The sequence below is a fragment of the Protobothrops mucrosquamatus genome, unplaced genomic scaffold (genome assembly GCF_001527695.2).
Source record: "Protobothrops mucrosquamatus isolate PMUCROS unplaced genomic scaffold, P.Mucros_1.0 scaffold214, whole genome shotgun sequence".
In the NCBI taxonomy this organism is placed as follows: domain Eukaryota; kingdom Metazoa; phylum Chordata; class Lepidosauria; order Squamata; family Viperidae; genus Protobothrops; species Protobothrops mucrosquamatus.
In genome coordinates, this window is record NW_015386568.1 from 424,548 (window position 1) to 496,636 (window position 72,089).

The 72,089-nt window shown below is 38.2% G+C and overlaps 3 protein-coding genes across 3 annotated transcripts; 1 reads left to right on the forward strand and 2 right to left on the reverse strand.

The window, feature by feature from the left end:
- Positions 1 to 1,885: 1,885 nt before the first annotated feature.
- Positions 1,886 to 25,533, forward strand: CCND1 (cyclin D1). The gene is made up of 5 exons (XM_015814073.1): positions 1,886 to 2,102; positions 3,711 to 3,926; positions 4,780 to 4,939; positions 11,645 to 11,793; positions 22,153 to 25,533. Exons 1-5 carry the CDS (start codon positions 1,905 to 1,907, stop codon positions 22,306 to 22,308), a joined length of 879 nt encoding a protein of 292 aa, XP_015669559.1. The 5' UTR covers positions 1,886 to 1,904; the 3' UTR covers positions 22,309 to 25,533.
- An 8,589-nt stretch (positions 25,534 to 34,122) lies between these two features.
- On the reverse strand, positions 34,123 to 44,290 carry LTO1 (LTO1 maturation factor of ABCE1). Its single transcript, XM_015814075.1, has 5 exons — positions 44,192 to 44,290; positions 41,121 to 41,226; positions 40,861 to 40,931; positions 37,857 to 37,974; positions 34,123 to 37,701 (listed from the first exon to the last, which is right to left on the reverse strand). The coding sequence occupies exons 1-5, from the start codon at positions 44,248 to 44,250 to the stop codon at positions 37,633 to 37,635; spliced, it is 423 nt and encodes a 140-aa protein (XP_015669561.1). The 5' UTR covers positions 44,251 to 44,290; the 3' UTR covers positions 34,123 to 37,632.
- Positions 44,291 to 53,285: 8,995 nt separating this feature from the next.
- FGF19 (fibroblast growth factor 19) lies at positions 53,286 to 59,826 on the reverse strand. The gene is made up of 3 exons (XM_015814076.1): positions 59,589 to 59,826; positions 58,850 to 58,953; positions 53,286 to 53,609 (listed from the first exon to the last, which is right to left on the reverse strand). The coding sequence occupies exons 1-3, from the start codon at positions 59,824 to 59,826 to the stop codon at positions 53,286 to 53,288; spliced, it is 666 nt and encodes a 221-aa protein (XP_015669562.1).
- Positions 59,827 to 72,089: the final 12,263 nt, after the last annotated feature.

Below are 72,089 nucleotides of genomic sequence, written 5' to 3' on the forward strand. Positions count from 1 at the left end.
CGAATCTACCCTAAGAATTGATCTCAAAAGTCATACAAGAGCCTTGCCTGAGAACTGTATTTGTGCCCTTTTATTTCGGATTAAACCTCATTTGAGACTTGGTGTACAAGCAGACATGAGGAAAAATAAGGCACCACGTGGGCAAAGGTAATACACAAAGAAAGGGGCAGCAGGAACCCAGTCTTCGAAGTATGAATTACATTTGGGAGGTTGAAGATCTGTGATTTCAAATAAATACTGGACAATCCAGGGTCTTTAAGGCGGTTTTGCTAATAGCAATATTAAGCATGGCATGTTTGGGACTTTTAACTTGATTACTCAGAAGTCCCACTCCCAGGGATTATTGCAAGCCTTTTATTCCTCGAAGGTAGTAATAGATGAGAGAGGATACAATTTTATTAATTTGCGTGTTTGAAAACCGGGGACACGAACATTTTACATGCAAAGAGCTGAAGCTTGCTCCACCGCCGGCTTGCGAACCCACTTGCCACGTGCTTTCTAAAAAATGTTTGCGGAATGCATCCGCCTGTATAATTCGTGGTGGAAGTAAAACCAAACCGTCCTATTGAAATGAATGGAAGAAACTTTTCCTTCGGTTTTTGCCTCGGGACTTCAATCCAGAGGCAAAATGACTGCACTTCCATCTTCCTCTCTCGTGTTCAACTCCGCACCCTGGAAGAAACAGTAGCCACCATCTTGCTTTAAACACACTTGGGATTTTCACTGGGTAGTATTTGGGGTGTGTGAATGACCGCCCCCCCCATTCTTCTCTCTCTCACCAAGCCAGTGCCCTTCCTGTGTCCATAATGCTGCTTCTGGCCACCGCGGACGAGGTGCCCTCCTGCGAGTGGCATACAAGTAGTGTGACATCCCGAAGCTGGAAGCCCAGTCTCGTGCAAACTCGGTCCCCGACACCACGGAGGGTCGCCCGTAAAGAACAGGGTGGTCGCTTTCAACATTAAAAGATAGCAAGCAGAGAGAGCGAAGGACTGGATTTTAAGCGTATAGTTTGGATCACTAGGAGTCCTTAATCCCGGGGGGGGGGGGGTTTGACAACTACCGCCCTTTCCTTCCGAACCCTTTCCTGAAAATGGCGGGGTTCTAATTTTTTTTAAAAAAAGGGGGGTGGAATGAAAAATCAGCACTTAGCTATCTAGATCCTGGTGCTCTGGCTAAACCGGGGCGACGGTTGTGCCTTTTCTTGGGGGGAAAAAAAGCACCCGGAGCCCGTCTTCCAGCCCATATTCTGCCCCAACATGCCTGTGTGTGGCCTAGCCTCATTCATCATTCGCCTCGCGGAGCCCTCTCCGTTTTTAAGAAGTTCTGCCCGATCGGGGAGGGGGGGGGGAGAGAGACCATTTGGGCTTCCCCCACAACTTCGCTCCTTCCCCCTAATAAAAAAAAAAAGAGAGAGAGAGAGAGCGCGAAAAGAAAAGAAAGCGAGCCCTTGTCCTCATTTGCATTTGCATTAAAATTTAGCCCTGCGTCTGTTCAGCTAAGCAAAGGGGAAGGACTTGAAGCCTATGGGATGGCTTTACGGCTCGGCCCCCTGCTTTTGGCTTCGCTCCTTTCCCCCCTCTCTCTCGCATTCTCTCTGCGCGCTTTGATCTCTGCTTAACAACAGTAACGTCACACGGGGACTCATACAGGAGAGTTTTGTTGGAAGTTAGAAAGTTTTGCAGCCTCCAGAGGGCTGTAGCAGTAGCAGCAGCAGCAACAGCAACGGCAGCAGCCACAGCAGCGAGCAGCATCTGAGGGACTCGGGGGGGGAGCGTCAGAACAGACTGACTCAGCCAGCCCTTGGAGCCCGCAGAAGAAGAAGAGGAAGAGGAAGAAGAAGAAGAACGGCGGCGGCGGCGGCGGCGTTGGTGGAGGCGGCGGCGGCGGCAGAGGCGGCAGAAGACATGGAACATCAGCTGCTCTGCTGTGAAGTCGAGACCATCCGGAGAGCCTACCAAGATGCCAACCTCCTCAATGACAGGGTCTTGCAGACTATGCTGAAAGCGGAGGAGACTTGCTCGCCCTCCGTCTCCTACTTCAAGTGCGTGCAAAAGGAGATCTTACCATATATGAGGAAAATAGTGGCAACTTGGATGCTGGAGGTAAACGCGCGTCGCAAGAGTTTCGGGCTTTCTAGCAATAAAGCGACCCTGGTGTGCCTATGGCGTCCTCCCTTCCTCGCGTTTAAACCCCGAGCCCCGCTTCCTGCACCCTAAAACATCTTGCGGAGTGGAGTCGGTCGTCCCCTCCCAGCGGTCGGGCTTGTCCTCTTGGGCTGCGTGGTCTCGGGCGAGAGATCGCGGAATGTCGATCGCACGCCCTGTCAGCCAGATTCAGAGCTTGGGAACCCCTGTAAACGGGAATCCGGGGAAAAACCGGGGTGCCCGAGTAAGTTTTGGAAGTTTCCGAAGTCGCCCTCCCCCAACGTACACACCCCTCTTGTAGGTCTATGGATTCCCAAGGCGGTATCCTTAGAGCCCGCGAACCCAGAATATCGCCCCCGGGTTCTTCGGTGGCCCCTCAAAGTGGCCATGCATTTGATGGGGATTTTATTTTAAATTAATATCCGTGGACACGTATGCAAGTGCTCCTGGTGCCAGTATTATGCGCCATCTTTGTTCTTTTATTGCAAAGGCCAAGTGTTTATTAATAATTAGAAAGGGAAAAAGCTCGGCGGAGAAAAGTGGGGTCCCCGCGGGGCCACTGGGCCGAGGGATGAGGATCTTGGCTTGCAAATCTGGGGGAGCTGCTGGTTGAAACTTTCCTTTGTTCAGAGCAGAGGGAGGTTTTAGTCTCTTCCTTTCCCTCCCCCCCCCCTTGGAAGACATGCTTTTGCTACAGAAACTTGTCGGCAAGGTCGCCCGGCGAAAAATAGTGTGGGTTTCGTGTTTCCCCCTTGAGACACGTTTCAAAGGGGTCCCACCAGGATCAGGACGGACTGGGCTATATTTTCAGCCATTTCCCGAAGCTCTGGGTGCTTGTGATCTATTTTTAATTAATTTTTGAAACCCTGAGTGCAAGCAAATGTCGCACGTTGCTTCTCTAGGCAGGGAGAGAAGAGGAATGGGGGGTCTTGGAGTTTGACTTCGGGGAGGTCTTTTTGAGAGCCCCCCCTGTCCTATCCCAATGGGGATCGATAAAGGATCCCCTAGGGGTTGTTTTCAGCCGATTTCGGGGGCTCTGCTGATTTTTTAAATATTTTTAAATATTTTTTGAAAAGATGACGTCTGGGGAAAAAGCTTGCAGCTGCCTCGACGCCACCTTTGTGTCTCGAGGAAAAGGGGGGGGCGATCAGCCACACTCAAGCCAAATGAAACCAATAGGGGGCACCAAGGCTTATGCCCCCCCCCCAACATTTTTTAGCCCAGATTGCTTTCTTGAGGTTGCCTGTTGGTAAATCGTGGGGTCTCAGACACCTATTTTGGTCTTTTCCTGCAAATGTCCGACCGCATTTCGGAAAAGCACATTTTCTTCTCGTGCGACTTTCTCTTTCACTTCTTCTACACTTTACAGTTTTCACAGGTTTTTTTTTTAAAAAAAATAACTAAATAAAGTATGCTGAATTATTTGTGGATTATTTTCTTTTCTTTTGCTTTCTACCCCCTAAAATATATTTGTTATCAGAAAGAAAAGAAACCAATTTAATTCAGGGAGTAAAAGCTTTCTAGCATGTCTCTTTTTTCCCCCTTTTCCCCTCCCTTACTTAACAGGTTTGTGAGGAACAGAAATGTGAAGAAGAAGTTTTCCCCTTGGCGATGAATTATTTGGACCGATACCTCTCTTTTGAACCCATCAAGAAAAGCCGCTTGCAACTACTCGGAGCTACTTGTATGTTCGTGGCTTCAAAAATGAAGGAAACTATTCCTCTAACAGCAGAAAAACTGTGTATTTACACTGATAACTCCATTAGACCGAATGAATTACTGGTAATTTCCTGTTTTTATTGCATTGGGAAAGCAATAAGCAATTAGTTTTTTAAAAACTAATTTAAAAAAACAAAGTCCATTCTCCCAGACAATCCTTTTTATTTAAGATGATGTGGTTTCCCCATGAAATTATTTCAGACTTTAAATATGCTAGCTCTTAGACTTCCTGATAAAATAGAACATATAACATATATAACATATTTTTGAATGGAAGATGAATTGCAGTGTTTTAACCACACTATAGAAAGACAAGTCCCATTGAACTCAACCACATTTATTCTCAAGGAAATGTGCATCAGAATCAAACCACTAAATTTGGTGGGGGGGGGAGGGGGAAGCCAGTAGATGCATTTAGTCTTGGGATATTTGTCAACCCCTGGGCAGCTGCAGCCCACATGGTGCAGTAGATTAATTGAATGAAAATGTCCTAATATGTTAAATCCTTATTATTCACTGTAGGAAAAATACAGTAACAAGATAGGGGAATAAAATGAGTGGCTGGCGCCCTCTTGTGTTAATTTGAACAATTTGCCTAGTTAATGCACATTAGTTCAAAACAGCTGGGTGATGATAGTGCCTGGAAATGGTGGGGGAAGGGAACAGAATTATGTAATTTTCATCTGTAAAGGCACCCACTTTGTCTATTTATGCTCTTCTCTAGTAGCACAATGGTTGCTGCTAAATTTGGCAAGAGTTCAATTTCTGTTAGAAGAAGCAGAAGACCTAAACTGAAGTGATGTAGAACAGGGTGAGAAGACCACAAAACAAGTTGTGTGCTTAACTATTTATAAACAGAACTTCATAACCACATATTTTTTTTCTTGTTCCTTCTCTTCTGTTCATCCCAACCCAGCAAATGGAACTGCTTCTGGTGAATAAGCTGAAATGGAATTTGGCTGCCACGACTCCTCACGATTTTATTGAACATTTTCTAAATAAAATGCCTGTGGCTGAGGACAGCAAGCAGATCATCCGTAAACACGCCCAGACTTTTGTGGCTCTCTGTGCAACAGGTATGAGCCTTGCACTCTCCGAAGGCGTGTTATGTTTCTGTGTGCCCCAGCAAATGCACCCGCTTCCCTTTTCCACTGTCCAGAATTCTTACAGGGGCACACTATAAAATGGGTGGCAGTAGCTCAGCATAGCTAATGCTTGCAATGAACATGAGCTTGCTCCCAGAACCTGGATTACTTTGCTAAAGGTGAGTTGGCCTCTGCAAGTGGCATTTCTGGATAGCTTCAAGGCTGAAATTGGTGCTTTGTGATCTGTAGTGTCAGAGCAGGACGTTGGCAGCTCAGCTAGCAGGAATGGGTAAATGGCTGCAAAGCACCAAAGTCATTAGGCTCTTAGGACTTGAAAGCTGTTGGGTTACTGTTTAAAAAGAATTCAGAGTTACAAACATGTGTCAGCTTTTTCCTGGAACCTCAGATTTCATTCTTATTCCTTCCTAGACAATGTCTTTCCCAACTGAATTCTTTATAACTCCGTTTCTCCTTTCCAGGAGAAACAAGAAGAGGGTGCTGTAAAAGGTTCCTGGCTAAGGGTTGAGTCTGACCACGTGCTTGGCTGCAGCCATGTGCACTTAAAGCCTCAGGAGGAGCTAGAGACACTGACTAAGCTCCAGGATTTCACAGAGAGGCCTGGGTGTTGGGTTTCAAGGGCAATCTGTGTGTCTGCGCATGCTTGCATTCTCAAGCTCCTCCAAACTTTGCCTGCTGTTGTTTCATTTCCTTGATTGCTGCTGCCACACCCATTCAAACAAGCAGGAGCATGGGGTCAGAAATGCAGCCCTGCATTCCCGTTGTCCAGGTAGACAACTTTTTTTAAAAAAATAATAAAATAAAATGGATAGGCCAGAGCAGAAAATGCCAAAGCAGATTAATTAGGAAGAACAAGACAATGTGAACACGTGTTCTTTCAAACCCTCATAAGGTTGATTAGCAAGGATATTGTACAACCTATTCCAAACTGAATTGGGGTCTTCTAGATATGCTGGTTGGGAGGTTGCAGTTACAACATACCTGGAGGGCCCAGTTGAATGTTTTTAAATCAAGCATACCAGGATTGCGCAGATTGATTTGTGTGTATATGACTGATCTGATCCCAGATGGGCACAAGAAACCAAGGATTTACCTAAGATTGAAAACCTGAAAGGCATATAAATTCCAAGGGTCAAGTTGGCACCAGATGTAACACTCGGCAATGTTTGTGATGTCACACCTGAAATGGAATTGGTGGAAAGATCCAAGAAAAATAGCAAACCATTAAAAAAAATACGCAGTTTTAAATGGTTTCTCCATTGCAGTCTGGTTTGGAAAGCTGGCCACAGAAAATATGTAAATATTAAGTATTTCTCAAGCTTACCTTTCTTCTAAGCCTAGCTACCAAAGAGAGAAGGCAGTTTAGGATTTTCTGAAAAATGTGCTCTTTGCCAAGCTCTTAAAATCTTTAGAATGTTTTAGAATAGTTCTAACAAACAAATACGATAATCTAATTTTTTTAAGTAAAAGTTGGGGTTTTTTTTTAATCAGCTTCTTTTGCCGCCACGGTGTTAGTTTAATAGACTCTCTTTCAAATGCCTGCCCAGCCTTTTCTTTAGGGTATGGGGATGTTTAACCTGGATTGTAGCGCTGGCAGAAAGAGTCCCACAATGATGAAAACAAGAATAGTTCAAAGGTTGGAGGCTTGCAAAGGGCCAAGTACTTTGATCTGCTGTCAGCGTTGTTATGTTTCTCTTTAGAAGGCAGGTCTTGAGGCCTATCTTAAACATTGTTCTAAATGGCCATATGTAGAACCGGAAAATGAATTGATGAATGCAAACCTTGTCCAGAAACATTTTACACAAGCTTACAGGAAGTGTGGAGGTCAACAAGGGAGCCCCCAACCTCAAGGAAGTCAGTGTGAATTTTGCCTAAGTCAACATTAGTTAATAGCGTTTTAGTTAGCAAATTTATCCTTAGCGGTCATTAGATTAATTGGGGATGCCTAGACTAAGATGTGGATGTTTGTCTTTCTGTTGCACACTGAAGATTTTCTATGTCCGTGTTGCCCTTTTGCCAAGTTTTTATCTGGATGAATTACAAACTCTTTTTTTCATTTGCAACTGATGGAAGTTTCATTCAAAGTTCATTGTAGGAATTACCTATTAGGCCGACTAGTGATTCTTTGCAGCATAGATATGTAAGGCAGAGGCCCCCTGGGGGAAGATCCAACACAACATCTCTCAAGTTTAATAATGGAAGAAGGTAGTTTACACAAAGTTGAAGGTAGGGGAAGAGAAAAAGAGATTGAAGATTAGGGTGAGTGTGGCTTTGTGTTAGATACAGAAAAAAGATTTTTAAAAAGCAAAAGCGATGATGAAAAGAATTTTATCTCCTCTTTCCCCTATATCCCTGGCCCAAATGGATTATTTTGTAGTGTTTTGTTTTGTACATGTTTGTACCAAAGCTAACACTTTCTGCTCATACGTGAATTAGGTTGCAAAAAGCAGGGTGGTGGGTGTCCTGAGTTGTTTCACTTAAAACGAATAAAGACTTGCAAATCAAAACAGGAATATAATAGAGTAAAAGCGATGCTGAGGCCATTGCTAAGGAGAAGCATTTGCACATAAAAGCCAAATGATTAATAGGAATAAATATCGGGCATGACCGTTTTTCATTGTGTTCAACTGGTTGCCTCGGCATAATCAAGATCATTACTATTAATTATTACTATTGCTATTATTGATTTCCCCCTGATAAAAGTCATTCTCTTTGAAACCTTGCTTGCCCTAGTTGTTCCATTCTCAAGGCTTTTAAAAACTTGAAGTCTCAAGGTATGTGACCAGTTGGAACTTGTTGAATCTTGCAGCCGGTGATTTATGTTCAGAGTTTTGATTTGGCTCAATGAAAAGATTTTCATTCATAGCCCCCGGCTCTCCAGACAGATGGAATTGCTGCTCCATTGAAAAAGGAAAAGGGGGTGACTTGCCTTGTTAGGAATTTTTTTAAAGCGCCACAGTGCCTAGATGCCTGCTTTGTCTTCCCTTCAGGGTGGCTGGCATTCTTCTGCCTCCGCCACCCCTCCTTTTTTTTTTTTTTTTAACCACACTGAAGTTGTTTATTCTTTTTGGATGAAGTCTCAGATAGGCTGCTGGGGATGTGTGCTTCAATTGAGGGGGCCTCTTCCCCATTGTAGCTATGTCAGGTCTAATTCATCTCACCGAAGCCCCCTTGTTCTGGAGCGTTCAATAGTGCAAGATGAGGCGATGAAGGCTGACAATGATGCCACGCTCTTCACTTGCGGGCATCCAATTACAGCCAAGAGGGGCCCCCTGATTAATATGCTGAAATTAGTGGTCTCTGCCACAAATAATTCCTTGTTGGGTCGCAACAAAAAAAGTCTGTCCATGCGGCTTATTATGGGAACATGGGGTGGTTATGGGGACAGACACAAACTGGTCATTTAAACTTCATTAACACTTTTCCCATCTCGGAAAGAAAGAGTGGGACCAGGAATTCATGTTCTGGTTTATTGCCATTTTGAAAGGGAGGTGTTTTTTTTTTAATGGATTCTCGAAGGTCGTTGTGGGATCTTAATATGATCTATGATAGATCACTAGCAGTTCAGCAGTTCAGACCTCTCCAAAATAAGAACCTTATTTTAAGAACATTAGGAACATTAACAACATTAAATAGTATTTAATAAATATTACATATATTGGCAATGTATATTGCCTATATGTGAATTCTGGGAGTTGTAAAGCATCAGAGTGGAAAAACTGCCTGAAGGAATCTTTGCATACCTTATGGGCTGCTGTGTTGGAAGCCACAACTGATTTAGGCGGCCACATTTAATGTTCCCAGAGGTGATGCCATGTCAACATCACTACTTTGTGAGCTGCAGTGGCCTCCAGCAGGCTTCCATATTCAATTCAAGATGTTAGATACCACAAAAATCACCCTTCAAGGCACAGGATCATGTTATTTTTGGAGCCACCCATCTGATTATCTCTGCCTGTCCTATAAAAATCTGTCAGGATGAACAGGTGTGCTTTTGGTCCCTCTATGAAACAGTGTCATTTGATGGGACCCACAGGATGGGCCACCTCTGGTGATGGGCCTGTCCTGTGGAACAGCATCAACTTCCCCCTCCGCATACAAAATTTGGATGGCCCCACCCCTGTGGAATATATGGCTCTTTTCCTAGGACCAGGATATTAAATAGATCTTTTTTTTTTTACAAAGGTTAAAAATATGATTGGCCTTTGAAGTATTATGTCTATTATTTTATTTTGTCATTTTTGTTTGCTTGAATTTAAACTGATATTAATTGCCCAAAGTAACAATTGTGAGCTAGGTAGGCATACAAATTGATTAAATAAATAAATAAATAAATTTAGTATGTAATTTGACACCTTCAGAATGGGCAATTGCATGTTACGCTTGTAAATATTATGAATTGCCTTCGCTCTTCAGGTAAAGGACCAATATTAAATGCAAATTGTCCCTCAGTCAAAACGTTAACTTGGAATTGTTGCTTTCATTGAGTGACAAAAAATTAATTCCTATCACTGATGGAATAGATCTGAAAGCCAGCTGGATGACTTTGGGCCGGTCATTCTCTCAGCCAAATCCCTCTCGTAGCGTGGTTGTTATGAGGAAAATAGGAGGAAGGAGTATTAGATAAGTTCACTGGCTTGAGTCATTTAATTGTTTTAAAAATAATAGCAGAATACACACATAATCATTCTCTCTCTCTCTCTCTCATATACACACACCCCATCTCTCTCTCACACACACACATACAAGCTTGTGTGTGTGTGTGAGAGAGAATCAAATGAAAAGTCCTTCCTACTCTATTCCAGAAGAAGGAGGATTCAATAGATCAAACATGTTTAATTAATAGATAAATTGGAGGTGGAATGTTGGAAGAAGTCTCATTTAAGATTTGCCACTTTGGATGTGTCCACTTTTAAAAGAAAAAGAATTACCAGGATGCAATGTGATAAAATGCTTACATGTATCCTTAAGTGACATATGCCAGTCGTGGCGAACCTATGGCACGGGTGCCAGAGGCGGCACTCAGAGCCCTCTCTGGGCACGCGTGCCATCACCCTAGGCCTTCAGCTGGGTTTTAGGCCTCTGCCGCGGTGTACAAAAAAAAAGGTTCAGTCAATTTCAACCTTGCGGAAAAAAAAGATCTTGCAAAGTTGGAATTGATTGAACTTTTTAGTCCCACCCAGTCTGCTGTTACTACTGCAGCCACACCCACCCAATGGGCCACACCCACCCGGCACCTGATGGTGCATAAGTGGGTTTTGGGTTGCAGTTTGGGCACTTGGTCTCTAAAAGGTTCGCCATCACTGACATATGCTATTTCAAAAGTCATTAAAGAAATTGTATATCAAAACTATTCAAAACGCAGCTCTTCAGATCATTTGGAGGGTACCCAGCAGCATAGAGCTGCATTGCAATAATTAAGGAACTGTCCAGATTTATTTACAGGTTGCTAAGATTATTTCTTAAGCTGATGCTGATAGGATAACAAATATTAATTAGATATTAAAGCTTGTTCCACTTCTTTAGCCCTGGTCAGATGTAAGCGTGAATCAAATTCTCCTTCTTAGAAGGAATTTTAGCTTAAAAGTGCAAATGATTACTTTTGTTGTTGTAAGAAGGAATAACATTTTCGATGGCAGTTACAGGCCAATCAATCACAGGAGTGGTTTTATACCAAGACCTACAGCAATGCAGTTTGGAAATTGGCCCAGGTTCTTGTCAGCAGGGTATCACATCAGAATGTAACTGATTATCTGCCAATTTGTGGGACCCCCTTCACTTAGCTACACTATCCTTATTGCCAATGCTAGCAGGCAGTTGCTGATAAGAGAAAAGGGTGAAACAAAGCCTTTTCAAAAGGAAATGTTTAAACATATTTACTTACAGGTTGGAGGGTATTGTAATCTTTCTTAGAGATGATTAAGATTATGGGATGAGGATACCTCATCACCTACCAACAGGATATGTTACTTGGAGTGCAAGAATACATTTGACCAAGTTTTTTTATTCTGAATAAATAGATAATTGATATGGAAGATGATGTGTTGCATAACACTCACAAAGAAAAGAATACTTGATTAAAAAACGGGAGAATTTCTAGAAATAGTGTGGATAAGGTTAAGATCTGCACACTGTCCTGGTTTCACCAGCAAACTCATCATCAAAAGATAAATGATACTCAATTTTCAGAGAAGGATTTTCAATAAAAAACATTGTGTTCAAGTTTCAACCTACTGCTCACATTTGATGAGATAAGGCCTGACCACTAATTCTCATTCTATTTTTTGGGAGGCTGTCAAATATAGGCTGCAGAATTCCACACAATCACTAGGTGGCAGCAACAGTTTATTTACTGCCAACCAATCTAGAAGATTTTTTGTAACCCAGATCTGTATGTCCTAACATAGCTATCAAGTGCTTTGTCATTTACAGATGCTATTAATGTAAGTTTACATTAACTTTTGGCTGATTTACTTGGGGTTATTTATAGGAGACCAGAAATAATCCAGGGAAGTGTTCTAGGAATAACATAAATGCCTGTGAATGTTAGAATAGGGTTTTCTGTGTTTTAAGTTATCTCAGGCTGCACCTTTAAATTGTCTACCATTTCAGTATTACCTTTTATTTGCATACACAATGGTTTGTATAGTAATGTCTGTTTCTTTTTTTCCCCAACAGATGTTAAGTTTATTTCAAACCCACCTTCCATGATTGCAGCCGGTAGTGTGGTAGCAGCAGTGCAAGGTCTTCACCTTGGAAACACTAATTCTTTTCTCTCTTATCAATGTCTCACACCTTTCCTATCAAAAGTTATCAAATGTGATCCGGTAAGTGATTCTTGATCCTCAAGTGAATCTATTTTGCTGTCACTGAATTCTGATTTGTATTTAAATTGATAACTGTGTACCTCTAACAAGGTGTTTGCTCTGTTTGTGAATTCCAGTTGTGGAAAGGCTGAAAGGCTGCTTTATTTATTTAATCATTCACTTATTTATTCATTCATTTAGTTTGTATGGCTGCCCATCTCGGCAATTGACTCTGGGCAGCAAACAATTTTAAAATAAATGAAAAACAAACGTCCATTATAAATATCAAAATGAAAAAACAGCAGTTGAGGAGAATGTTTCACAGTAAGTCACCTTGTCTTCTGCAGTGTTTTTCAAATACATTAATAATCAGATGCATTAATACAGGGGTAGTCAACCTTGGCTCTTTTATGACTCGTGGACTTCAACTCCCAGAATTCCTGAGCCAGCACAGCTGGCTCAGGAATTCTGGGAGTTGAAGTCCACGAGTCATAAAAGAGCCAAGGTTGACTACCCCTGCATTAATATATTGTGTGGGATAAAAAACATCACTCAGTCTAAACTTAAGCACTAAGAAAGAGGAAAGGGCACCTATATTGGTTTGGTTTAAAGGTAATTGAACTGCAGAAGAAAGCAGCACTTAAAATAGGAGGAATGTAGTTATGGCAATGAGCAAACCTAATAGTATTTTAATTTATATAATTACAGTGAAGATTCCCTCTACAACTAAATGGTTAAAAGGGAGAAGACCCCATTCCTAAGAGTATTCTAATTATATAATTGGTTTACTACTTGACAGCCTCTTCAGAAAATAGTGCTGAATTACTTCTCCCTCAGCCTCTCTCTATTAAAATGCCAATATATATATATATCCCATAATTTTGTAAAAACATGGATAGTCCTTTTCCTGCTTCCCCCACCCCAAAGTTTCCTGAAGATGCTTATCAGTAACTGGTGAGCAATAAACCTTTCATGAATGAATGGGCAGGAAAGGAGCCTATAAGGGAGACCTAAAGTCAATGATCCATGCCATAATGATGTGTGAACTTAAGACAGAATTTAGCTTTGTTTTGGAACAATGAAAACCCAGTATATATAGATGCTTGAAATAAGTTCTTGTGAGGTATCCAAATGTCAACAATGTATCAAATTGAATCAACCTTATGGTTTTGCATTCAAATCTTGAGCATACAGCTAAAACCATCATATAGCCTTAAAATATTGGTACTATCCAACTACTCTGGATAACGGTTGTCCCAAAGTGTCTTTCTTACCAGGAGTAAGAGCATTTTTAAATAAAAATACAGTATAAATAGAAGACCAAATTTTGAAGATCCTTCTCACAGGACCAGCTAGTAATGGCACAGTGTGGAGAGGAGGAGACCAACTAAGAAACCCTTACCTCTCTCTTTTTCAGGATCTTTCTACTCTGAGCAGGTTCTGAGGTGCCCATTGTGTGTGTCCCCCCCCCCTTTTCTAAGGTCTTTCCCTGAGAATTGTGGAGAGAGAACAATCACAGATCCTCATAAACATATTAAGGGCTCACAAGGAATAATATGTTGAGGCAATTTGATGGCCATCTTTGTTTCATCACTAGATTATGGATAGATTTATTACGGTATTTCTCAAATACTTCCTTCACACACACACACACACACACACACACACACTTGATTTTTTGACATGGATTGTGGGCAAAGTTTTATCAGGATTATGTGCATTTAGTGTAAAAAAACAGGAACCACAATTTGTCTCTCCAGAATTATCAATTAAGTGTGCAGGAGAAGAGTGGCTAAATAGAGTTTGCCCTAGGGCAAGCAGCGTATATAGTTCAAAATGCCATTTTTGGGACAACCTTTTGCTACCTTGTAGGCCTTCAACATGCTTCCCAATTGAGACCAAATGGGTTCCATAAAGATGTGTTTAGTTTAATAGAAATTGCATTCCACTGATAGGAAGGCAAATGTATTTTGGGGTCACAGGTTTAGGCTCCTTCAGACCAGGCTTTGTTAATAGTCATCTTGTAATGTTGTGAATTACTCATAGTTTTCTCTATTTGAAGACTGTCCTCTGTCCTCCATAGTCTTCATTACCAGAATGAAAAATAATCAAGCATGGGAAAAATATGCTTTAGTGCTACTATAGTTTGAGTTTGGATAATAGTGCTAAGAATCAGATTCATTGCTAACCTACAAGGCACTTTATGCAGAATTCCACGGTTTTTTTAATATTCAAAAAGTATTAAATGTAATTATGCAGTGGCATAGGTTCTAGCTCGCTGATCAAGTGTACGTGTACAGGGTTAGTAAGCCTGTGTTATTGGTGTTTCTCCCTCCCCCCTTTTCCAACTGGTACCCCACCCCACATGGCATTCTTATCCTTTGCAGTTTCCATACCAGATTATGGCAGCCCTGCTAAGAATGTTCTTTCTGAAAGCCTATATGGGTTCAAGATGTAGGGTTCAATTTAGCCAAAATTGATGAATGTTTATTCAGTTCCTTTTATCAAAGTTTCTGCAGGACTTGTGATTTAAACAGTTATTTTTGATGATATGCAGAGATAGTGCTTAATATATAGAGAAGTCTTTGTCTGCAACTTCATCAGCTATTCTCAAATTTCATATATTTTAATGGAATGAGGTTTTTTTTAAAAGACATCTTAAAATGTTCATTTTTCAATTGTGTGAATTTTCCATGGAAATCTTGGGCTGCCTGAAATATTCAGATAAGAGAGCAGAATTGTTCTAGCAATTCACAAGCACAGTTTAGTTTAGTTCTTTCCTTTCCTGGAGAATTAGCAGAAACGGTTTACTATATTGATAATAGCATGGTAGGCAACATAGTACCTGCATGGACCACTGTTAATCCTGGGGTCTGAAATAGTGCCTGCTAAAATCCTTTGCAAGGTGACTTTTTAAAAATGTTTTTCTAGTAAAATATAATGAGAAGCTAGCCTATTGAGAAGTGCTGTGGAGTCATGATGATGATGTTACAGAGTTTCAGTGTGATAGTAGAGACCATCTTGCAGGGGTCACTTTCTGAGCAGTGACTGTTTTGGGGATTGGCCAAGTCTACCATATGGTAGCCATTTTGTGAACAGCCATGTCTTCAGTAGAAGCCATTTTGCCCTGACGCTCATTCTCAAAATTCCATCTGGGCTCTCAGCCTCTTATCTTGAGTTCAAAAGAAAATCATATTTAAGCATTCTTGATTCCTACATTTATGTTAGACCTGTCACATGACATGTTTCTGACCAGGTGTAATAATGCCTTTCCATAATGACGTGATCAAGGGCAAAGCTTCCTTTTCAAAGAGGAGCTTTATCGCTGAGAACAAAGGGCCTCAGTCTATGGATTTCATTCGACCTGAGGAAGATGTTTTCCACTTCACCTGGAAAGGCGCACTACTCATAGAAGAGCTGTTTTAATTTTAGGCTAGAGTGCCATATTATTCTTATAAAAAGAGAAAAACTAAATCCAATGATTCTTAACTAAACTCTTGCCCAGGCACATGAGATATTTTCCAAAGCGCCTGGAGGCAGGACAAGAAGCAACGGGTGGAAACTAATCAAGGAGAGAAGCAATCTAGAACTAAGGAGAAACTTCCTGACAGTGAGAACAATTAACCAGTGGAACAACCTGCCTCCAGAAGCGGTGAATGCTCAAACACTGGAAGTTTTTAAGAAGAGACTGGACAGCCATTTGTCCAAAATGGTATAGGGTTTCCTGCCTGAGCAGGGGGTTGGACTAGATGACCTTCAAGGTCCCTTCCAACTTTATTATTATTATTATTATTATTATTATTATTATTATTATTATTATTATCTGCTTTTGAACAGCCTTCTCCAACCTGGTGCACCTAGATGTGTTAGATTTCAAACACCATAATCCCTTTAGTTCTCACAGTACTGTGCAAATCTGCTAATCTAGACCCAAGCCTTTATAAAAAGCATCAGCAGTTTTCTCAACATTCAGACATTTTTTGGACCCAGCTCATGATAATTTAGAAGTCATGTGACAGGACTTTGAAGGAGCTGTGACTCATAGCAAAATAGTTGTATTCACAGTAACTCTTTTTTTTCTTCAAAACAATGACAGGATGATCTCATTTGTTTCTTGATGATTTTGTTGTGATTATTTAGATTAATATAAGATGAATTAGAAATTGTAGAATATGAATTAATATAGTTTCTAAAACATGTATGTGTGCGTATTTATTTCTGGCATAACATTCAGGCAATCTTTATTTTGGTCTTTGACCAGTATAATACAATTACCATATAGCTTTGCCATTAAAAGTCTGAGTAAGAAATTCAAAATGTAAAACATTCAGTATTCCTCAAGTAATTCCATTTGAACAATGTGAAATATATTTCCAGCTATACCCAGGATAGATGGCTAAGGATTTGAGGGTTTTGTAATTAAACATTTCCTTTTAATTAAAAAAATGCACCTTTTAATTAAAAAAATGCATCTGATTGTAATTCCTTTATGGTTCATATTTATATTGTTAGGACTCCAGTTTCCCATTTTGCTTTTATCTGAGGTAATTAGAAGTCAGATAACCATAGTAAGGCCTCTTGAACTGTCTTCCATCAATTTGGCTTGTCCGCCTCATCATTAGACCATTTTCACACCTTCAGATAAATGTCAGGCAAAAGTCAGTTTGATCAGGTTTCTGTGTTATTTCTTAATAAATTGGAGTTCGTCAGCCCTCTTCAAACCATAGAATATTTTGTTTGTATTCCAAATAGATAATAAATGTTAAAGCTGCCTCTCTTTTTGATGTTTTCTGTTTTAACCTAAGCATGTTTATTTTTTAAATGTTTTAAGTTACCATACGATGTTGCTGCTTGAAATCTTTCCTTTCCTGCCATAGTACTGAGGAAGAAGCATGAAAGAACAGCCACCCTTTCTATGCACCATCCTCATGTACTTTATCAGAATCTAAAAATAATATATTTTATATCATGGTCATGAAGTTTGGAGAATGAAGTTGAAGTCTCTTTTTATGTAATTCTGAGACATTATATTGTTATATTATTTATATTATATTAATTATATTATATTATATTTATTATATTATATTTATTATATTATATTATATTGATAATAGTATCTCCTTCCTCCTCAAGCAGCAGTTATGTGAGAACCAAGCATAGGAGGTTTATCCACTGATCACTTTGAGCCTATATGAAATAGAATCATGATAGCTATACTATAGTGGGTTTGATATACTCTCTGCTTCAGTATATCTTTGCATATGAGCCTGTCTAATTATACAGGAGATAATTGGAAGCCATATATTTAATGTACATATCATTTTAGTGACTGTTGTTCAGGTTGCCTAGGTATGCATGTAGGCCATATACAGATGTTACTTACATCCAACATTCACAGGTCTTGGGTCAAGTAGAATGAAGTGATCTTGGTTTAAATACAGGTTTAATTCACAAAATTGCATGATACTTTATATTTTATAGTTATTTTACTGGACTTCATGAGACTTTGGGCAGCTTAGATAAATTAAAAACAAAACTATTTGATAACACAAATACATAATAAAATTATGTAAAAATAATCAGTACACAGAACTGATAATACAGTACAGCAATAGAAGAGCCCTCTAATAAATTATGATCCCAGAGCCTAAGGAAAGAGAATTATTGATGCACTACAGCATTTATACAATTTAGCAGTTAGAAATTCATAAATATGATCTTTTGAAAAATGGTTTCCCTTTTGAAAAACAGTTTTCGGTTAGAATAGTATACTCTTGTGTATTGCTTTCTTTGTTAATAGAAGCAGGGATTAACAATTTTAATTATAACAATAGCACTTAGACTTATATACCACTTCATAGTACTTTACAGCCCTCTATGCAGTTTACAGAGTTAGCATATTGCCCCCAATAATCTGGGTCCTCATTTTGCCAATCTTGGAAGGATGGAAGGCTGAGCCAGTGAGAATTGAACTGCTAGCAGCTGGCAGTCAGCAGAATTAGCCTGCAAGTACTGCATTCTAACCACTGCACCACCATGGCTCTTGTGCTGGTGGTGTAGTGGTTATTATATTGTTGTCTTAATACAGCTCTGGCTCAACCCAATATAATATATATAAAATAGTTTCTCAAGAAGAGGATTCCATAGACATGTCCTCTGAAATTGCCACTGCCAGCCATAAATTTGTATTGTCATCTCTTTTAGTTCCCCCGATACCCAATACCCTTTCCAGAATATGTGCATTACACAAACGTTTAGGATGCTGTATCCCAGATATGGCTCCCTACCACCCTTGTTGTCCATGTTTTCTGATATGTAGAAAAATTCAGAGGGCATCTTGTGTTTTACTTTATGATGGCTTGGGAGAAAATAAGTTGCAGTGTACTTGCTACTTCCAAGATTCCTCATTGAGTTAAATCCAGATTTAAGCCATAACTTAAAGGAATAGAGTTTGAACTAATCATAATCTTTCTCTCATCCCCAACTCAAACTCCAAAGGAAGATTGGAGTCCTTGCTTAATAATGGTAATTGGGAGCAGAATTTCTGTAGTAAAGCAAAATGGTTATAAACTAATGACTGCACCACTTAGCAACAGCTGTCCCCAGTTACTGTTTTAAGTGAGACACTAGTCATTAAGCGAGAACCTCATGTAATTGCAACTTTCTTTCCTAGCTCAAGCATAGGTAGGAGTGCTTCCTGAAGTACAATGGGATAGAAATGAAATCCAGTTTTACTACTAAGAGGAAAACCAAAAAGGGACAGTTTACTCCTTGATAGTGTATTGACCTGTAAAACACACTATGAAAGTGATAGGCCTATTATTTTACTTATAGTTGGCAGCTGGTCTTTAGGTTTGGGAATTTTTTCTTCATTGTCAATCACATGGATATGTATTCATCCTAGACAATCTACTGAATTCCAACAGAGAACTTAGGAAGATAACATTTCACACTTGATTAGTCAGGAATAGAACCATGAGAGAAATATGTATCCTGTTTCCCCGAATGGAATTGCTGAATATGGCGTATAGTTACGGTTGAGGCAACCTCGGGACTTTCCCAGACTGTGAAAGCAAAAAGAAGTGTGGAGAGGGGGAAGGGAGGAGAGAAGAAAAAATCAAAAGTGTTATTTCATGTAATGGACATCCCATCTTCATGTCTTTATTGGGAAAAGCCAAGAGCAGAGAAACAATATATGGGATAATGACTTTTAAGAGATGGGGTATTTCTTTTTGCTAGTTAAAATACTGAATCTCTGTCAAGAGGAAATATTACACTAGAGTTTAAATCAGTAAAGGTCAAGGGTTATTTGTTTTCAGTGAGCTGTAACTGATGGTCTGATCTGCTTAGAGGTAGGATTAACCTCCCTCTCTCTCAGAAGAGCCTTGCAGGGAATTGTAAGCTTGGATTTTTAATCTTATTTTATCCCAATGCTATGTGGTAGAGAAAGTTCTTGTGGCAGTAGAATCAGTGAAAAGCTGGTAGATCACCCAAGAAGCCTCTGAAGGCAGAACCGAAACAGAAAAGAAAGAAAACAGCAGGCAGGTCACCATCTCAGGAAAGCAACATTCATTTTCAGTCATGCACATCCTAACACTTTTGACGGCAATTTATCATGGAAGACTGGGTTCGCCACAAGGGCTAGTGCATGTCATAGGTTAAACCAGAAAAGGCAATCCCAAAAGAAAACTTCAAAGTTCTTAATGCATAGTGTTAAACATGTTGAGACAATGTTTGTTAGAGACAGGAGTAAACAGGGAGCTAGGGAAGTTGAGTAAACTACTGTGGGATTGTTTACTTTGTGCATTTAAGGTAACTATTATCACAGTGGATGAAAAAGGTGTTATACCAGCACACATGAGTATACCTGTTGGTGGCTATTTGCTATGTTTAATTGCTAATTGAGATTGCATATTTCTGTCTGAGAAATTCCAGATCCGCTATAGAATCAAGGAAGCAACTTATGCCATCAAATGTATATACTGAAATACATAGGTGATTCTTTGAGAAAAACATTTGGTCTTGTTTGTTTTGTCCTTTCTTAATATACCTTACAGAAACCCGCCTGATTCCCTCCAATTGCATTTTTCTGTAATGGATATCTCCAGTTATTTTGTTGTGGTGAATCCATTTGAAATCTTGAGGGTAGGTTGTAGGCAACCTCACCGAATGGCTGCCGAGTGGGGGTACTGCCCAGTGTGAAAGAATAACTGCCGCGAGGGAGATAACTGCTGTTACGTCATTTGCTGCTACTTTTCTATTACTCCTTTTTACATTTCCTCTATTTTCTAGACAGTCAGGCAGACTTACGAAAAAACATTGGACTATGGCCATCTTTCAAGGTTCTGGTCTCCATTTGAAGATAAAGACGGCAGTTTTCTTCTGTGTCAAGTTTCCCTTTTTAATGATTTTTTTTTACAAATATTGAGAATCAGATAGATGGAAGGACACCAACAGAGCTTTTCTATAGGTCCATTGGTGCTGCTGAATCTCAGTTTGGTTCCCCAGTTCATTTTCAGCAGTCGTGATTCTTTCCCATGCTTTGGGGGAGGGATATCAGACATTGTAATCCAACATACCTAAAATATGTTCAATCAGGAGACAGCTTTGAAGTCACTATACAGATAGTCCTCATTCAGCAACTACAGACTCAAGTCTGGCAACCTGATTGTTAAGCAAAATGTTTGCTTAGGGAAACCATGGGGGTGCTTATAATCTTAATTCAATTTTCCTTTGCTTTACAGACCTGTGAAGGTTGTAAATATGAGGATTGGTCGCAAAATTACTTTTTCATCACTGTTGTAATGGTGAATGGTCACTAAATAAAGCAGTCACTAAACAAGGACTACCTATAGTACATGTATAAAATGCAATGGGGCACCAAGACAGTATCTTCAGAATTGAGAAACTTGTTTTTAGAATAAAATTACAACTTGGCAGTTTGTTATTAAAGCCTATACTTGTATGATAGCTTGATTTGGTAGTTTTGAACTTTCAGGTTCATGGACTCTTTGTTTTCCTACAGTTGAAAATTAATTGTGGAGCAACAAGCATTAAAAAAGAAAATGTGCCATTTAATTTCTATCATATACAGTAGAAACATTCCTAGGCACAGTTGTTCAAATGAACTTTATTTTTGGTTGGAAACTAGAACTAAATGCCAGAAAATGCCCCCCCCCCCCAAAAAAAATCTCAAATCACAGTCACAAGTGCAGGATGCTGCAAATGGCTGTAAAGATAGGCTGGTTGCCAAGCACCAAAAGCCATTCATTTGAGCACAAGGAGATAACTGTCATAACTTCAAAAACAAGTTGTAGGGAGCTTTGGGGAGGTCCATTGTAACTTTGAACAGTTGGTAAGTGATTGGTTGTAAGTCAAGGACTATCTCTACCTGCTGGTATCTTGACACAATGGCTATTTTCCTGTTAATTTTGATTCCATTTTTTATTCGCTCATAGTTGAAATAATATTGAATAATAATGAATTTGATTCATTATTTGATATAGAATATGATTATGAACAGACCTCTGAAAGCTTCTGAACCTTAATTTTTTATTTTTATGAATTGTAGGAAAATCCTTTTTCTTCTTTCAAAATTATGTTATTAGTATGTCTGATTTAAAACACTTTGTATATATTTTTACTTTGAGATAGAATGGCTTAGTTCCATAAAGATAATTATCTTGGTATTTTACATTGGTTCCTCCTGTGCGCCATCCCAGCTTCCACTTTTACCTTTTTAAGGTAAATCTTCTGGAAGCATGAAACCTGTGCATGCTGGTCTCTAATATTTTTATTTACATCAGAAAAAACACTAGTCACATGGCTCTTTATTCAAAGATAGGAAGTTAGCATTTTGCAATGAAGGCAGGCATTGTTCCTCTATTTAGAATGGTGGCAAGAAACAGTCTGGAGTTGCTTGCAAGGTCTGCTGATTAAAAAGATTGCTTAGCTTTTCTGTCTTCGGCCTTTTGAGTCAGTGTCTCCAAATCATATATGTGGCCAAACCCTTCCTATGGTCAAAGATGGATGGATGGATGGACAGATACTATGTGTGTACTTTTATATACCACTTTTAACCCAAAGGTCCAAAGTTTTTGAAGAAAGATAGTATCAATAACTATTGAAGACTATCTCCAGTGAAATTGGAACTGGGCCTTTAAGTTAGGAGAATGGAGGTTGGGATCCTTTGATGCTAGGATGACATTTGCCAATGGAATGAATTCCTTTCCTCCTTAACAGAGCAAGGAAAAAAATCCCATTGTATAGATGGAAGCCATGGTATTTAACCCTTTTGTTTGGAAGAATATGATAGCTCCAAGTATTTCTAAAGAAAATTTTATTGTCCTTCCCCTGCCCTTTTCTCTTAAACATCTACAGGATTGTTTACGAGCCTGCCAAGAACAGATTGAATCTCTCCTTGAGTCTAGTCTCCGCCAGGCACAGCAACACAATGTATCTTCAGAAACAAAGACTGTTGAAGAGGAAGCTGATCTTTCCTGCACACCCACTGATGTTAGAGATGTGAATATTTAAGGAGGACTTCGGTGATTGGATTTACCTGGCTGTTCCAGCAAATGACAAAAGGGCATCTGAGAAGGAATTGGTATCAAGATCTCCCCAGAAAACCTTTTCTCCAGAACTTTTTATACCAGAAGGGAAAATGTTAATCATTCTTTTTTCCTTGCTATTCCTTCCTTCCATTTATCAGTTTAGCAGGCAACTCACCCTCCCTAATACCCCAACTGTCTTAAAAAAGAAAAATAAAGTAGTATCTGCATGATCTCTCTAGGAACTTGTGCTACATACATATGTGTATGTATGTATGCATGCATATATGTTACAGACTAGGCATTACAAGCAACACATGTCGCCAGGGGAGTATTAGATTTGTTTCTTGCATATTAAAAAGCCAACCATTTTTAAAGTAGAAGAGGGTGTTTTTAGATAGATTTTATGTGTTTGGGTTTGTGTGTGCGTTTTCCCTTTTAAAAAGCATAGCTTTAATGCAGTTCTAGGCTTTTCTCTATCTTGCTTGCTTATGCATTTAGTCACTTTATAAGTCATCTGCAAATGTTTATTTTATTCTCTTAGGTTTAGCCTCTTCACCTTATAAATGGTTAATGTAATCTTTACATTAGTATATGTTAGCATACATCATTATTATATGTTAATCTTCTCTGCCTGTGGATTGCCTGTGCATAAGCCTTCTAGAGTACCACCTTAGCATGGCCGGAGAAAGGCGTTAACATATGTTCCAACAATAAAGAGAAATTGCAATAGTGACATAATATATTTTTGTAACCTTCCTATTTTTTATAGTTACCTGTGTATACATAAAACATACTAGTTTTAACCCAAAAGATACACAGCCTACTTATGTCCAGGTTGAATCCACAGCTTATCTCTTAAAAAAAAAGTTGTAAAACCATTCCATTTCAAAGCACTTTCAGTTCATTAGGTATAGGAAATACTTCCTTTTTTGTGTGTGGGAATTTTTTCTTCAAATGGAATGGTTTGGAAATTATATATATAAATATATATATAAATATATATATATATATAAAGTGCTTGTGTGCAAACTTGGAATTGCAAAGCAAGTGCATTTAACTATGGTGTTGAGGAAAGGTGTGTTTTTTGGTCTTTTTTTTTTTCACCTGAAGGTTGTATTCCAGTCAGAGAAATTGCATTCACAAAATTGCCAGGATATCTTCCTAACCATTTTGATAGAAAAGATATTTAGATGATTTTTTTTTTGGTGCCAACTCATTTTGTTAATATAAATTTAGGGGCCTAAAAGGTTTACCTACAGAACACATATTTTGAGTGGTCTCTAGATGTTGTACAACTGAAGGCTTTTAAACACTAAAATGTATAATTTATAGTTGAGGCTAAAAAGAATATTTATTGCAGAGGATGTTCAGAAAGGCCAGTATAATTTGTAAAATAAATCGCCCCCTTGATTCTAACAAAATAAAAAAATTCTTTTTACCCTCAATATTACAGTTTAAGTTCATCTTCCTGAGAATTTAAGACATTTTAAGATAGTTACACATTTGGCCTAGATATTTTCAAAATAGCATTAAGTATGAAAAGGACCATAGTTAAAACTGTACAATTGGTGTACTTGAAAAAAAAAAGATCTTAATCCAGTGTATTTCCCCTTCCTTTTTTTTAAATTTAGCTACAAATAGAAAATTTGCACATCTTGGCTATGTATCTATTATTGTAGAAGGTAGCTGAAGGGACGTGGACATAGCTGTTGAAGTTGATGCTTGAGGAGAATGTGATGGCAAAATGTATGTGAGAAACTGCCGCTAAGGTGTTGATTGTAAAAAAAAGAAAAAAGAAAAAAAAAGAAAAGTTTTAAAAAGGAGAAAAAAAAGGAGCAGATGCTCCCACATTTTCTGTTGAGCTGCTATGGATAAATTCCCAGCATGAATTGAAAAAAAATTAACATTGCTTTTCTGTATCTTTGTCATTGTGTTTTGCTGCTATTTTGTGGTCATTTTTTGTTTATACAATGTCATTATACTGCCATGTTATAGGTTTTAAATTTTCTCATAGAAAATTATATTATTGACATCATTTTTTTGGTAGATTTTTTTTATGTGATCAATTTTACTTAATGTGATTACTGCTCTATTCCAAAAAAGGTTCCTGTTTCACAATACCTCATACTTCAGTTAACCATGTTTAGATCAGGTTTTAATGTTTGTTCACAATGCCTCATAGTTTTACTGCAAACAGAAATGCATTGGACATTATTCTGAATGGGTCTCGGCGATTTGCAACTAATTTGTGCTTATTTTAAAACAGCAAACATTTCAGAAGATTGAGTAATGTCAGGTTCTTTTGTTAATGCGTTTTTATAAAGTGGATTCTTTTTCTGATCTGGGGTTTATTATCATAGTAGTTTTAAGCTGTGTTATTAGCCACATTTGCTATATGAAAGGTGCATTATAATATAACTCTTATATGCCTTTTGATGTTTTCCACCAGAGAGGATTCATCATGCGGTATGATAGGTTATCTTCTGGAATTAAGTATTTTGTGTGTTTAATCTGTTATGATATATTAGGGTTTTTTGTTGATGATGTTAATTATAGCATAATGCTAATTTAAAACAAAAACAGAAAGCAACACCTCTAAATCTCAAGTAAGCCAGCTAACCAAGTTGTATGGTGAAGAATAATCTAGTTGCCTGTATGCTGCTAAACCAAAACAGAATTAGAACTTCATTTTGAGGGCAATTGCAGTTAAGATCCTACCTAAAGACAACAGCCGTGTAATGCTACTAGCAGTCGCAGGACCCAGGAGGACTGGATAGATTCTGTCCACATTTCAGGAACATTTCTTACTGCTTACCTCATAGACACTTCTGTTTGTGGCATCTCTGTGTCTCTGAACCAACCAAGAAAATTGATGAGTTACTGGTTGTTAGTTTTATGATGTGTTTCACTGAGAAGTGGCAGCGTGTACTGCAGATTTTTAAAGTATTGTACGTACTAAAAGGCCAAATGCTGACAAGCAGGTTCACGTGCCAACAGAGATGCTTTATTTGTCACATTGATATAACAATCTATAGAAAGCCAAGCAATTCAGAATTGTACTTTTTATATATATATATCTATATATGTATATTGTACTTATTGTCACCATTGGTCTGAAATGCACAGTCACCAACAGACCTGTAATGTAAGTTTCCAGCAAAAGAGAAAAACCTCCCCTAAAAGACTAGAAATAAATTTGTAAAACCCACTGCTGGTTTTCTGTTTTGTTGTTCTCTATTAACAATCGTCAATGATTTGTTGTGTTCTTTAGATTAGTATTTATATTTAGTGTTCAGCATACAGTCTATACAATCTGGTGTTCCTTTGGGATAATGACATTTGGGGTATTGAATAAAAGTTACAGAAAGAATTTACAGTTGCCCCAAATACAGATCTATTGAGAATACTGGAACACAGTGCTTCCCCACCAGTACAAAGCTCCTACATAACTTTATTACTTTCATATAGTAGATGATGTTGCTACTGGATAAATGTTACTATTCCCTATGCCATTTAGAAAAAAACACTGCACTTGGCTACCTGTAACAGCAAAAAATAGACTAAAATGGAGTTCTGTGTAATGGAACTGAACTTAAAATGCTATTTCTACTCTTGTGCTCCAACAGAGCTTCCTTTCTCAATAGACCCACATTTTCTTGTTTTGGTTGTGCTTTTGGATTCAATTTACACAGATTCCTAATGGAAGAAGAGACAAACCACATATGAGATTTTGTATTTGCATAAATGTACTGCTGCCTCATGATCAAAAGACAGGTGAACTAACAGTAGATCAGGTGGGAAAATACTCTGACAAAGGCTACTGATGAGCAGAGATCCAAGTCTAGATCTACCTGTCCATACAGATTGTAATTGGTCTACTTTCTGATCCAATACTTAACATTTTCTTACATAAGAGGTGCAGATAAATCCAATTTCAACAGCTAATATAGTTTTGAAGCCATCCAATATGAATGTATCAGAATGTGTCCTTTTTCCATCTTAACGAAGAAGCCAGATAATTCCTTTAAAATTCCTTTAACAAATTCAAATGAATTAATTTTTGGCTATAAATTAGATTGTCATGAATACATGGCAGAAAGCAGATTAAGAAGCATATTGGTAAGCTATGTTTATATGATGAGTCACTAGAAATCATGTTTGAGGAATAGTATATTTTGCTACTTCTACAGAGGCCGTTAAAGTTTAGGGTGCACTTTATTCATAATTATGTAGTCCACATGTTTAGAGGTTAATAGGAGTTCTAAACCAATGGAGGTCATTAGTTACAGAAGTTGACTTGATCTGTAAATCAGAGTTTCAAATAAAAGTAAATGGTAAATTGAAATAAATGGTGATGCTAATTTGTATTACTAAGCAACTTCCAATTTCTCTGTGTTAGACAAAAATAAAAGGTTCATTAGCTTTTGGCTCTGCAGATCAAGCCATTCTGCTTTAAAGCATAGATTGTAGCTTAACTATATGAATGCAGGCACAGTGATTAAACAAACTGGTTAAAACAAACCTTAATTCAGACTGATGTATAAACAGCATCAGATTTTTGTTCCTACTGTCTTAAATTTATTAAACTCATCCAGAGCAACTTTTTTTTCAGAAAACTTACTGAAAGAAAAACATCAATGAACAGGGCTGAACCTGGATCAGGTACCATGTTTTCCCCAAAATAAGACTGGGTCTTATATTACTTTTTGCTCCAAAAGATGCACTGGGGCTTATTTTCTGGTTAGGGCTTATATTTGGAGAAATATGGTACTAAATGCACCCCTATGGCTGTGGATCTTAACGGGCTTATTTTGGGGAAAACACAGTAGAATGCCAGTAGCATATGCAGCACTTTCTCTGTTCAAGGATAACAAGATCTGTTCAGTTTTTGAATCACAAACTGCAACATGGAATTGCTATATGGAAGTATTTATACCATACTTTCCTTGCCTCTACCAGCTGCAGACCTGGTATCAGTAACAGAGACTTATTTCACCTGCTCACTCACCCAGGCTAATATTTGTAGAGAAAGACAGGAGGAAAGAGTTACCACAGATGCTGGAACAGAAGCAGCACTGTCACTAAAAATGGTCACCAGGAGATGTTTCTAGACTATCATGCACTGTAGTATCACTGTCTGGGATAGTAGCTTACAGCCTAATTAACTTTCAAAAGTCCAGCTATCTATATCTGCCCTGAAAATACAGTTTGAAATTGTGACTAAAATAATGGAAACCAAATGATACTCTATATTTGCAATCACTTGCAATCAGTATTTGATCTATTTCACTACCAATATTTTGTCTGACCAATCTGAAACCAAATTATTTGCATTTAAATCAAATGTAAAGAATTAACACAAATAATTGGTATAAATCTGTTCAGCTTTCCTGCATTCAATTCAAAACTCTCCCACTTAGTCAGAAGATGTGTGTAAGCATTTTGCATCCTTACATGCATAAACCTAATGCTCACTGCAAAACTGACACATGGATGGCAGAGTACAATCCATCCCAAGCTTGGGTAGCTCAGCTTCAACTTCAAAGTACCTGTTTGGAATTTGAATTGAAATACATGGAGAATGATTGGAACAGCATCAAAACATTTTTAGTAAAGTCAGAACACATTCAGACTTGAAACTTCTGTTTCAAATTACATGTTTCTACTTACTATCAGCAAAACAGCACCATTAACATATAATTATCATTAGGGACGGGTTATTTTCTATATTTCCTTCCTTAGCAGTTTTTATAACTAGGAAAATCTTTTGAAACTGCACACAATAGATTTATTTATTCCATGTCCCAGGAACTACCCAAGGAACTCCAACTAGCCCGCCCAAGGAAAAGGCTCAGCTTCCTAGTTCAGCCTTTATTATCATGTCATCAGATAGCACACCAATGGTCAGTCTCAAGAATTATGAGTTATAGTTCAACAGTCATTAAGAAGAAAGCTTTATCGACTTCTGGTCTTGCGCAGTAGCACAGCAACCAAGGGATTTCGAGGCTCTGTGCCCTCTGGCTGAATTTCTTCCTGTTAGGGGACCCTAAATGGGCCAGAAGCCGCCCCGAAGAGGCGGCAAAGAAGGAAGTCCCGCGGATCACAGAGATATGGCGGTCGACGCAATCGGTCCAGGAGAACCTTCCAGAAACCAACAGGAGAAAGGCTAGCTTAACTTCAGAGTCTAGCCCAAGCTACAAGCAACCGAAGTCAAAAAGCACTATTTTAAGCTGATTGTAAACAGTGCGTTTGAATCTGGGTAAGATCATCGATTTTCTCTATCCTACTTATTAACTTTCCTGGAAAAAATTCCCAAGAAGCAAAAAACCTCCGAATGTGAAGGAGGGGGATTTTTGCCCCACCCTTTTACTAATGGAAGCGGCAAATTAAACCTTTTATGGAGGACCAAAACATACAGAAATGAAATGAATATAAAACCTAAATTTGGATAAGTTTGGAATTGTTGAATGGTTAAGATTCTCATTTTCAAGGCAATTTTCTATTTTGATAATTTGAAAAATAAACTGGTGCTGACATCTAATGGTGGATAAAGACTATGACACCTATGGCTTTTATACAGGACTTAGCAAAATCTGGAAAAAAACTGCTTGTGACCTTCTGTGCTTCTGACCTTCAAAGCTACAACAATAGAGAACAGCTGTGACAAAAAAAGAAAACAATTTGGGTTGCAGACAAAGAGAATTATAAACTTCAGGAAACCTTTTTGAACCTTTTTGGATTATAAATATCTACTAAACTGTGACTCTAAAGCTGTTTGCAGAGAAAAGAAAACTTCGATTCTTGACCACTATGGAAAATCAGAGACTTGCAGAAAGAACTTATCAAGAAAAAATAAATACCTTTCAAGAGGAGAATATGAGATGCTGCAACTAATTCAAACAACAATGACTTCAAACCACAAAGAAATCCAAAATAACTTTGAAAACATAAACCAATTCATCTCCAATTTAACTTTACAACAACAAAAATCCCAGGAAATAACAATAGAGAAGGAGCAGATAAAACAGATAACTGAACACAAATTTGAGGATAGAGATTCAAAGACGGAACTTAACACAACAAAGAAGCATGATTTAACCCAAGTGGAAAACAATTTACAAGAAATATTGGTTTTGGAAAAGGTAATTTATACTTTAAGATCACAAGACAAATTTGAGGATATGAAAAAAGACTGATCAAAATGGATTGCAGAGACGTCAGGAAACACCACTAGAACTGGAGAGACAAAAAATGATAAGAGATATAGAGAGAAAAAGAAAGAAAAAGATTTTCAACCAACATGAAAGAGCAAATAGCCTCTTACAAAGATATTGTACTTGACTTGTTTTGTATATCTACAATGACATCTACAAGAATATGGAAAGACTCTTTGATTCAGCAGAATATATTGATTAAGATATTGGGCAAAAGAAGGCCAAAGTGAAAATTAAGAAAATAGATGATGGGACTTATCAGAGAGAATATTTAAAAAAGAAACACCTGTTTGAATATGGTTAAATTAAGAGAAAGATTTTGGATATGAATTTTACTTTAAGAGAGAGGAGTCCCTCAAATAATAGAGTATTCTCTCTTTCTTCTCTTTTCTTATCTTATTTCTTGATATGAGTAATATAAAAGAGTTAGAATGGCTTATATATAAGGATTTATTTTAGATATTTAAATGTGATTGATTTTAAGAAAATTACAATGGATTAAAAATGTTTTGAATAAGAGTTAGATCAGATGACTAGATTTATTAAATGGAATATTTAAAGATTAAATATATTCTTAATTATGGTAAAAAAAAAGAATTGAAAATCTTTGGAAATAAATATGTATTAGCTTAGAGGAAACACGGACTTTCAGTAGTATACTATCTTTTTATCCCTCTTTACTCTTGTTCTTTTTTCCCCTTCTTTTAGTCTTATTTATTCCTTAAGTAAGGTAAAAGTTATGGGATGGTTTACATGAGAAAAAATAGAATCAAATATTTAGTAATTAACTTTGAGAAAATCTTAACCAGTAAGAATGTTTTGAACATTGTGGGAAAAACAAATGTAAACAAGAACTGTAAACGGGATCTATGATGAGGCAACCAGAATGACTAGATAGAAAAGAAATATTATATTGATGTGATTATTATTTGCGGAAATATTAGAAAAAAAATTATACTCAATTGTTATCTATCAAAACAATAAGAATTGTATTAACTTAAGGTTGGTAAAAGAGAACATTATGGGAAGAAGAGGAAATCAAGTAAAGCTATTATGTGGATTATAGATCATAGAAACCAATTGTTAGCTTATGTTTTTTAAATGTAAACCCAGACAACACGCTGTTTACCGAATATTAAAGTGACCGTGTTAAAAAAATAAAATATATTATAAAAAAAGAAGAAAGCTTTATCTATTTTGGACACCTAATGCAAATACTATAGTCATTAAAGAAGACACTGATGTCTGGAAAAAAATTAAAGAGGCCAACAGAAAATAAGATGGATAGGTACTATAACCAATGATATAAACATGTGCTTAGAATTCAAAGTTACTGATAGACAATCCTGGTTAAATGGAGCTCAAGTTAGGGTTTTGGAAACAATCGAAAGACTCAACAAGTCTTAACAATCATAGGGCAGAAACCTGGAAGAAAGTGCTTTAGTACCAATTATATCCAATGATGGTCAGCAGAAATATTCCTAGGCATCAGAAGGCAATTTTCTCCACATTTCCTATAGGCTGTGAGGATAGCAGTAACATTAAAACACCAGAGAGGGGTTTTAATATTACTCCCAATTCCCATCCTAGCTTTTTTTTTTTTTTGCTCCTTTTCCAACCAGACACATTTTGCATTTAAATGCTATATTCTGTTGCAAGCTGCTTCAGAATCATTGAAATGAAATCAGGGTAATTTTTTTTATCATATTTAATACTTGACTGTATATATTAATAATTATTCACTATTTCTATTTTGATTTTACTGTGTGGAGAGTTGCATTTGTAGAAACAATAATCAGATTTGTAAGACGACAGATGAGAGATATAGATGTATGCATAGAAAATAGTACACTAAGTCTTTATTTTTTTTAAGTGTGCCTAAATCTAAATTTGTTGTCCTTTTTTAAAAAGAAAAAAGAAATAGCTTGTTAGAGAACAATGTGGGCATGTGTTTTTAAGCTACTGTTCATGCAGTCTGGTCAGGACTGTGTGACACAGTATACAGTGTTTTGTCATCCAAGGAATGTCTTTGATCAAGCATTTATGCAAGAAGGGGGAAGAAACCATGAAACCCTAATCCGTTCCCACAGTCCAGTAAACGTGAGCTGGACAAACACTGGACAATAGCAGTAAAGCTTGCTGTTGGAACAATAGCACCAACTAAAAAAATTAAAGACCTGCTGATTCACATTCAAAAAAGATTCCATGCAATATTGATTAGACCCTAGCTCCTGAATTATAAACTTCATTTATCTTCCACATATTTCTGAAAAGCATCTGTGTTTCAAATGCAAGGAAAAACCACTGTTAATTTTCCCATTTTGTAGAACTATTAAAAGAGCATATTTTTAAGCATCATACATTGCATTCATTAATATTCTTAAAAACAGGAAGACTCAATGCCACTACCATTGTTTCATTTGGTATTACTTACTTATCAAAATTCTGTTTCACTGGAGGGAAGAGAATATTTGGTGTTGTCAGGACAAAAGTTCTAGCTATTGTTTCCCAGAGACATTAAAATAGGTTTATCTTTAAGACACATGGAACATGATGAAACCAGGGTTTAATTTTTTTTAATCCTACCTTTATTAATTTTTATAATTAAGTCAAGGCAACAAACATACCTAATACTCTTTCCTCCTCCTATTTTCCCCATAACAGTAACCCTGTGAGTTGGGCTGAGAGAGAGTGACTGGCCCAAAGTCACCCAGCCATCTTTCATGCCTAGAACTCCTGGATTCTAGACTGTTGCCTTAATGAAAAAATTAATAGGAAATTGTATCTTTCATAGATATCTTCAGTCTCACTAACTCTTCGAGAATGTCACCAAACATGGATTCAGATGATTGTCTACAAGATCAATTGTACTGGGTTTACAAAGGGCTTTTCACCAAGGTACGTGCGAGACTCATGAGTAGACCTAGAAGTCATGGGGTTTGAGAAGATTAAATTAGTCATTAAGCTAATTTAATTACAAAGACTGGGTGGGGGAGTAGTCAATTTGTGCAAACTGAAGGATCAGGGCATTGCTGGGACTAATGATTTTTTTTTAAATTTACTGTATTCATAAATTATCTGCAATTGAGATAAACAATAAGATGGCTGGGTTTGCTGAAGATCTCTAATGAATGAATGAATTCAAGTTTGACACTGGCCAAATTTGGACCAAATCTGGGCAGTTCACAATATAAAAAAACAAATACTGTACAATAAACAAATAAATAAATAAATAACAAGATAAATGCAAAACACACACAAGAGAAATGAATAAAAGGGCAAATCTGGAACATTAATATCAAAATGTACGACAAATGCATCTGAACACGGGATTCCATCCAGCCTACTGCAAAGCCTGGGAGGACATTCTTTAAGAACTTCTGGAATGCCATCAGGATGAGAGAGCCATTTGAATTCAGGTGTGCTTCCTGAGGCCCAAAAAGTGACGGGTCAAGAGTTTTGGGATTATAATTGATAGCTCCATGAAAACTATCCAGATTGTAATTGCTAAGAAAAAGGCGAATTCAGGAGGAAAATAATAAAAAAAGAATATTGCCAGAAGTGTCCTGCCTATACAGATGCAGGGTCTGAATCTGACCAACTCCTGACTCCTGCTGGAATGTTACACATATTTAAGGCCCCCAGTTTAAACAACCTAGAGAAGGTGCAGAAAAGGACAAGATGAATCATAGTAGTGAAAATGGTTTCTATGCTGGGTAAAATAAAAATTGCACAAATATAATTACTTTCTCCCTCTTCCATTTTGTTAGGTGGGTTGGGGCAGAAAAGTACATAAAGAAAAGATTGAAAATACTAGAAAGAACAATGTACAGTATTAATTTGCATGAATCCCACCACAATGTTCCCTAGGTATCTTATATTCCTTCATGTCAATAGCTATACTGATAACGGGACGTCTCATCCAATACGTATGGGAACTGCAGTCCAACAGTTCATAAGGACATAGATTGGAAAAAGCTAACTGTATCAACAGATTGATTTACCAATAGTCCCTCTTTTGAAGTCTGCCATCCTGCCATCCCTTCTATCAGTAACCTCTCCTTTGCAGCCTTGGGATATGTATGAGAAGATAGTTTGGAAACTTAATTTAAATAAAACTGCATGTTTATTAACTAGAAATAAGTGATATAGCCATTCTGTCAGTCCTTTGCTAGCAGTCAATTAACTTACAGGTCCTCTTTGAGATATTGGTCCCGACATTAAAAGACTTTGGTAGCAAGCTAGAAAATCTTAAGCAAAACCTTCTCCCTTATTTCTTTACCCCTGGTCCTTATGAGCCCTGTTTATGAAATGCTTTCTTCAGGACAATGTAGGCTAAATGAAAACATTACTTTTTGAGTGGCTTTTCTACAGTTTGAAAAAAGTCTGACTGCCTAGTGTTCAATGAAATGTTTTATATTTTTCTCATACTATTTATGTATTTGTTGCATTTGACTATTTTCACTGTCTTTTATAAATATTCTGACAATCTATTTCAAAGTCTTCAGGTATTGGGCAGAGAAGAAACACAAAATTCAATGCAAAATGAGATGTGCTACACCAAGTCAAGCAAAGCATCACAGTTATGTTTTTAAAAAGAGTTTATTCTAAATCTCAATAAATACTCAAACATTTCCCCCTGATTATTAAAACAGCTATTTGGTTGAATGTACTGCATAGTAGATAGGAAAACAAAAGGCAATACACTATTTAGGATCAAAGCAGAAGGGTCATTTTTGTCTGTGTCAAACATTATTGCAAATTCTTAAACAAGGGAGTAATTTCTTATACATGTTAATGATCTGGGTTGTGTTACTCCCTGTACAGTCTTTGATATAATTAAATCTTTACCTTAAAAGTGCCGCCTGGAAAAAGACATTATGCACTTGGCATGGTGTATATTTAATTTGGTAGCATGAAGAACAATGGGGTAGATATAAAAGCATTTATGGATCTTAGGTTTCAGACACCTTTCAAACTTAGATTAATCTCTGTTGTGTAAATCAAGTTCATATAAGGCAACCAACAACACCTTTTCTAAACAATTTTTGCAGCTGGTTTTGTTACTAATTTTTCTCCTTTCCACCAAAATGAGCTACTTACACTGAATGTAACAGTTTTTTAAAAACTTTTTAAAAAAAGTTTTAGCTTTTTAAAAAAATAATTAGGTTTTGGTATTTAATAGTAGGTAATTTGATATATAAACCTAAGTCACTAACTTTAGAAACCCACAACTGATTTTGTGTTATAATTTGACTAGTAACTGTGTTGATGTATAAAAAGTCATATTTTTAAAAATGACACCTTCAAAATGACATTTGTTCCAGTGTCACAAACTTTTCTTATCATAGTATTTGAACAAAGAACTATTTGCAAGGAACACTCTATCTTTTGCTTCCTCCTTATATTATGCAAAAGTGTTTCTGGAAGATTAAAAAGAATTCTTGAAAAGCACGTATTTTGATTGCAAATCAACCATATTATCAACTGCTTTTCTAGACTCCACTTACATAGGTATATGACTAAGGGCTCTCTTCATAGGATTTTCTTTTATGTTTCCATATTAGTGTTTTTATTAATTTTCTTTTTCTCTGAAGTAAAAATATTATCAATGTTTTTGATAATGGCCATTTTAAGTAACAGACTGAATTACCACAAGAATCACTTTGAAGAAAAAAATATTTTAGTACAAATATGAGAACATAACACACAGCAGGCAGTAAAATTTGGCCAACCTTATAATCAATACAACAGATAATACTAACAGAGTACAATTATGAATATAATTTCAGTTACAGGTAAAGCATCAGATTTACCATTGAATATACAAAGAACATTCAACTGTTTCCGTAAATACCGTCTCAGTTATTGCACTTCCATTTTTTAAAACAAAAACTTTCTTCCTAAAGCCGATTTAATTAAAACTGTTTACCATTTTTAACGAAAACATTGGAATTTTAAAGCTGATGTAATTATTTTTCCCACTAGGTGGCCCTAATCAGTGTTTTCTAACATCTCAATAATTTAAAGTTAATCTTAATCACAGGTACAGCAAAATCCTATCTAGTAGGATTTTAACACAATTCAGTTTTCTCGTGATCCTTCTCAGTCCAAAGCAGCAAAATACAACCAACACAGCAATGCAGTGCAAGGAGTGGAAGTCTTGGATCCCCCATGATTTAGTTACTATAATGTTGTTCACAAGGAACGATAAATACACTAAAGTTTTTATTTAAAAAGCAAGTACAGCATATTGAAGACAGGAGCTTAGTAGATCTTTGGACTCTAAAGCAAGAAGGAAAACATTTGTCACTTCAAAACAACATTTTAACCCTGGTCCCCTTCAGCTGCCTTTTTTTGTTTTCAGTGCCAGGCAAAAGAGCCTTTAGCTGCAGGATTTGGTAAATAAATGCTGCATTGGAACTCTTCCTGCTTTACTACTGCACTGATTGTAGTACTGTATTTTAAATATTATTCTCATATGGTGTCTCTATGCATTGTAAACCATCCCAGGAAGACCTGGGCCTGAGATGCAGCATGCATGCTTTAAAAATGAATAAATACATAAATATACTGTTCCTTGGGCAATTTCAAAGGGATGGCATAAAAGAAAAGAATTCATACAGCAGCCTGTTTTTGGACTGGCAGAGTTAATTTTGCCACTTATTTCCTCTAAACTACCAAAGGATAGGAAAATAATAAGAGGGAAACAGGACATAACAAAACATGCCCACAAGCCAAATGAATTTTACCTTGTCTATTAAAATTATTTATAAAATGCGCAGGAGTGTGCCAGATTGGCCTCTGAAGTCCCTTTCTGCAAGCTACAAAATTCTCTACAGGTCCTCATCTGTATTTCTTCCAAATAAAGTTGATTTTAAAAATTTATCTTAGCATTTTTATAACAATGGTGATTACTACTGTTCCTAAAAAGAAAGCTACTGACCAAAAATCAGTTTATCTGGAAAATTAAAACCTCCAAAATTAATTTACAAATAAAACACATCCCATCTGAGATACACTTGTAAAACTACAGACATACTGATAACATGTTTCAAATGTGTGGGTTTTGCACTAATGTAGTGAAATATGTATTTTACTCACTTCCTACAGAATGCCAATTTTAGGAAGGCACTCTTCAGAGTGTTTACAAAATCTACTTAAAAATCCTTAAAATGCTTTACAGACAATCCTCATCTTACAACTATTCATTTGGTGAATGTCTGTAGTTACAACAGCACTTGAAAAAAGTGATATACGAACGCTGCAACAACCTCACAGTTATGTGACCCAAATTAGGGCACTTGGCAACTGGCATGTACTTATAACAGCTGGAGTTTTCCCAGGTCACATGATTGCCATCTGCAATCTTTCCAGTTGACTTCCAATAAGCAAACTCAATGGGGAAAGATGGATTCACTTAACTATTGATTTACTGACTACAGCAAAAAAGATCATAAAATGGGGTGTTTATCACTTAAAAAAAAAAATTACTTAGTGACAGAAGTTCCAGTCCGAATTGTGATTATAAGTTGAGGACTACTTGCAGTCATCTTTTCAATATAAACGGTGGCAATAGGTCATTAATGAGTCAGATTGGTATAATGGTTAAGGCTTCAGGCTAAAAACCAGATGATCTTTAGTTCTACTCCCACCTTGGGCACGAAGCCAACTGGATGACCTTGAGCCAGTCACTTTTCTCAGCCCTAGGAAGTAGGCAAGGGGAAATCACTTCTGAAAAATTCTTGCTAAGAAAACTGCAGGGACTTTTTCAGCCTATCTCCAAGAATCGGACGCAATTGAACAGAAGAAAAAAAAATAACACTATTTAGCTGATGTTCCATAGATCAATTTTCTTCTCTAATAATGTGTAACATTAGTTTCTGGAACAGTATGTTAACCAACAGGCTGAAGCCATAGTTGGGCTTGAATGTGCAAACTGAAACAATGATACAGTGATACAATTCAAGTAGAATAAAATCAGCTTTATCCTTGTAGTTTTCTGCTCAGTGGATAGAAAAGAAAAGATGATCACTCTGTGTGAGATGTAACCACTTTTTATATCCAACGGCAATTTTCTTTTTATGTTGCTTTCAAAATGAAAATGAAATTCTCTCAGAATCAAGTCTTAAATCAGATGGAATATGCAATAATGAGCAAATCTAAAAAAAAAAAGAAGTTTAGAAATGTTAATACTTTAATTAAAGATTAAATATTACCCTCCTCTGTTCCGGTTATGTTTCATTACAATAATGTTATTCTTTCTGAACACATGCTGAGTACAGTTTGTATTCCAATAATGAAATTGGACACATACTTGTTTAAACCGTCCCCTAATTTTCTCCAAGTCATCTTGAAGTTTGTCATAAGCTGGATCTTCCAAAGGAAAGTTTTGAATCATCTCTATTAACAGCTCCAGGACTTTTATTTTTTTACTGAAACAAAATTGATATAACAATGTCACACACTGTTATTTTCAAAGTCCATCTACATACAGCCCTATTTTAATGTATTTTACTACTTCTGTTCGTTCTAACATCACACTGACAAGATGGGTAACTCAGAAAACCAAGACTATTGTTCACTATCATTAATAAAATTGTAATTAATTATTATAATAGAGGCTCAAATAATACATTGACATAGTATTTAGACTCAATGGTGTCTTTAAAGACAAATTATACAGCTTGGCATAAAAACAAGACTATTTAGAAATATGGATCAATTCCAACTGTTTCCTCTATATCAGTGGTTCTCAACCTTTTTAATGCCGTGACCCCAACCGGTCATAAGTCGAGGACTAAACCGGTCGTAAGTCGAGGACTAAACCGGTCGTAAGTCGAGGACTAAACCGGTCGTAAGTCAAGGACTACCCAACCGGTCGTAAGTCAAGGACTTTCCCTGCCCGGGAGCGCCACGCATGCGTGGTTCCGCCCCCTGCGCCGGCCTAGGCATAGCTGGCAAGCGGCAGAGATGGAGCAGGCCGACCACCAGCTGGCCCAGCCCAAGGGAGGTAAGGCACCCGCTGGAAAAGGGGGAAAAAATGGCGGACAAAAAAAATGGCGGACAGCCTTGCTTGGCGACCCCGTGAAATGGTCGATCGACCCCAAATGGGGTCCCGACCCATAGGTTGAGAACCACTGCTCTATATCCATTAATAATAGAGCAGCAGGTGATGTAAACACATATCACCAGTGATAATTCATTTGTTCCCTGTCAACACTGTATCAAATCTATCATTTCAATCCTTCTCCAAATCCACAACTTCTAGGCAACATTGTCACCAGGTAATGAAAGTCACTGTAGAAAATGTCCCTTCGTTTTGTAGCATTTCATCATATATGAGTGAACAATTTTAGAACGATCTACCTATGAATGGTAGATCATTCTCTTAAGATAACTTTATAAAGCATTAAGACTTTATTTTGAGAAAAATGAGGTAGAACTTAAACCAACCTTCCCATACATACAACTGAAAATGACGAATTCCAAATAATAAAGCATATTCTTCTACATTTGATCTTCTCTCTCAGATCTGTAGTAGTAGATTCTTGCCAATTAAAAATCACCTCTTTAACAAAAAGAGGAAATGGAAACTAAATTCACATAATCTGAATAGTTCACCAGTTCCAAGACACTTTCAGTGTGATACAGGCTGCAGCAAATGGGATGCAATCTAATGGTATGATCTGAGATGTATTTGAGATGGTGAATCATGAGAAAATACATCAACTCGGCCACTATTTCCTACATCCAGGTTCCTCCTAGGTTATGAAAGCAGCCAGGAAAGTGATCTGCCTTTTGATAGCATCAACCACAGTGTCCTCCTGAGCCAGCTCCATGGGTTGGGGGCATTGGGGGCACCATTTTATGGTGAATTTCTTCCTTTCTCTGGGGTTAGTCCTGTCGATGTTACGTGGTGGTGAGAGATTGTTCCCTAGGTCTCTCATTTGTGGAGTGCCTCAGGTTCTATTTTCTCTCCCCTCCTTTTCAACATTTACATGAGACCTCTGCTTGAGATGACCCATCAGTTTGGAGTTCGATATCATCAGTACTTTGATGATACTCTATTATATATTTTATACATTATATATTTTGATTCTGAGGCAGCCAGGTGAGGGTGTTGAGCTTCTGTCCCAGTGTCTGGAGGCAGTAGGTGTTTTTACTTCCTAGATCTGGGGGTATTCACTTTGATCTTGGATTGGGTTGCTCTTCCCCATTCAAGGATTGTGCACAATTGGGGGGGGGGGTGTCTCCTGGACTCATCTACTCAGTGAGATGTGGCAGCTGTAACCAGAAAGGCTTTTACCCAGGTTCATCTACTGTATCCATTATACCCTTTCCTAGCCCCTGGGGCTCTTCAGACACACATTTATGCACTGTCACATCACAGCTTGATTACTGCAACATGTTCTAAATACGGGCTACCCTGAAAAGCTATCTGGTCCACAATACAGAAGCACAGGTAGTGATAGGCATGCCTCAAGATATCTATGTAACAGATCTTCACAAGCTGCACTGGTTGCCAGTTTGCTTCCAGGTGAGATTCAAGGTACAGGGTGCTACCTTATAAAGCACTACATGGCATAGGATCAGGTTACTTGAGGGATCCTATGCCATGTAGTGGCATAGTTGCACTTGAAAGCATCGAAAACTAAAAGCTATTATGTTTCTGCATATGTTTGCTGGCACACCCCTGAAGTCATATCCAATTATTAACATCCTGTACAATTGCCGATACTTTTTCAACACTATTTCAATTAATGTAATTCCATCATCACACACCCATATATCCAATCTAATTTCACCAGGTACTTTGATGTATATTTTAGGTTGGCACCAATTTCCTCTTCATTTGCTCTTGCAACATTTTCTTCCCTACCATTCTAAGCTCTCTTTTTTAACACAAAGGAAAAGCAGTTCTTTTTCTGGAAATTAACTAAATCCATGAGAAAAGCATTTGAATACAAAATGTCCTTCTATCAACAATAATATATTGAACAGAGATCCATTGAGAATGCTGCTGCTGCTGATAGAAAGGAAAAAAAGGTGGGGGAGTGTTTTACTGATTTTCTTTTTTTCTCTGCTGCTACCAATTCTACATATTTTATAATGACAGCAACTGCTTAATCCTCCAGAACAAATTTCCAGCAGAGCAGGAAAAATGACAAAAATCTCTTTCTCCCAAATCAGCATTCTTCTCATAAGAATTCCCCACTGGATCAGATAACTTGACAGTTAGAAGCTGTTCCATATTCAAGATGCAGAATTTTGATCCAACCCAGTGGGTAACAAATGGTTCCCCCTCCTCCCAAATTTACCTGCACTTTTCAGCTGATGTTTTCTGAAGCAACTGTTGCCACGTCAGTGCAAAACCAAGGTATGACCCTATCTGTAAATTTGAGAAGTGATTATTTTATTTTGTTTTAAAACCACTAACATTATTTCTCATATGTTTATGGTTACAGAGCTATAAAAACTACAAAGTTCACTTAGAGATTAGTGTACATTTCAGCCTATACACACTGAAGAGAATACTGCTTTTTTAATCAAAAAATTAATTGTAGTTTTTAAAACATACTTCTGAGCCAATGCTGGCACCCTGCTGTATTCCATATTGCCTTCCTTCCACAACACCAGCATGGACTCCTTCAGCATAACCATCTTGATAGCCTTCACCATGAAATCTGTTAAAAGATTTTGAAAGAGGAAGTCATATAAGCATATAAATCTATATAAATGTATCCTTTCCTTTAACTGTCATGCAAGTTTATTCCACATAATCCAGTACATTCCAATTAACTTCAAAAGGATTTAAGCAATTGTTATATAATACATTGTTTGAATGTAAATTCATTTAGCTTGTAATCACATATAATGTATGGCGTACATACTTGCTTGGATGTAAGTGTGATTGAATTCTATAAGGTTTATCTCTGATTAATCTTTTTTATTCTACAAAAAAACTCAAGGCAGCAAACATATCCAATATACCTCCATCCTCCATCTATTTTCCTCACAACAACTCTCTGAACTGAGTCCTGTTCAGAGTGGTGACTGGCTCAAGGTCACCTAACTACCTTTCACAGGTAAAGTGGGACTAGAACTTATGATCTCCCAGTTTATAGTTTGGCACCTTAACCATACTTAGAATTGCAGTCTTGATTTTATTGTGTTCTATTAAAATGCAATTACATATTATACATTCATAAGAATTTAAAACTGGACTTTCATAAATTACAGTAGCAAATGTTCTCTTGAGCTTTTTTCAATAAGTTGTACAAAAATGAATTCCATTAATGTAAAATATTTATCTCATTCCATTTGTAATCTACAGTAAAACAGGATTGCTTTAATAATTTTCAATACTCTAAAAAATTTACAGCACTATAATTTTAAAAGAGTTGTATGAAAACCTCAACAATATAATTAGTGTCTGTAATAGAATGAAATGTATTTTTATTTTTCTAGCATGTAACTTAATTATGGCTTTTGCCATTCAACAAAACTGAACCGATTAGGATACACTCACAATGTTACTGAACCTGTAATGTATCCTATTATATCTTGCAATAATTCTATTGCTGCAGACTATTTTATGCCTAACTTCAAAAAAAAAAATAGGCAACCTGTTAAAACTATTTGCCTTAAAAAACAAAAAAGTGTTAAAACTGTAAAACAAATACAGTACAAAACACATTTCTATCTCCTTTAAATTAAAACACATGACTATAAGGATGCACCAAAACAAACTGTTATTATGAACCCTGGGGAATAAAGAGATTACTAGGTAATAAAATATCAACCCTATTCCATTGTTGAACTTCAGCTTCTGCCCTAATTGACCAGCATGACAAAGAAGACTTAGAGATGGGCACTCCAACACAGCTGAAGCCACCACCGAGAAAACCTGTAAGAATTATCAGTTTCATTACCCAGCACTATCCTTGTGAGCCAACTCATTTTTAGTTTAAGGAAAGCAGGAAGAGTAATCGATTACTTAGATGACCCAAGGCATGCTTTTCTTCCAGAATATGGGCTTGAACTGCTGAGCCAAATTCTCATCCAAGGTTTTTTTTTTTTAACTTCATGTTCAATGTGAATAAATTTGGCATATAAACTTTTCCCTATCCTCACATCTCTGCCAAAACCAGATGAAGAGAAAGAAATTGGAAGTTCTATCATGCAGAGGTAAATCCAGTCATAGGAACCTTTTTAGTAGGAGTAGAGCAGTATAAAACAGTCTAATTGCAGATTTCTTCGAGGGCAGAAATGGAACATTCTGCCTAGAGATTGACTAAGGCTCTGCGCTGCACAAGTCTTCTTACCCAGTCATGGTAACTGGACACTCAGAGTTGGTGCAAAGAATATCAGGTTGGTTGTGCTGCCTAACAAGAATGGGGAGTCTATAATGCTGCCAGAAACTGGAATTTAGCAACCTTTGAGGAGCAGAGGACATTTTAAAGCAAGAGGTCCAAGAGAAAAGTTAACAGAATAGTTAACAGAATAACAGAGTTGGAAGGGACTTTGGAGGTCATCTAGTCCAACCCCTGCTCAGGCAGGAAACCCTGTATCATTTTGGACAAATGGCTGTCCAGTCTCGTCTTAAAAACTTCCAGTGTTGGAGCATTCACCGCTTCTGGAGGCAGGTTGTTCCATTGGTTAATTGTTCTAACTGTCAGGAAGTTTCTCCTTAGTTCTAGGTTGCTTCTCTCCTTGATCAGTTTCCATCTGTTGCTTCTCATCCTGCCTTCAGGTGCCTTGGAGAATAGCTTGACTCCCTCTTCTTTGTGGCAGCCCCTGAGATATTGGAACACTGCTATCTATACTGCCTCTAGGAATAATTATCCATAAAGCATTGATTAAAGTTGGAAGTAATAATAATAATAATAATAATAATAATAATAATAATAATAATAATAATAATAATAATAATAATAATAATAAAGTTGGAAGGGACCTTGGAGGTCATCAAGTCCAACCTCCTGCTCAGGCAGGTAACCCTATACCATTTCAGACAAATGGCTGTCCAATCTCTTCTTAAAAACTTCCAGTGTTGGAGCATTCACCGCTTCTGGAGGCAGGTTGTTCCACTGATTAATTGTTCTAACTGTCAGGAGGTTTCTCCTTAGTTCTAGGTTGCTTCTCTCCTTGATCAGTTTCCATTCGTTGCTTCTTGTCCTGCCTTCAGGTGCTTTGGAGAATAGCTTGACTCCCTCTTCTTTGTGGCAGCCCCTGAGATATTGGAAGACTGCTACCATGTCCCCCCTCGTCCTTCTCTTCATTAGACTAGACATACCCAATTCCAGCAGCCGTTCTTCATACGTTTTAGCCTCCAGTCCCCTGATCATCTTTGTTGCTCTTCTCTGCACTCTTTCTAGAGCGACCATTCACCAAACGGAATCGTACCGGGGGAGCCACTTGGCAGGAAAACCTTCATTCCGCGTAGCCTCAGCAACGAATTTCTCCCACTTTCTGCGGGGGAGACATTAAAGCAGAGGATGCCGTTGAAGGGAGGATGCCGCTACTCGGCCCCGTTTGGCCTTCTCCGCGGCCAGAGACACGCCTTTCCCATTCCGTTCAGGGCCAAAACGAAAGGGGGGAAGTTCCTCGTCGGGAAGCGGCGGCGCCAACGTGACGAACATGGCCTACCTCGTTTCTGCCATGACAATAGCATCCAAGACGTCGGGCTCCCCCTCAACAGCCGCCATGGCTTCCGCCGATTCCTCAACGGCTGCGCCGCTCGTCTCTTCTACCGACGGCGAGCCGAAAGGACCAAACTAAACGCGGCCTTCTTGCGCATGCTCCGAAAGGGCGCTGCCTCACGTCACAAGCTAAAGGCTTCTGGCGGCACATTTCGCTTTCGGAGGTCGGGAAGGTCTCTCGGCGGCGCGCCTCCGTTGCTTCCCCTGTTAGCCGCTAGAGGGAGCACGTTTCATTCGAAAAACAGATGGCCTGGGTTCGCCAGAGCCGTGGGAGCGCGCATCTTGTTTGCTTTAGAAAGTGAAACGTGGGTTTCGCTGGGTTTCGCGGACTTTCTCGAGCTCTTTCTCAGGTGGCGCTTATTGCGGCATGGATTTTGTTGCTGGATGCATTTTCCGAATTCTGCTTGGCAGAGATGATACAGTATTGCCATTATCCGTGACTCCGTTTTGAATACTTTTGTCCTTAAATTGTTCTTCCTGTGGCCAAATTTGAGGATCGGTAATCTACTACATTGGTTTAATAACGGGAAAAAAATCTTCCATGGCTTTCTTTTTTTTCATTCTTTACTGTTTGAGCAAATGTATTGTTGTAGAGCAGTTCAGATAGTTAAATAGGCCAACTGGGTTTTTCTTTTCTTTTCTTTCAACAGGATTACAGTACCAATTTACAAAAATTGAAGATTACAATAAATGTGAAAGTGATTGCTTAATTATATGCCATCAAATCACATAGCTTTTCTCCTTGGTGATCTGACCACCGACCATTTAGTCAGTTGCCGCTGACTCATGCAGCAACTGAGTCAGTGGTGGGATTCAGATATGTGAACAACCGGTTCTCTGCGTGGATGCCGCTTCCGGAAGTCCATTCTGGTCCTGGGCAACAAAAAATTAGCTACTGGTTCTGCCGAAGTGGTGCGAACTGGCTGAATGCTACCACTGAACTGAATCCTTATTGAGATCTTACAGCCAGTCATCCCCTTCTCCTACCTTCCACCTTTCTCAGCCTTTGCCAGAAAACATTATCTTTGTAGCTTGGCTGGAATGTTTTTACTGCTATCATCACCACCACAAAGCATCACTTTGATTTCTTGAAGCTGCTCATAGCCTTTCTCTGTCTAAATTAAAATGGAACTAGCATAAGCACCTCAAATTATCTTAGTTTTTTTCCCAAAGGAGGGGAGATTTTTCTTATTTCCCATCAGTATTCTTGTTGGTATTCTCAAGTTTGCTTCAGAGGGAAGCAAATGGCTTTTACAGGCCGTGGTCAGGAAAGAATAACTATTTCCAAACACAACTGAGTCAGCCTGTCTCCCAGGCAGTAAATTCATTATCTAGTACCTCATGCCATTTTTCCTGTCTGCAATCTACCTTATAGTTATCTGGGAAATAGCAGAACAGAAAGCTATGTACATCATCAGGAGTCCTTGAACAAAAGGTGGGATGTAGGCCTAATAAACAGAGACAGCTGGACAGCCGTTTTTACAATCCTCCATCTTCCAAAAGTCTTCAATCTCACAAAAGACTCTGAAAGTTGTATTTGTTCCCCAAGGACTTACACTGCTTTACAAATAACAATTAATACGTCCATGATTGAATAATACCGATAAGTTAGGTTAAGAGAAAAAATATGATTTTCTTTTGATTATTTAGTGAATTCCATCTCTAAACTGGAACTTGAACCTGAGTCTCTGCATCTAAATCCAATCCCCTCATTATTGCCTCATCCTGGATTCAGTCTCCCTCCTTCCCCTTTCTTTCTTTCTTTCTTTCTTTCTTTCTTTCTTTCTTTCTTTCTTTCTTTCTTTCTTTCTTTCTTTCTTTTTCTTTCTTTCTTTCTTTCTTTCTTTCTTAAGATTCTCTATGGATATTTCAATTGTTTATCAAGTGCTAAACGCCCTAGACATAACCATTAAAGTGCCTTGGTCAGATACATACATAATCACATCTCTTGAAACAAGAAAGAGTAATCTTTCTAACCGTATCAGTCAGGCCTTCCTTCTGTAAACACCCACTTCAGCTACTTGTAAGTGTTTATAAGAAAACTGAAAGAATGTATAACTTTCACCTGGAAAGCTAACTAAGGTGTGTGCTACTATATGGCTTTTGCTGTGTGGAGAACAGATACATTTTAGGTCAAATTATGCAGAAATATTGGACATTCAAAAGGGTTCAAAACTTTTAAACACCAATGTATGTTTGTTTTTTGTTTTTTGTTTTGCAATTTTGTGCTTTATTTTTGCCAGGATATGTTTAAGCAATTTATTTTCAAAAATAAAGAGCAATTTGAAATAATTGAAAGAGTGCCCTGTACTATTTAAATTTAAAATAAATGTGAGCAATTCCAGTCTGTAGTGTCCAGGAACTTTGAGGGGGCATCAGTGGACCCCCCCCTCCACAACTCAACACAAAAGAAAAAGACTTGATGGCACAATTCTCATTTTGAAAGCCCTAGCAATTCCTGCAAAATTTGAGTTAATGAATTGAACATTTATTCTTACTTGCATTGTGGATTTCATACAGTTGTCACTGTGCTCTTGGAGGCTAAATTTTAGCTGCAGATGTCTTGCCTGCCTCTTCTTTTACAGTTTGTATGTTCAGCCTGGACTTTATGTTTACTTAAGTTGAAGTTAATCTGCACAATGAACTGTCTGTTGAACAAACATGCTAAAGAATTGTGCCTTAAGAACTTAACATTCATTCTAGTAGTAAAGTCAGATGATGACTGTCAATAGAATTGAACCCAAATTCTCTGTAGTGCCTTCCTCCCTTTAATACATCAATCTCTTGGAAATAAGTTTGGCGCCATCTTTGCTACTTTTCTGGAAGGCCCTGAAGACATGGTTCTGTCAACAGGCCTGGGGATCCCAAGTTGGTTCAGAGCTGATCCTGTGGCTTGTATGATTGCATTTGTCACTGCCAGGGTGCATGGGTGGGTTTTATAGTGTTGATTTTTAAATTTGTAAGCCTTCTAGAAACACCATGCTGAGTTAGGCAGCCATATACATCTATTTAATAAATAAGTAAAATAAATAAATTGTGATCACTTAGAAGCAAAATGGATAGATAAGTAAGTAAGTAAGTAAGTAAATAAATAAGTAAATAAGTAAATAAGTAAGTAGCAGGGAACTGCAATTACAGTATAGCATCCTGCTTAATGTTTATATGTTAACATTTATATGCCAGAAGTAATCTGCCAGTTCAGGGTAAGGTATCATTAGTAAAATTATAATACCCAGTTGTATATTTGTTTGTTTAAAACATTTATGCAGCCACCTATCTTATGCCAAACTCTAGGTGGCTCCCAATATATTTCTATGGTAAATTGCAGTGGTAGTCATGATCCAAGGTCTTTGATCCAGATCTTTTAGGTTCTGGATAGGCAAAGAGAGAGGGGGGAGGGAGGGAGGGAGGGAGGGAGAAAGAGAGAGAGAGAGAGAGAGAGAGAGAATCAGATTCAACCCAAGCAAGACAAAATAGCTATTTACTAAAAAGCTTGTTGATTCTGGGTTTATACCATCATTGGTTCTTCAGGGGGTTACATTCTCCTAAGGATAGCAGGACTATAATTTTTGAGTCCTCAGTTCTCTACAGCTGTTCTCAAAAAAAAAAAAAGAGGATCTGGATATGGAATCCATGGCCTGGAGGGTCTTTGCCCAGCTCCATCCAGTACATAAATTCTGGTTTTCTTTCCATAGAAGAAGTATTCCACTGATGATATCACGCATGCCTGGATCATTGTAATTTGCTTTACATAAGGCTGTTCTTGATGACCACCCAGAAACTCCAGCTGGGGTAAAATAGTATGGCCCTGGTGCTTACTGGACAACTTCATTATTGCCATGTAACACCATTCCTGTGGGAGTTGCATAGGCTAGCAATGGCTTTCTGAATGCAATTCAAGGTGGTGATTATACTTATAAAGCTCTTTATGGCTCAGGGATTTGATATCTATAAGACTGCTTAACCTATCCATTCTGAGTAAACAGAATGCCTGTAGAAGATCCCTACCTACTGAGAGGTACAATGAGGGAAGGGGGAGATAAAGGAGGCATATTTTGTGGGAGCTGTTCTGGAATGGCTTGTGCTCCCCATTTTTGCAACCTTCCTGAAAGTTGTAAAAACTTGGCTCACAAACCTGCTTGTTCTGGACCTGTGATTAGATCCACATACAAGATTATTGTAATAATATTATGTATTGGGCAGTTTTGCATTTTGTTCCTGTCTTCTTGAACACTCCTTTGAATAGTTAGAAATGTAAGTCTTCGTAAATCTCATAAATAAATAAATCAGAAGCATAGAGGAGAGAAAGAGAGAGAGAGGTGCTTAGTAGTTATCTCATGTTGAATAGTTTCAATTTGTACCCTTCCTTCCCTTGTGAGCACTGGGCAGAAAAAAATAATATGCCTCTCTAAGTTAATTTTAAAAGGCAACAATAATTAAAATAAGCCTTAGTAGACTTAAAAGGCCGAGCTGAAGGGGGAGGTCTTAACTCCTTTGGTAATGGTGAAAAAATGAAGACTTAAGCAGAAAGAGTATGTATGTAGTTGAACTAAGGAGCCCTTGGTGCTCTCTGAGCGTGATTGTTTGCCTGGAGACATTTCATTACCCAATTAGGTAACATTATCAGTGCCTTTGCTTACAGACATTGCATTGACGATGTTACCTAGTTGGGTAATGAAATGTCTGCAAGCAAACAATCAAGCTCAGAGAGCGCCAAGGCAAGCAGAAAAAGGCAAAGACAATATATTTCATTGCTTGGGAATTTTGCAGAAAGTTAGGGAAAAATTATTTTAAAAAAAACCTAAAATGCTAGATGAGGGCATAGAAGGATAGCATCCTTAGCTTATCTTGATAGGAGAATAAATTCAGCATCACAATCTTCGACTTACGACCATAATTGAGTCCAAAATTTCTGTTACTAAGTGAGACATTTGTTAAGTGAGTTTTGCCCCATTTTAAGGCCTTTCTTGACACAATTGTTAGGTGAATTACTGCAGTTGTTAAGTCAGTAACATTGTTGTTAAGTGAATCTGGCTGCCCCCATTGATTTTGACCCCGGGACACTGCAACCCATCCTAAATATGAGCCAGTTGCCAAGCATCTAAATTTTGATCACGTGACCGTGGGGGGGGGTGCTGCAGTGGCCGTGTGAAAAATGACCATAAATTACTTCTTCCAGTGCCGTTGTAACTTCAGTCATTAAAATGAGCTGTTGTAAGTCGAGGACTGCCTATATATTGCAGGTTTCATTTTTGAACTATCTACTAAAACTGCCAATCTGATTTATTTCTATACAGCCAAATAAGTGTAATATTTATTTTGGTTCTTATTTATTTAAGAGAACGTATACGGCTGCCCCACTAACTCTCAGTGACTCTGAGTGCCTTACAAAAAAATAATGTTAGGCTATTCTGCATCCTGTAATCATATCTGTAATGAAAAGGGGAGGAATGCTTTTTTGGGGGACGGACAAGGCAAATTGGAAATTGAATTTCATTCAGTTTTCTCTTAATATAAAATTTAAAAACCGGCAGTTAAAATAATTACATAGTTCAAGGCAATACGATTCCTTGCTTAAGGGAAAGAAATAACCTAGGACTTGGAACACGTTTGTGTTTATGAGGGTGGGGAGAAACCTTGCAGTGCAGAAACAAACAATTCCTTCTGCTTTATCTTATCTTGTAGTCTTTACTGAATACATCAAAGGAAATTGAGTACTACATCAGCATTGCTGGAGGACAGGAAGACCTTCTTTCTAGAACAGAATTTTTAAGACACTTGCCACATGTTACTCAAGACTGCATCATTGACTGACTAATCCATTGTGGATATTCCAGGCTTCCTTTGAATTGTGAGGCCATACAATAGCAATAGCAATGGCATTTAGACATATATATTGCCCCATAGCACTTTACAGCACTCTCTGGGTGGTTTACAATATAGAAGCATCATTTGCATATTGACCCCCAACAATCTGGGTTCTCATTTTACCGACCTCGGAAGGATGGAAGGCTGAGTCAATCTTGAGCTCTGACAGGATCGAACTCCAGGCTGTGGGCAGCAACTTTAACCACTATGTTACAAAGGTACGGTTAGAAGGCTACTGGAGTCATTTGTTTGGTGAGATGAGCAGCTATATAAATTAGACAAGTAATAATAAATAATGCCATGTTAATCTGTACTGGCAATCTTCCATATAAATCTATCCTACAAATCAAAATGGAATCATTGCCTTTCAAATTCTAAAAAAAAAATCCAGCTACTATAAAGAGGCAAGTATATGAGTATTGAAAGTTGCAACAATTGTCTTGAAACTATCCAGAAAAGATAGATAAAGAGATAAAACCTTTTGAGACACCAGCGGGAGGAGAGACAATCATCATATTTGCAGACAAGATCTCAATGTGTGCTGGATAGTTGTTTAAAACCTGAATCAAATTGAATACAAAATTGTATGCATGTTTGAGTGACTCGCAAAATATGTTCAGATCACAATTATCCAATTTTTACTAGCTAAATGTATTTCAAAGGTTAAACCATATGTTATCACTTAAAGGAAGTCAGGTGACATGTGCTTTATAATGTTTTATTTCTATTAAAATGTTACACACTACAACTAAAGTTTTTACACATAATTCTTAAAGATTTGTTTTTTTACCATTTTACGATTACAAAAATCCACTACATATTATCCAGTGTTCAAAAAGGCAAAATTGGAATACATAAATATACATTTAAGTATAAATACAGTAAGAAAATAAACGGATGTATGTGTTTAATAAATTAATCATAAATAGAGCATTGACAATGAAGTGCTAGTTGAAGAAAATGCTTTCTTCTGATTTCTATACAACCTTATTATATACAATAACTTTTTAAAAAGAATAATGTCCCAAACATTATTTCAAATTTCCAAAATGTAATGATTGAAATCTTAACTTGTAAAATGTCATACAATATATATATATATATATATATATATATATATATATATATATAAAATCCTGCTAAATATCTATGGAGATTCCCAGTCATCCAGGTCATGGTTGCCCCAAAGATATTGTTCAAAAGGCTTTTCTTGTTTTTTTTTCCTTGAAAACATTTCATTTCTTATTGAAGAAACTTTTTGGATGAGAAGCAAAACGTTTTGAAGGGGGAAAAAACCCAAGAAAGTCCTTTTGAACAACACCTTTGGGAACTACTGCTAATTTTAATGTGAATTATACTGCATCACTTTCGGTAGGAATTTAAAACAGACTGGACTACATCCAAAGCATCTCCCAAAGGAAATGGCCGCTTTTATCTATTCCGCCTGTCTTCTTCCACCTGGAGCTACTGAGATGAATTAGGCCGTGTCTGAGAACTCTGGGAATTCAGTCACAGCACATCAGGAAGTAACTGGTTGGGAGAAAATGTAGCTATCTATGTTTGTTGAGAATTAATGTTATTTTCATTGAAAAAGAAATTGTTTGGACAGAGTTATTCAATCTGTAAGTGAATGATTAAAACTGAACAGAGATTTTACATTTTTTGGCATGTCTAAAGAAGCACACATTTTAGTTTTACAACATTGTTTAGTAAGCAAAATAGACACTTGTTGACAATCTACAGAGAAATCAGAAGAATTTAGCTGCATCACTTTTTGCTTGCTTTCCCAGATAGCAGCCTAACTAGTTGTATTTTTTCAAAACTTTAGCTCTTCACACCATTGCAATTGTTCCTGATCAAACTCACATCACTGGAAAGTCTTTATACCATTTAGCAACAAACATTGTTTTGCTAAAACATGGCAGCGCTATTATTTAATTTCTCCTATTAGTTGAAGTTTATATTACCTTAATTATGATAATTACCTCCCAATAGCCAATTTCCTTAAAACACAGCAAAAGTCTGCAAAACATTGTGAGATCTAGCATGTATCAAAATGCATAAGTCCCTTTTGTTTACTTAGTTTGGCTAATTTACTTCTAACACTATTCTGTTTAAATGAGAAAGTTCCTAACAGTGAGGACAATTAACCAGTGGAACAGCTTGCCTTCAGAAATCATGGGCACTCCATCACTGGAGGTTTTTAAGAAGAGACTGGACAGTCACTTGTCTGAGATGGTATAGGTCAGTGATGGCAAACCTTTTAGAGACCGAGTGCCCAAAAACCACCCAACCCCCTGACCCGCCCCGCTCTGTCCCACCCTCACCTGCCTGCAGGGCCACCCACCGCCTCCATGGCCCACCGCAGGAGATCGCCCAGGCGGCTCAGCAGCACCATGGTGGCCACGCCCTCCACCTGTGTCCCACAGTGACAGGGCATGAGGGCGGAGTCTTGTCCCTGCTGCCCGGCTGCCATGTTCTTGACTGCACTGCTCTGCGCAGGCCGCGCCCAGGGGCGACTCTCCTCTAGAGGGGCTGCTGGTGAGGAGGGGGCCACGGGGGGAGGCGGGGCTGGAGCGACGGCCCGTTTGCTCACAGAGAGAGCTCTGAGTGCCGTCTCTGGCACGCGTGCCATAAGTTCGCCACCACTGGTATAGGTTTTCCTGCTTGAGTGCGGAGGGGGGGGCTGGACTAGAAGACTTCCAAGGTTCCTTCCAGCTCTATTCTATTCTATTCTATTCTATTCTATTCTATTCTATTCTATTCTATTCTATTCTATTCTATTCTATTCTATTCTATATACATTGAATAGGAATTACACATTCTTTGAATGAGCAGCAGTTATTGGGACTCAGAGGTAATTGGAAGTAATGAAGCAGTAGAATTTCTATGGGTTTATCTGTCCAAAGATCTTCCAAAACAAAAGAAATTCTGCAGGCTTTGAATGTTTCTCATTTCTAAATAAAACATTTAGAAGGAACTTTTCTAAGTAGTTTGTATAGATGACAGAGAAAGAGAGTGAATGAGGGTAGCTTTCTTGGAATTAGTATTGCTTTACAAAGGGGGTAATCCTATCTACACGTTTGTCATATTTTAAGTTATCACTTCAAAAAAATACAATCCTAACCTCTTCATAACCTCTTTATAAAATCTAATTAAAGAAAGAGAAGTTACTAACCAAAACTAGGACTCTGTACTAAGGACACTTCAGAAGTGATACCAAAGGGATCCATGCTGTCAGTTTTAACTGGTTGTTGAAAAATACCAGATTCCAAATTTTGCCTGGTATCACTATATTCTCCAAAATCTTCCACTGGCACAGTGTTCATCATAGGTAGGAAATGAGATAACGGAAGAAAGTCTTTTCCTTTGTATTGTTGTCTTTGCCTGGCATTACTTAAAGACAGCAGAATTCCATATTTCTTTGACTTGTAGATGTTGTAGCCATCTGGACGTATCTCCTCTTCAAAAGAGCAATTCTCTGTGGTATATATGAGCTGGGGGAAAAAGTAAACATTATTACATACTGCATGAGTTTATAAGTCTCTGAAATGGCAGATTATCCAGATAATCAGTGGAATTATCTGTTTGGCTACAAGATAATTAAATACGATATTCCTTAGAGAGATTAAATTGGATTTCTTATTTCGCAGAGCAAAAATAATCTTAGGGGATCTCAAGAAGAAACAAGAGGAGGTATTTATAAATCAGGTTATAAGAAGCATTTAAATATATAGTCTGTAACAGGTTACTAAGGGATGGTGATCAATTTTACAACAAGGTTCATTTTGATTTCTCCAGTTTTATTTGATGGGAAGGAAAGAAATATTTTTAATTCCTGATTGCCCATCAAGTAATTTATTGCTCATGCTTTGTTTTCACTATGCGTAAAAAAATAAAGGAATTATCATAGCTCGGTCTGAATGCTTTTGTGCGGACTAATATGGAAAACAACAAAGAAAGTTTCATAGTAAATGAGACTGGAGCATGATAAAAATGTTGTCATGCAAGTCTTAATTATGGGTTAAAGTACTGAATGAGTTTCTTTTTTTAACCACCTAATGGAGCAAATAAGCAGTGTCAATCTGATTTACTTATGCCCTTTCAGTATCTCAGTTCGGCATCTGCTTAGATCAGGTAACTTCCAGATATTTTGAGCTTCAGTTCTCAATAGTTTTAGCAGCATGGCTAATGGTAAACAATTGTTAGAATTATAGCCAAAACAATCTGGTGCATACCAGTTTGTCTACCCTTGCCCTAGATTATGAGGATTTCTATATTCTATAAAAAAACACAGATGCAAAAAATTTGAATTATGCAAATAATGGAATAAAGATTGTTATAAAGGCTATTCCAGAGATATGTGACATAAGGCTCTAGTGTGGAATTAAACCTGGAAGTCTTAGTTGCAGCCTTCAAAGATCAACAAAAGACATTACCAACATTAATTTTTAATGTAACAGAAATAGAAAACTATTAAATACAATGCTTGGAATTAGTCATATCAATTACATTTAAGTTGTATTAACTATAAATGAAATAGTATAAGTACTTTTGGCAAAATAGCCCGGCATACTCAGATTAGCTGCAAACCTTGGGCCATAAAAATTGCATATTGTATTCGATGATGCCAGAGCAACCTTTGCACAATAGTTGCTTAAGGACGGTGCCATTCAGCCATTTTTACAGTTGGTAATGGGTCTGTTTCTCAATACATACTCCAGAACAACCTAACAGAAATACAGGTAATCCTCAACTTACAACCGTGATGGTTCAAAGTGACCGTGGCACTGAAAAAGTGACATGGCCGTTTTTCACACTGATGACTGTTGCTGCATCCCCCTGGTCATGTGATTGAAATTCAGACACTTGGCAACTGACTCCTATTTATGACGGTTGCAGTGTCCCAGGATCATGTGGTCACGTTTTGTGACCTCCTGATAGGCAAAGTTAAAGGGGAAGCCAGATTCACTTATCAACTGTGCCAGGAAAGGTGGTAAAATGGGGCAAAACTTACTTAACCGTCTCACAACAGAAATTTTAGGTTCAATTGTGGCGGGAAGTCAAGGGCTACCTGTATAAGTTGTTGGGGGAGAGGGTTTGCCTTTTAAGAAATATACATTTTATGTATGTATTTTTATTTGGTGGGAACCACAGTGCCTTCCCACTAGGAAATTCCCACAGACTTAGTCATGTAACAGACTTTAAAAATCACTAGAAAGTCAGAAAGACCTTTAGAAAACTCTCTTTCCTGCCCTCTCGTGTTCATCCATGTTTTTCCAACTCATATCCAATAGCCCTAATTGAACTTTTGTTCTCCAAAATTACTGGACATTCTGCTGGAAACTGAAACTCAGGAGCACCAAATTGGGGAAAGCTGGAATAAAACTTGTCTGGTGATGTAATGGAATAAACATTCATTATATTGTCTATTCAGAGCAAAAGAAACTACGGTGTTTCATTCTTAATTCAGAAATGTTAACACTATGAAGAATGTGGCCATCATTTCAGAAAGTTTTAGTCCCTTTGTGCTACTGTTGTTTTTCCTAAAACTCTGGTGTTACTCTGGTTCAGTCATTAGAGGTAACTGAACTCTTGGTCAATGAAAAAGTATTGCTGATTACGTAGAATGCTTCAATGATAAGAGAAACGGTATTCTTGCACAAGCTCTTTCTCAGTCAAGCATCTGAACCATACATTTATCTGACATGCAAAACAGACTGAAAAAAATCCCATCACCCACCACCCATCAATTATTGCTGAATATTTTATAGCAGAATCGCTTCAAAGAGACAAAATAGATTTAAAATTGCTACTTCACCAATAGTTCGGGCTGTCAGTCATTTGGAAAACATGCTTTACTCTTTGTCAAGATTAGCAAACGGCTTGAAATGTGAAGTTGCTGTCATGAAAATCACTTAATAGCACCACTTTGAAAACCAGTACCATGCTTTGCCACCATTTTGAGTATGGTAGGAACTGAGTAGGAAAACTTTGCAAAAATTGTAGGGCAGGGCCTACAATAGGCTCAACGGTTTAAAGAAGTAAATCCAAAACTCCTCCCACCAACATGATAAACCCAGGGAAATACAGAAAATCTTGCTCCAATATGTTAGACTAAGACTGGGAAAACCCTGATTTAAAACCCTGCTTCAGCTATGGAAGATCACTGAATATTTGGGGCTGTTCCTTATCTTTCAGGCAAAACTACGTTGCAGGCTTGTAAAGAAAACTGGACAAGTGGATGCTATGAACACTGCTTTTAAGCACTTGGAAGAAAGGAGAAATACAAGCAATAAGTAAATTGTCCCAATTATCGTGGCCACGGGCCACCAAACAATTGCACCTTTGTGGTATATAAGACTATAGTCTGTTTTATTTTATTGATTAATTGGTTAATTAAAATAAAAACAACCTCACAATTCAGAGTTTAATGGAGTGTATTTAGTGGTATGCTTAGGAAGGTTTAGTTCTAAATAGGTATAATTGCACAAAATTACACAGATAAGCAATACTTTGGGAGGATAAATGCTAATCCTTATTTTAATGACGAGACAGCTTTAAACGGTATTATTGTTGTTTACAAGCAGAAATCACATCAGATTTGAAGCCCTCTGCTTAAATTTCTATTTACTATTGAAAAGCTAACTTTTAGCATATGACGTATTTTCACTTTTGAAAGGAAGTGAATTTTAATGTAACAGTCGGAGCATTATGAATGGAAGCAGTGATTGTCATTATCTAAAGTTATGCCTTTAAGAACACATAAGAAGCATTTTAAATAGATATATATTACCTATGGAAATGCACCTACATATACAGCAGAAGTAAAGCAGTTACTTGTATGGGAAAATCCCAAGTCTGGGATGATCAGGAAAAAATCCTGGAGTGTAAATTGATAAAATTATGCTTTAAAGCAGTGAAGAATGCCCTTCCCAGCCAAAAATGAGTCAAAATATTGCTGTGTCATCAACTACGCATTCAGTCGCTAGAAGATCAATGAAAACAAAAGAATTAAAAATGGAGGGGTTTTCTTTCCCTCCTTAGGTTAGTTGAATGAGGGCTCTAGTTTAATGTACTGCAACTTGCTGTATACTCATTTTCCTATTTGAAATTGCATTAGGAATATTAATTTCAATAGGGCAGAACAACTTCTGGTGAGCAGTTACATTTGGGTAATTGCGGGAGCTATGTAATGCTGATTTGGTATGGGGAGCATGACCATTGCTACTTATCAGTATTTCCTAGGATATTTATTTCTTTATTTATACTTCTTTATTATTAATCTTATATGCTACCTAATACCTATACTTGGTGTGGAGAAAACAGTAAAAAAAAAAGATCCAAAGTATTTAAGTTAATATTTAAGTGCTTTATTCATTACCAGTTATAAAAGAATTTTTTTTATCTATAACTCTGGCCATTTGGACTTTTTAAATCTAAATAAAAAGAGTTCTACATCTCGTCTACTGTTCTGCTACTGAGCCATTACATAGCACATTACTGCTGCTCAAAGGTTGCGGTAGCCAGAGACAGCAAGCGTTCTGTTTATTCTTATTTATCCTGCTTACTAGTCTGCAACACTCCCCTTCCTGCAGGCTTTTTAAAAATCGGTTTGCAGAGTGTGCCACACCTGTGCTGCAAAGATCCAGATGACCAGCAGATGGGAGTCAATAGTTAAGTTTACTGTCCCTTGGATTCTGCTGTAATACCAGCTCTAGCTCCTGTGCAACTTGTGTGTTTGCTACCAACACAATGGAAAGGGTACACACCATGTAAAGGGGTCTCATTCACTGATCAGAAATAGAACCTAACTTTTATTATTTTCCACCTAGCCACCTGTACGATGAAATAATCCTCCCCCCTCCCAGGGTAGTAAAGGTGAATAACCAACAGAAAGCTTTTGTGAATCTATGCCTTCTGGCATAGAATAGAAGGAAACCGGGATCACCGGGAGCTGACATTAGGCAATGAAGAATGCAAGGCCCCAGAGTCTTTTCTGAAAGTGACTGCAATGCCAGGGATGGAGAGCTTGTATTTGGATGCAGGGATTGGGGGGGGGGGGGGGGAAACCCAGTCAGAAATCTCTAACGAGCCAGCAAACGTAGTGGGTGGCCTCTAAAGGGATTTACGCGCTTATTTCTCAGCCTCCCCTCCCTCAAAGGTTACCGTGAGGACAGGGCGCGATAAGGATCTATCTTCTGCCTGGCGCCCCGAAAACAGGTCCCCAAAGAAACGTAAACAAATAGTAACTCTGTAGACTTTAAGTTCTGGAATGTGGCTGGGTCCGCCTGTGAGCTGCCACAGCGGCGCTGCAGAAGTAGCGCCCAACAAGACCGTTGTCCTCTTTCATCCCATTATTCGCTCCAAAATCCAGTATAAATTATCCAGTGTTCCTGCAACGCTCGGCGCTCCTGTGTGAAGCCCCCCCACCTCTCCACCGCCCCGTCCTTCTTCTCTGGCCAGCCCAAATCGCCTCGAAAGTTAAACCTCCTTCTTTCACGCTACAACCTTTACTTTAAAGAAGCCACAACCTTTACTTCTTTCACGCTACAACCTTTACTTTAAAGAACTTTAAAGCGCGTTCCCTTCCCGCCTCGTTTAAAGGACCTTTGGCGCAACTCCGTCCGAGTCTCTCCCCCCCCCCCCCCCCCCCCCCCCCCCCCCCCCCCCCCCCCCCCCCCCCCCCCCCCCCCCCCGGGTTTTTTTTTTTTTTACGCAGCTTCGAGTCACTTACCAGCCCGTGCAGCCCGCCTTCCTCTTCCATGCACAGGTAGCGAGAGCTGTGCACGCCCTTGATGGCTACGGTGCGAAGCGCTACTGCTCGGATCTCCAGCAAACCTGCGCGGCGGGACAAACAAAACTGTTTTGTAGGGTTCCTGTGCTCCGTGGGAGGGAAAATAGCCCTTGGGCAGGGGTAGGCAACCTTGGCTCTTTTATGACTCGTGGGACTTCAACTCCCAGAATTCCTGAGCCAGCTATGCTGGCTCAGGAATTCTGGGAGTTGAAGTCCCACGAGTCATAAAAGAGCCAAGGTTGCCTACCCCTGCCCTTGGGGAAAGGAAAGGAAAGGAAAGGGTCCCTCTTCCCCCCCCTCCACTCAGACGCGTGTCTTCCACGGGAAGGCTAGACCGAGCCCGTGAACAAAAGCAGGGGTCTCTGTAAAGACGAGAGAGCAATCGGGTGGGTGGCCCCACCAAAGTCCTCGGCGTGATCAGGGGAGCAGAAAAAGCCCACCCCCCACCCCGACCCCCTTTCAGGATCTGGGTTTTCCTCGCGTCTCGTGGGAGCGCAGATCCAAAGGGCCACGAGAGAAGGAAGCGGGGAAGGGGGGGGGGGCGAACGGCTGGGGTTAAGGCGCAGCGAGCCGAGGGGAGCTCCCCGAGCCAAAGCGTCAGCTTCCAAAAGCGGGGGAGGGGGACCCCGCGGAAAGTGGGAGGACGGACCCGGGTCGGCGCGGCGTTGATGCTACTTACTGTGTCGGTTCTGACTAGCGGCGCCGTCCACTCGGCCGTCGCCGTGGATCCTCAGGAAATAGCTGAACAGTCCGTGCCGGCTGGCCGTGTAGAGGTGCCTGACCCGGATGGGGTCCCCCCAGCCGTAGTAGACGTGCGGTCCGGCATCGGCCAGTGGCACCGACTTGACCGCCGCGGCGAAGCAAAGGCCCAGCAGAACCAGGGGCGCGGCGCCGGCTTTGCAGACCTGCATCCCCATCCTAGCAGAACGAGTGGCTCGTGGTGGAGGAGAGAGAGAGAGAGAGAGAGAGAGAGAGAGAGAGAGAGAGAGAGAGAGAGAAGTGGGGGGGCTTCCCTCCAAGCCGAGGGACCGTGAGCACCGCGCCGCGAGGTTCCTGCGCTGGGGATGGGGAAGAGGGAGAAAGAGAGAGAGAGAGAGAGCCCAGCCGGGGGGGGGGGGATGGAGGGGCTTCGGGAGCGAATGGTGGGAAGCCGCAGGCGAGCCCCTTCCTTTTATAGCTCTGGCCGATCGGCCCAATCGATAAGGCGAGTCCCGATTCCAATACAGACCCCGCTCCCTGAGCAAGTGCTCCGGCCAATTCCCGCCCCGTCGTATTGATCTGGATGACATCACTGCCCAGGGGGACACCCTTCGGGCTTCAGCTTCTGTCCTGCTCCGGGACGTAGCAGCTCTCGTTTAACCGGGGAGTCGGGACGGCTTCCCAGATCTCCAGCACTCTCCCCCCCCCCCTAACTCGCCTCGCCTTCCTGGGGTTGGGTGGGCAGCCTTGGGTCGGCCGCGGGAGAGGAAAGCCACCCTCGCCGGTGGGGTTCTCTTTCCGAAGCCGCTCGGGGGGTCTCTTCCTTCCCCTACCCGGCTGCCCTCCCAATCCGTTGAAGTCCCGAGGCGTTAAAGGATAGCAGCCGCCGCAGCCGCGAGGTCGGCTTGCAAAGCAGAAGTGCCGGGAACCTCTGGAGAGAGGGAGAGAGAAAGCAAAGAAACGGGGGCTTTTTACAAAATCGCACCACCACCACCACCCTGCTCCCTCCCTCCTCAAAAAACGAGAGCAAAGCCTGTTTGGCTGGGAAGGGATTGTATTCGGGGTTTTTGTTGTTGTTGTTGTTGTTGTTATTTGCACACCTATACACCGTTGCGTGCAACCCGTGCAAAAAAATAGAGCTTCCTTTCCACGCGGGCATCTGTCGACAGTAGAGGAGCAAGGCGAAGGGCGGTTACGCGCCAGGGACCACACATTTGGGGGAAGGAGGGAGAGAAGAACCGCGGGGCGATTAAAGGAAGTTTAAATCTGAATGCAATTGCCAAATGACCCGGAAAATCGCCTCTCCCTCCTCCTCCCCCCCCCCCCACGTCCCGCCGTCTTTGTTCCCCAAGGTGCCCAAGCGCGTCGGCTGATGCAACAGCGCCTTGAATTGCGGAAAGCTGCAAAACGAAGAACAGCATCTGCAGGGCAGCCCGCGTGAGGGAAAGGGGGTGCTTGTGCTCTTCAGTTCTAGAAAACAGGCAATATAAAGGCACTTTTCAAAAATCCATACCTAACTGTAAATTAGCTATTTCTATATGATCAGCTCCAAATAGGTGTGTGGGGGTGGGGGTGGGGTGTGTGTGTATAAGAATTCTTTCTTATATATATAAGGAAAAGAAAGCTCAGGATCTTATCGGTTGGAAATAACAGGATATGGATTTTTTATGAAAATTGTATGTAATTAAGATATGTACAAGCTAAAAAAAAATATTGATAAATGTAATAATGATGTTTTTTATTGAGTTGATATAATTAAGAAATGTACTAGCTTGAATACGAGACAGTAAATGTTAAGGGAAAAAGAGAAGGAATAGCTGATGTGGTAACCTGAGATTTGCACTAAAGATTTTGTTCTTGAACTGTTGATTAACCCAGTCACCAAGTTGCTTTTTCAATACTCAGATGTAAAATTGGAAAATTAATACAATATTATTTAAAAAAACATGCGGAAGAGGCATGTATATATGAGAATATATACCAATTTGGAGCTGATAATACAGCTAACCCCAATGTGTGTGTGTGTGTGTGTGTGTGTGTGTGTGTGTGTGTGTGAGTGAGTGAGTGAGTGTGCGCGTGTGTGTGTGTGTATATATCCACTGCAGGATGAATGCCTCTTACGCATGTTTCCAACACACACACACATACACACATACACACACACACACACACACACACACACACAAATACACACACAGAGAGAGAGCTACAACCTTCCTAATACAAGCTTGCCCATCAATGTAAACATCTGAGGAAAGAAATTGCATCCTGAACCTCAGGGTGGCACTCCAGGGCAAATAGGACTGCCTATTCTTCTTAACCCTTCAGAGTAGCCAATTTTAGCTTGCAAAACAATATGGGAAGATGAAGATTGGCTTAATTAGCCAAGCAAAGTTTTATGATGATGAAAATTCCAAACCCCAAATTCCAAACGGGTCAGAAGGAGGAATGCCTGGTGTCCAATCAGAATGCAAGAAGTTGTTCTATCAGGCTGGGAGAGAGCCAGGCTCCTGAAAGCTGCTATATGCTTAGGAGGTTCCTTTGAACTGTGTAGTTTTAAAAAGGAAATTTCTCCTGCTTTCCTGTTGCTCAGTGACTGGGCTCATGCATCACATTAAAACAAAAAGTGAATACTTTGTTTGACTTGCAGGCTGTGTGAAAATCCTCATTGTGGTTTAATGTTACTATAGAATGAAAACGTGATCATTAAGGTTTGGTCAGCAAACTCTGATTTAAAAAGAATCCTGGCACTTATTATATGCGAACAAAGCCAATGCTAAATCAGTTGATCGACTAAAATTCTACCAGTAATTAATGTTGTTCCTGGATTAGTATGTTAAAAAACTAACATAATAATAATGCAATTTGAGAATGAATACATCATTTTGATTTAGTTTTTGTTCACCTTTTGATAAAGCTATAAATTTTGATAAAGTTATCAATCTTCTATTTCAGCAAATGGTTACTAAAATCTGAAAACTAGCAATATATTCTCAAAACTGCAGTCCTATCCACATTTAAAGTAAATTCAGTTGAATTTAGTGAGAAATATTCATGAATCCATAGGGGTTTTTTTATTATCTATCTATCTATCTATCTATCTATCTATCTATCTATCTATCTATCTATCTATCTATCTATCTATCATCTATCTATCGCATAGCATAGCATAGCATAGCATACCACACAATATCATTAAAATTAAATATACCCAACTGATAGATTTAAGAATTTTCTTATATATAAAAAATAGTGTGCCTGTGAATGATCATATCCAATATACAGAATGCTTATTTCCAGTTATAAATATTGAAATGTTACAAGATAAAAGTTGAACTTCAAAACTGACTGTGTCCCTGTTTTTACATAGATATGCTGAGTATTTCCTAAGCAAAATAACATTCTTATATTGGTCAAATAAAACAGTGCATAGATTCTTTGTAATAAATACTTTTAACATGTCTATGAAAGAACGTTCATTTTGTATCAGGACAAAGAATAATACGCAAGAATTTATCTAGAATAATACTCAAATTCTTCAGCTTGCTAATTCTTTGTTTGACCACTAGATAGAGCTTTAAACCTTAAATCTCTCCCACAATCTCTAATTCTGCAGAATACAGTGACAGTTCAAAACTGCTGCCAGGCTGTTTCAATTGCCTTTAAATGAACCTGTTCTGGTATCTTCAAACTTCCAAATATATCTAATTGAATCTGCATGATTGAAGCAAGATCAATTCTATTTGCTAATCATGATATAGCTAATTTATTCATAACTTTCTGCCATAGGAATTTATTTCACTCCAAAATGTAATCAATAAATATTCCATTAAAAGAACGGAGCAAGAAGGAGAAACAAACATGGTGAACCCTCAGAAACAGGATGACAAAGTGAAGTGTAATTTGTGTAAGAAAAACTACAGCAGGAAGACCCAGCATGCCAGGAGGATGAATAAATAAATTTTATTTGTTTGTTTGTTTGTTTGATAAAATTTTGAGGCCATCCAACTCCATAATAACTAAGGATGGCTTATCCATAAAAAAAAAGTGATAGGAAAAAATCCCCAAATGACTTGGGAGAGTAGGACATCAACTTCAAACTACCCATAACAGAAGGGGACACCAAAATCACCTTCCTTCATAGAATGAAGAATAGAATGGATGGATTAAAAAAGACAGGTAGGCAGACAGATAGGCACACAAACAGATTGAAATAAGCACATCTGTGATCAATGGAATTCAGAGAAAACTTTTTATAACATATGTGTATAGTGAGAAAGTTAAGTATATGACCAAATAGCATCCTTTGAAATTAGTGGGACAAATGATCTGGGATGGATCATGCTGTTGTTGCTGTCATTGTTAAATCAAGTTCTTAGGTCAAGCTTCACTCCTCCTGATTTCTGAGATGCATCCATGTAAATTTCTGGAAAGTACTATGGACATCATTTGCTATAGACAGACATATCTAGGATGTTTTTCAAGTTTCACCTTGTTCTAGTCTACAGCCCAACAGCGGTTTATACAGAAGTTCCTTTTAATTAAAAATATTATCTTTCAGGAATTCATAAGGCAGTTTCAGTGATGAGCTGTAAGTGTAAATAAAATGCAAATGAAAATATTTTCCTGTCCTATTGGTGCCTAGAAAGAACTATAGATAGGAAAGCCAATAGTTTGGGTGCAGAAGGTTCTATATTCAATTCTTCATCTCTTCAGGTAGATCAACTAACCTTATCTTAAGACAAAGCTAGTGCAAGATTTATATTTTTTTCCCTCCCTGATATTAAGTGTGCATAATTTAAACACGTAATATTAAACTATTCTCATTTATGACTTTATCATTGTATAAGTGCTTTATCCCAATGCCAGCGGGAAACTGTAGTAATTCTTTCATCTTCTTAGGAAACAGCACATTGGAAAGAGAAACATTTTAAAAGTTGAATGGGAAAGAAGAAACCACCACCGCCCCCGAACAAACAAAAACCCAATAGTGGGAATTGACCCCTGATAGAAAATGCAGCCACTGAACAAAGGGTTGCTTGGTTGAATAGCCTGCTCATATAGTTTCTCAGAGATTAATGAGAGTTTCAGTTAGAGTCCCATTGAGAGAAAGAGACATTAAAGAGAAGTTCTGCATATGCTCTAATAAGGCAGCTTTAGCTGAATGATGTGAAGCTATGCGAACAACAAAAGCTTCAACAGCAGTTTTAACAGAATATGAAGCTCATATTCAAGAACTTTTGTTATTTAATAATGTTGGCTTTTTTTACTCTCTGTTTTTTTACTCATTAGACTGCCAATCTTATTCCACTGATCAATCTTGATTCCTTACTTAAGATGAATTTGTCACATTTATTTCTTTGCTTATTTATTTACTTAGTGAGCTAATAGGTTTCTCTCCCACCTTTTCTTCAAGAACTCAAGACACATACCATTTCCTCTCTTCTTCTGATTTTCCTACAGCAATAATTGTGAATTGAGTTTAGTTGAGAAGGGGTGATGGCTGAGAATGAGCTAAAACATGGATCCCCCCTCATTCCTAACCCAACATTTTATTATGCTAGCTGTTTTCTAAATGAAGGACCTTTAGATCCCAGTAATGCTAAAAGTAATGTAACCATAGACAGGATTTGAATTTCTGTGTGTAATTACAAATTTCTTTGTAAATAAGACAGAAAATAAATTTAAACCACCAATGTTATAAAACCACACTGACAGATCTTTTAAATAATGGATACTTAATTACTTCAAGTGATGCATAGATTTCCAGGAGACTTGTCATTATTGGACCAGATAGAAGTTCCTGTGGTTTACTAACAACTTTTCTTCCCAAGTCATTGGTTTTAATAACCATTTATTTCTGTTTTATCTGGCATATTCTTTTGCATGGTTTTCTGGTGAAGGGATTTCATTTCTAAAGTAGGTACTACCATTAATATAGCACATACTGAAGAAAGGGTTATGCTAGATAGACAAATACATTGAAATACTGCAGAAAAAAATTGCAAGAAATACAATTAAAATAATTTAAAGGGTTTTTAATTTTTTTCTAATTATTTTAACTTTCACTTCCACTTAATAAGATATAAATTCATAACAATGCATATATTTTAAGCATACAATTTTACTGTGAAAATCCACTTCTTATGTTGAAGTAAAAAATACAACAGCAGGTATAATTATATTCTGTATTGTTTCTTTGTGCTTTTAAAAATGACCGTGTATTCATTCTATAGTGCTACTTTGCAACAATACAAAAACTTACATTTAAACTTCAATACATATATTTCTATGAACCTAAAGAAACTATTATATTTCTGTCACTTGCACAAATAGCCTTGCCTTCTCATTATTATTATTATTATTTAAAAAATTCCCCGTAAATTCTGCTGCTCAGTGGATTAGGACAATCCTTTGCATGAATCTAAACAACTCCTTGAATTTCTTGATTTTTTTTTTGTTATTATTGGTATTCATTGATCTGGTGTGTGTGTGTGTGTGTGTGTATGTGTGTGTGTGCACGCACGCTCTCTCTGTTCTAGAGGGATTACATTGTGAACTTGTTTGGCAAAGACTTGCATATACAAAACTTGAATGAGCTAAAATGCTACTACTCTTCCTAGCCATTATCTACAATAGTGATAGCCCTGATTCTTATTAGTTGGTTTTGAAACTCTCAACTTATTCTAACCATATTTGAAATCCAGGTGTGCACATAACAAAGGTGCACAATATCTTAAATGTCTTCTTTATAATAATAATAATGATGATGATAAAGTTGGAAGGGACCTCGGAGGTCATCTAGTCCAACCTCCTGCTCAGGCAGGAAACCCTACACCATTTCAGACAAATGGCTGTCCAGTCTCTTCTTAAAAACTTCCAGTGTTGGCGCATTCAGCGCTTCTGGAGGCAGGTTGTTCCACTGGTTAATTGTTCTAACTGTCAGGAAGTTTCTCCTTAGTTCTAGGTTGCTTCTTTCTTTGGTTAGTTTCCACCCGTTGCTTCTTGTCCTGCCTTCAGGTGCTTTGGAATCCTATGCATTCTGTAGGTAAATCTTGATAATTAAGAATGACTCCTTGTCATATGGAACTTGACCTCCAGTTCTAAAAGAAATAGCTCTTCTGTTCTCTTCTGTGCTCTCTTCATCCCCAGAATGTTTGTTCTAAAAGTCTGAAAATTGATTTCTGTTTGTAAGTTTACTTGGCTATAAGCTTTGGCTTATATGTGCTGTTTTAGGTTGAACTAGAGATTAGTGACCCCAGATTGAGTTTACATAACTTGTTTCTGGTCAGGAAAAAAAAAAAGAACAAGTGACTTATTTTAGCTTTCCTGAAAGGTAATTTTCGGTTATTACTTTCTAGGTCAAAGGCATTCACACTGTGTGATGGAACAAAAGGCATGAGTTCAGGTACAACGGAATATTTGGAAACAGTGGTAAAAGATCCACTCTTTCTATGTTTACTTATTTGTTTTGAGCATTTATAACTGCCCCAAATGTGATTCTGAACCTTGTACAATAAAAATAAACATTAGGAGAAATCAACCATACATCGTTAAAAAGTAGTTCAATATATAATATGAGGAAGTGAACAGGCAAATTTAATATAACAAAAACGGGACTCCACTCAACATTTGTCAAGTGCCTGGTGGAAAAGCAGAGGCCAACAGAGAGTTAGGGTTTATTGTACAGGTAGTCCTTGACTTACAACAGTTCACTTAGTAACTGTTCAAAGTTACAACAGCACTGAAAAATGTGACTTATGACTGTTTTTCACAGTTACCACCATTGGAGCATCCCCATGACCATGTGATCAAAATTCATACGCTTGGCAACTGCTTCCTACTTATGACCGTTGCTGTGTCCCAGGGTCATGTGATCACCTTCTGTGACCTTCTGACAAGCAAAGTCAATGGGGAAGCCAGATTACTAACTTATCAACTGTAGAGATTCACTTAACAACTGTTGCAAAAAAATGTCGTAAAATGGGGCAAAACTCACTTAACAAATGTCTCACTTAGCAACAGAAATTTTGGGCTCAATTGTGGTCGTAAGTCGAGGACTACCTGTATATGTTTCATTCAGATGTTGTGGTCGGATTTGATCTCCCTTCTGTTTTTTTTTTCCATTACCAAGAGTTCTTTGATGCTTTAACAAGACTGTTTTGGGAATCCAGTAAAAAGGTATTATCCAGGTTATTCTCTTGGTTTATCATTTGTACTTCCACTTTTTTTTTCAAAATGTTAATCAACAACCAAGTTTCAGTAGAAAGTCCTTATTTGAGTCATTCCCTTGGCTTGTCATTTGTGTTTCCATTTTAGTTCCCTCCTCTTCTAATCCAGGTTGTTTTATTATCCAGGATTTCTGGTCCAAATATTTCTGCAACGGGCAAAATTTGTTTTACATCTGTCATTCCTTCATTAATATTTTTTGGACATAATCTGTCCATAGAAGCAGACATCATTGCTGACATTGTAACTACTAATTTCTTACTCTTTTCTTCGAAAATCTCCCGGGGTATTTCAAATGTTGTAATGTCTTGTTTCATTTTTTAAACTCCCTGTACTAACCAAAAACCAAAATTAACAGATAACAATCTTTTAATTCCACAAAAGTATTAAACTCTGTATATTAACTCTTATCGCTAACATTTATAACACTTGGTTTCTTGGCTTAGGTATGATGATTCTACAAACCAAAGGTCCCCAAAAAATATTTTGAAATTATTGTTATCCAAAAGGGAATCCTTTATCTTTACCGATGAATAATGGAACATTTTTTCATAGATTTTATAAGAAATTGGCTATGATGACTTCCACCCCCACGCATCCCCTTACAGTTTCTTAACTAATCTTGTTGCAGTATTTGTCACCATGAGTCATGGCTTAGGGACAGTCGAGGTCAAGAATTGAAGGCCAAAGGTCATCTGAAGCATCCTGCCAATGGCAGCTAGAATTGACCTTTATTTGACAAAGCAGAACTAACCAGGGATCTGAAAGAATAGTATTCAAACACACATCTGAACCCTGCATCTGAGCATTGCATTTGGATTGATCCTAATCAGCCTTAATTTTCTAACCAAAAATGGTTAATTAGAAAACTATTTGAAAATAAGATGAGCAGAAGTAATAACAAAAAAAGACGTGGAAACTCATGAATCAAACGCTTCAAAGGTTAATCTGCTGGTTCAGATTGCACACTTGAAAGAAAATGAACCAGGCAGATTCAGATGTTGTTCAATAGACCAGGTTAAATAAACAGGCAGTAGTGTATTTGGAACCAAGGGTTGAACATTCTGCTGAGCTAATACGTCTTCACATTACAGGATTACGCCCATGTGTTTCTGTTCTTTATGGCTTCTCATTTTTAGACACTTGTCATTTCTTTATATTACAGGCTGGCTTGTGGGTCTCACCATGGTCCAAAAAAGTTTATAAAATAAACTGAATTAGGAAAGAAGAGGTTTGGTATTACTGAGACAAAAGCTCCATGCATTTCTGCTTGTATTTCTTTGTCACTCATACTATAGGAATGAATCCAGACACTTAATTAATGTTGTTTAAATAGGTCTGTGAAAATAGGCTGCGTATTTTCGGAGAGCACCACCAAATAATAATTTCACTTTGCTTGTGTAAGAGAACCTTAATAAAATTCAAAGGAGTGATGGTGTGGAACAAATGGTGGCCATAAATATTTGAAGGAGGCTCTCTTCCCTTTTAAGCCAAATTTTCAGTGACTGGATGGTTGCCCTCCAGTTCATGCTGGAGATGCATTTTAAATAATTTAAATAACTTAGATTATCCTTTTCTTCTGTAATGTGTTGCCTATATGAAGCTCTTTGATAGAGCTTCCATATTGTCTTTTATCAATGATCCCATGTGTTGCCAATAGCACTGCATGGGGAGAGATCTCTTGCATTCACTAACATGAAATGAAAGGGAAACACACTTCATGATTCTACTCATCTGTCATTCCTTTGTCATTCACCCAGTGGCACTAAAGAGAAAAAAAATATCAGCACATGAACTCTTGAAGCCTTCCAAGTCTCCAGCTGTCATTAGCTTTCAGCTCATTGGGCTGATCTTATCTGCTGCAGAGTGATTGAAAGTAATTTGTTTTGGTTGGAAGTAATTTGTTTGGGAGAGTAATTAGATTATCGCTTTGGTAGTCCCTACCTGGGGATCCAGAGCTTCTCTGTTACTTGTTGCTCATTAACATCAATACCACAGAGACCTCCATCAAAGAAAGGCTTTTCAGGGCCCAGTTGCAGGAGATCCATAAGGAATGTCTTATTTCTCCAGGGAGTTAATAAATCTTCTGGTGTCAAATAGTCATTTCATGGTTAGGTTTATAAGACAACCTACTGGGAGGTAAGCTCTCCTTTTTCAGTCTTAGGAAGAGAGCCTCAAACCTAGGCACTCCTAATCCAATACTTTCAGATATGTTGTACCATTCCAATAGTTGGAAATTGCCTAGAATTTCAGGGAATTACAATACACATCTGGAGAGTGCCAAGCTAGAAAAGCCTATAGTGGTTACCATTATGAAAGGTCCCAATTAATGAGTTGAGATACGTAATGACATGAAAAGAACAGACTAAATTAGAAATCATAATTCTGTTGGGGCTAAAAAGATGCATTATGAGTTCCAAGGAAACAAAACAACTTTGTTCTATCACACATTGCTTGTTAGTTTCAGTAATATCTTTTTATGGAAGTATATTATTAAGAAAACCTAGACTAGAGAATCAGAGATATTATCTGAAGTCCTTTTCACTAACTGAGATTACAATAACTTAATAAGGAGCAAAAAGGTTTGTGTATGTTTAATGTTCTTCTATCCTTTCTTTAAATGAATTGTTGGCTTAAAATAGCCTTCTCTGACCTAGTGCTTTCCCAATGAATTGAGACTAAAATTATCCAAATATCCAGCTATTTCCATCCTGGGAATGATGAAAATTGTAGCTTTAGTACAGATGGAGGCCACCAGGTAAGACATAAAGTGTTTATTGGAATTTGGAGGCTACCATATTTCCCCCCAAATAAGACCAGGTCTTATGTTAATTTTTGCTCCAAAAGACCCATTAGGGCTTATTTTCCAGTTAGGTCTTATTTTTTGGAAAATACGGTACTAAATGCATCCATCTGGCTGACAATCTTAACTGGGGCTTATTTTTGGGGTGAGGCTTATATTATGAGCATCCTGAAAAAACATGCTAGGGCTTATTTTCTGGTTAGGTCTTATTTTTGGGGAAACAGAGTAATACATTCAAATAAATAAAGTAAATAAAAATAACTGACTGTTACTTCAGGTTACATTATCATTCACATGAAATATTTTAGAACTTTTCAAACAAGAATTGCTTGGAGGATTTGAGGATCTTAGGGATCTGCTTGTTTCTCTTGTCATTTCCAAGGAGGCTCTCCAACTGTGTTATCATTTTCATAACTCCCCAGTATGGTGGTAATTGGATATTTGGCGAGTTTTGGTCCCAAATACTTGCTGACCACAATCCTCTCTCTATAGGGAGTCATGGGTTCCATGCACCCATTCCTTCCATTATGTGCAACATAGCTGTGACATGTGGTTTAAGACCATATCTCTAGCTGAACATCACATAGATGCTATTTATCTTTCTACTTTGATTTGTTCGTTTTTTAAAAAAGGCATGCGCTGCAGTTTTAGGCACACAAAAACCCACATTATGTGATACATATATTGGCAGGATTCACAGACAAGATCAAAAAACCACTATGCAAGCATATTACAGAACAATTCATGGTTCTAGTGGTTCTAGACCTATGATAATTTTTGGATATCAGAAAGACAGAGAGACAGAGAGATGTCATCCAAGAGTATGTTTAGAGTATGTTTAATGTAGTGGCTAAGGTGCCACAATAGAAACCAGGAGACCATGATTTCTAGTCTCATCTTAGGCACAAAACCAGCTGAGTGACTTTCAGTCAGTCACTTTCTGGAGGCCATTTGAAATCACTTCTGAAAAGCTTCACAGGAAAACTTTAGGAACTTGTCAAGGCAGTTGCCAGGAATCAACACTAGCTCAAAGGCATATGTATGCAAAATTGTATGTCATTAAGTTATATTTATCTTTGATTCCCTGTTAGCCAATCGCTGGTACTCCTGTAATTCTGCTGAGCCCCAATAAGCTATTTGGAAGATGCTCCACATTCCTTACCAAAACCTATTCAATCAGTTTCAACTCAAAAGATTTGCTCCCTTCACCAAAGTGGGAGAGGGCTGTCCTGACTCCTTCAATACCTTTGCTGGTATTAATCTCACATGCTCCCAAGATAATTTGTCATTAAAAGAGTACAGTTCAGGTGCAATTCTTAGGAAGCAATGTCATGTCTTTACCAAGAATATGGCTGGCATGATGGTAAACATTTTCTTCTAAAATAAACCTGATAACTCCAAAGCAAAGCATTTGGCTCATAAATATGGGCTGATCTCAGACTCATGTAA

What these genes read in the sequence shown, in the direction of transcription:
- FGF19 (XM_015814076.1), bottom strand. Translation starts at nt 59,826, where the DNA reads ATGGGGATGCAGGTCTGCAAAGCCGGCGCCGCGCCCCTGGTTCTGCTG. An exon ending in CGCTAGTCAGAACCGACACA is followed by an intron (nt 58,954 to 59,588) that starts GTAAGTAGCATC and finishes CCCGCCGCGCAG; the next exon opens with GTTTGCTGGAGATCCGAGCA. An exon ending in AAGGCGGGCTGCACGGGCTG is followed by an intron (nt 53,610 to 58,849) that starts GTAAGTGACTCG and finishes TTTTTCCCCCAG; the next exon opens with CTCATATATACCACAGAGAA.
- LTO1 (XM_015814075.1), bottom strand. Translation starts at nt 44,250, where the DNA reads ATGGCGGCTGTTGAGGGGGAGCCCGACGTCTTGGATGCTATTGTCATG. An exon ending in ATTGTCATGGCAGAAACGAG is followed by an intron (nt 41,227 to 44,191) that starts GTAGGCCATGTT and finishes ATCTTTTAACAG; the next exon opens with ATTTCATGGTGAAGGCTATC. An exon ending in ACATCAGCTGAAAAGTGCAG is followed by an intron (nt 37,975 to 40,860) that starts GTAAATTTGGGA and finishes ATTTTGTTTCAG; the next exon opens with TAAAAAAATAAAAGTCCTGG.
- CCND1 (XM_015814073.1), top strand. Translation starts at nt 1,905, where the DNA reads ATGGAACATCAGCTGCTCTGCTGTGAAGTCGAGACCATCCGGAGAGCC. An exon ending in TGGCAACTTGGATGCTGGAG is followed by an intron (nt 2,103 to 3,710) that starts GTAAACGCGCGT and finishes CTTACTTAACAG; the next exon opens with GTTTGTGAGGAACAGAAATG. An exon ending in TGTGGCTCTCTGTGCAACAG is followed by an intron (nt 4,940 to 11,644) that starts GTATGAGCCTTG and finishes TTTCCCCAACAG; the next exon opens with ATGTTAAGTTTATTTCAAAC.